The 64199-nt window shown below is 34.7% G+C and overlaps 9 protein-coding genes and 1 pseudogene across 12 annotated transcripts; 4 read left to right on the plus strand and 6 right to left on the minus strand.

The window, feature by feature from the left end:
• The first annotated feature begins 8337 nt into the window (after nucleotides 1-8337).
• Nucleotides 8338-9399, plus strand: LOC106372793 (probable pectinesterase/pectinesterase inhibitor 44). Its single transcript, XM_013813074.2, has 2 exons — nucleotides 8338-8554; nucleotides 8682-9399. Exons 1-2 carry the CDS (start codon nucleotides 8353-8355, stop codon nucleotides 9053-9055), a joined length of 576 nt encoding a protein of 191 aa, XP_013668528.2. The 5' UTR covers nucleotides 8338-8352; the 3' UTR covers nucleotides 9056-9399.
• Nucleotides 9163-12117, minus strand: LOC106375314 (1-phosphatidylinositol-3-phosphate 5-kinase FAB1A). 4 transcript variants are annotated; one of them, XM_013815192.3, is made up of 5 exons: nucleotides 11824-12116; nucleotides 11354-11721; nucleotides 10236-11268; nucleotides 9896-10162; nucleotides 9163-9805 (listed from the first exon to the last, which is right to left on the minus strand). In XM_013815192.3, exons 2-3 carry the CDS (start codon nucleotides 11695-11697, stop codon nucleotides 10695-10697), a joined length of 918 nt encoding a protein of 305 aa, XP_013670646.1. In that variant the 5' UTR covers nucleotides 11698-11721; nucleotides 11824-12116; the 3' UTR covers nucleotides 9163-9805; nucleotides 9896-10162; nucleotides 10236-10694. The 4 variants fall into 4 exon arrangements, with proteins under 4 accessions (XP_013670646.1, XP_013670645.1, XP_022550227.2 ...); XM_013815191.3 differs by having other exon boundaries at nucleotides 11354-12117; XM_022694506.2 differs by having other exon boundaries at nucleotides 10236-11721; nucleotides 11824-12081.
• Nucleotides 12118-16060: 3943 nt separating this feature from the next.
• LOC106372794 (carotenoid cleavage dioxygenase 8, chloroplastic-like) lies at nucleotides 16061-18251 on the minus strand. The gene is made up of 2 exons (XM_013813075.2): nucleotides 17514-18251; nucleotides 16061-16201 (listed from the first exon to the last, which is right to left on the minus strand). Exons 1-2 carry the CDS (start codon nucleotides 18249-18251, stop codon nucleotides 16061-16063), a joined length of 879 nt encoding a protein of 292 aa, XP_013668529.1.
• A 1111-nt stretch (nucleotides 18252-19362) lies between these two features.
• Nucleotides 19363-21027, plus strand: LOC111201841. Its single transcript, XM_022694173.2, has 2 exons — nucleotides 19363-19526; nucleotides 19613-21027. The coding sequence occupies exons 1-2, from the start codon at nucleotides 19455-19457 to the stop codon at nucleotides 20162-20164; spliced, it is 624 nt and encodes a 207-aa protein (XP_022549894.1). The 5' UTR covers nucleotides 19363-19454; the 3' UTR covers nucleotides 20165-21027.
• A 7843-nt stretch (nucleotides 21028-28870) lies between these two features.
• LOC106372795 lies at nucleotides 28871-30576 on the plus strand. The gene is made up of 4 exons (XM_013813076.2): nucleotides 28871-29648; nucleotides 29767-29939; nucleotides 30026-30394; nucleotides 30520-30576. The coding sequence occupies exons 1-4, from the start codon at nucleotides 28871-28873 to the stop codon at nucleotides 30574-30576; spliced, it is 1377 nt and encodes a 458-aa protein (XP_013668530.2).
• Nucleotides 30577-34807: 4231 nt separating this feature from the next.
• LOC106372797 lies at nucleotides 34808-35410 on the minus strand. Its single transcript, XM_013813077.1, has one exon. The coding sequence runs from the start codon at nucleotides 35408-35410 to the stop codon at nucleotides 34808-34810; it is 603 nt and encodes a 200-aa protein (XP_013668531.1).
• A 1744-nt stretch (nucleotides 35411-37154) lies between these two features.
• LOC106375317 lies at nucleotides 37155-45341 on the plus strand (annotated as a pseudogene).
• On the minus strand, nucleotides 41644-43247 carry LOC106375316 (GATA transcription factor 9-like). The gene is made up of 2 exons (XM_013815194.3): nucleotides 42687-43247; nucleotides 41644-42495 (listed from the first exon to the last, which is right to left on the minus strand). Exons 1-2 carry the CDS (start codon nucleotides 42912-42914, stop codon nucleotides 41779-41781), a joined length of 945 nt encoding a protein of 314 aa, XP_013670648.1. The 5' UTR covers nucleotides 42915-43247; the 3' UTR covers nucleotides 41644-41778.
• Nucleotides 45267-46214, minus strand: LOC106372798 (homeobox protein ATH1-like). The gene is made up of 3 exons (XM_048746120.1): nucleotides 45600-46214; nucleotides 45434-45494; nucleotides 45267-45340 (listed from the first exon to the last, which is right to left on the minus strand). The coding sequence occupies exons 1-3, from the start codon at nucleotides 46212-46214 to the stop codon at nucleotides 45267-45269; spliced, it is 750 nt and encodes a 249-aa protein (XP_048602077.1).
• A 3567-nt stretch (nucleotides 46215-49781) lies between these two features.
• LOC106374210 (GATA transcription factor 9-like) lies at nucleotides 49782-55934 on the minus strand. The gene is made up of 2 exons (XM_013814285.3): nucleotides 55134-55934; nucleotides 49782-54940 (listed from the first exon to the last, which is right to left on the minus strand). Exons 1-2 carry the CDS (start codon nucleotides 55365-55367, stop codon nucleotides 54230-54232), a joined length of 945 nt encoding a protein of 314 aa, XP_013669739.1. The 5' UTR covers nucleotides 55368-55934; the 3' UTR covers nucleotides 49782-54229.
• Nucleotides 55935-64199: the final 8265 nt, after the last annotated feature.

A 64199-nucleotide genomic window follows, 5' to 3' on the forward strand; every position in this document is an offset into this window, starting at 1 on the left:
TGATAGTTGACTTTGAATCTATGAAACAAGTATTTTTTTTTTGCTATGATTAGGAGAGTGGCTAAAAAAAACCCAAACATCACCTTTGTCGTTGAAAGTCTTTGTAAGATCATTTCGGAATCAAATTCTGAAGATATGAAAAGTTCTATTGGAGAATTTACTAGAAGGGTTATGAGAGCAAAAAAAATTAGTTTCTATATTTAGAATAGTAGAGAATAATTATGGTTTTTGTTATAAATCAATTGGTAGATGTCCATAACCGGCCCGGTCCATAAACCGGCCCAAACCCTAGAAGAGAGAGAGATGGCTGAAACCCTAGAGAGAGGAGAGAAGCAGCCAACTTAGGAGAGAGAGAGACGACTTGGAGTTTTCCATATTTCTGGTTTTTCTTTTCTTTGTTGGTTTATGTTTTAGTAGTTATCTTAAATCTAGATGGATTAGGATTTGTATACTTTCCATTTATCTCTATCTTGTAATCCTTATATAAGGAACCCCTATTGATCATTAATAAAGAGACATAAATATTCAGACCTAAAACCTTCGTTTCACAACACGTTATCAGCATGATAGCCTCTAACACCCTGAGGCTAAAACAAAACCCCTAAAACCCTAAACGAAAGGAATCTACCTTGGAACTTCAAAGGGGTCGTTCTCCCAAACCTTGAGGACCCAGAAAACGATCAAGATATCAAATCGAAGCTCTTGCCAAGAGGAATCATTCAGTGCAAACCGTTTGTCGATCTGACCACCGACGCGCCCTCACGCCCAGATACAGTGCGCACCGATTTGCTTTGGAATCCGACGAACCTTAATCCGTTCTTGCTCGCGTCCCAGCTCGTCACCATCCGATCAGCTCCAGCCCTAAGGTGTTCCTGATCCTAGAAGACCTCAGCTTCCCGTTCGCAACACAGCCAGCTCGCGTTCCCCATCAGCCAGCTCGCATTCCCGATCAGCCGCTCGCGAACCCGATAGGAAGCAGACGCGTCCCGCTCGCATCCGACGACGATCCGATAGCAACCAGCTCGCGTCCGTCCGTGTGCAGCTCGAGGTTCATCCGTTCATCTTGGTGGTCCGGTTTCAACAACCTGCAAACAAAAAGGTAACCCTAATTCTAAGAACATGAGAATTGAATTTGGATTGTTTGTAAAGATTGAAACCCTAAAATCTAATCCTTAAGATGAAAGCCATAGGATAATAGATCAAACCCTAAAGAGTAAATTGGAGCTCGAATAAGTCTGATCCCCTAAACACTAAATCGAGATTGATCCATTGATCAATTAAAATCATAACCTTAAAGGTTTTTGAATCTCAAATCTAATCCCTTTGATCAAAGATCAAAGTTTTCGAAACCCCCTAAACCCTAATTTGAAAAATTGGTTTTAATTGTTGATTTGAAACTTGAGTGTTTGATTGATCGCCTAGAACTATGATTAGGATTATTTTAAACTTGAATCTGAATTGCTTATCTTGTTTAAACTGAAACACTAAAAAAAACCTAGAAATCAAATTAGAAGTTGTGGCCGTATGGCATTGATACATTCTAGGGTAATTGTTCTAGATCATATCTTGTGGCCGTGTGGCCTTGTTGCATTCATATCTGAACCTGATCACTACTGACTGATTGCAATTGAACTTAGAATCTAATTTTAGGATTGTATTGAAACTAAAATCAAGTGGCCGCATGATTTGTTTCATTGCTTGGCCGATTGGTTTGTTTGTTTGTTTGATTGAATCATGAACTGATAGAAACAAACTGTCTTAGGATTGAAATTACATGTTAACTAAATGCATAAGAGTTAAACCTATTTCACCCATTGGTCGTGAGGCATATACTTTGGCCGTGTGGCTTTGTTAAGAATCATACCGAATGGCTGTGTGGCCTAATCGTTCCGATGCATTGCTCATACTCGCGGCCTTGTGCCCTTGATTGATAACTTGCTTGCAGCATGTGATAGAAAGCCGTGTGGCTTAATGCATCATAGCTTGGCCGTGTGGTCTAGTGAGACACCATATCTGAATGGTCATGTGACCTTGTTTGCATATCTCATGAACCGATCTCTAGGATCGTTGTATCACATCAAAATGGCCGTGTGGCCTAAGCATCACATATAGACCTTGCATTCTCGACTTATCTCGCACCATGGTCGAGAGACTTATGAAATCATATGCACTGATTATTTTGCATTGGTTGCATGAATTCTAAATCATGAATTGATTGATAATATGATTTTAGATGCCGATATTTGAGCCCTTGGATTATGCCATTCTAAAACCCTCTGGAGAAAATTATCTAGAATGAACAATGAACACTTCGGTTGTCCTGAAATCAAGAGGACTCGGTAGGAGTATCATTCAGGGTGATTATGCAACTAAAAGTGAAAAGTTAAGAGCCATAACAATTATGCGCCATCATCTCATTGAGGATCTAAGAAATCAGTATCTATATATTGAGAATCCTTGTGACCTTTGGATAGAATTAAAATCCAGATACACAATGGTGTTATTACCAAAGGTCAGGCATGAATGGATGAGTCTCAGATTCCAAGACTTTGAGTCTGTGGCCGAGTATCACTTTGCTTTGTCCAAAGTTGTTTACAGCCTGAGACTATGTGGTGAAGTGGTAACAGATGATGATTTGTTATTCAAGACATACTCCACATTCCATCCAGGAGATCTATTGTCAAAACATATCTACATAGAAAGAGGTTTCACCACCTACAATAACCTGATCTCTTGCCTAACAGTAATTGAGAATGATAAATTGCTAAGGAAAAATAGTGAGATGAGATATCCTGAGGCAATGGATCAAGATGAATCCAAGGCAGCCGTGTCCAATGTAACAAATGGTGTGGCCGGCTTATCTATTAACTAAGAAAGATCTCGACATTTGTTTAAAGTCTTTGATTTGTGTTTTGCTTTAAACCTAATTATCATTCACGATTTTATATATAATAATAGATTTGATTTGAGTTCATTACTATTATATCTTGCCTGATCTTATTTGATAATGTGAATGATTGATAAAAGAAACTGCCTAAAGGGCATTATGGTACGGTATAGTAGCCTAGTAAGAAATCTATGGCCAATGATTGCCTAAAGGGCATTATATACACCCAAAGAATCTGTGACCCATTGAGTTCAAATGGTTTCCAAATAGAAACAATGGGCAAAAGGAAACAAGTTCCTTCAGATTTAAGAAAGAAAACACCTAAGACCTTATGAGATAGTGGTCAAGACTATACCTACGTACTCTACTGATCAAAACTATGCTACAGATCAGTATGATAAGAGGCAAGAGCCGTGGTGACCATACTGATATATCCCACAGAAAATCATACACTATATGGCATGACCGGATTAGCCATCCTAGTTTAAACTTGATGCAAAGATTGATATTGAAAAGGCACAAAGAGTTATCCCATAAGATCTCACGTTGTGTAACATGTACACCAAGGGAAACTCATTAGGCTTTATTTTCCTAAGCATCACAAAATTATAGTATGTTCATGAGGGGGAGAGAGGATAAACCCGTGATCCATGATCGCACATGATCAATACTACAAATTCGTGTACTACTATGGTCTATGACCATGCTATAAATGGCTCGGCCATTACCTACAAAGGTTCGGCCGTATAACTCAGACTCTAAAGTCTATAAAGCTTAGGGACATCATGAATTACATGTATATAAAATTAAGATGCATCGGGCCATATAAGTGAGCATAGATATTCCCATCTCAGATTGAATACAGGTCATAAACCAGACATTTACCATCTTAAGAGACTTTGAATAAACCACCACAGACATATGTGCCGTCTAAGATGGAACCTCAGAAGGGGATTGGGAATATATGTTGGATAAGAGTATGACTTTCTCCCACGACTTCTAAGAGACCTTGAGCCAAATATGGGTGGTCAGAAAGTGGCCAGGTACACAGATTACATTATCAATGAATCCGACTATCCAACATTAAAAGGAGAAAGCTATAACCTGGTAAAGAGTAAAGAATGATAAGAAACAGAATGGTATCAACCATCATTGTCTTGGCAAAGATCCTCAGATTAGAATTATAGACGTCCAAAGAAAGAAAAGATTATACATAGCTAGCTAATCGAGATGCCAGACACTGACCTGAAAAGAAAAGAAAAAGAATGACTAAGTCATACCCAGCTTAGCACCAAACAAAATCTAATGTCCTAGAGACACAGTCAAGTTGCTACAGAGTCTATACAAGATATACCAAAGTGTTCCATAAGATAAGGAACCTCGGAAAGAAAAGGTGCATAGAATACAGATCCGATGTCAAAATAGAAACCATACCAGACATTGAAAAAAGGCTGCGCAGCTAAACATCTAAGGTACCAAACCATGTAGCTTGGGACGCCAAGCTACTAGGTAACAAAGGTCCTGGATAATGAAATCTCAAATCGATTAGATCATGTCTGGAACACAATGAAACCACACATATATATAAGTGTCGACACATGAGAGCTATATTTGTATAAGGATACATAAAGTAGTAGCACTTGAGTTTAAAGATATAAACGAGAATCATGAACCTACGAAAGAGTACTCATAAAGATTAAAGATTAGATTGAAAGATATACGTGGGGTTTAAAGTATCTAAAAAAGAGATAGGCGTATTGGCCATACACATATACAGAAACGCCATCTGATATAAACCAGTGAAATAGATGGGTCTTGTGAGGAAAAAGAAACCATGAGATATGGTACATGATCACGTGGTCTAAAGGTGTTCATGTTTTCCTACTAACAGCATTCGATCACAGCTTGTTACACAAGGATACTCACAGAGACCAAAGGAACATATTATAAGGAGATAAACTCCTATGTGGTGGACGCTGCTACAAATTTTAAAATTGACAAAGGTCTGGTCATAAGAAAGAAATTAAATACAAAGATGTAGTAAGCAGCATATGGATCACTGGATAACGAACATCATTTTTCCTAAGATGTTCATGGATAAAGAACAACATTGTTCCTAAGTTGTTCATGGACTGAAACAAAGCAGCTGCATATATTATATAAATGAGTTGTATAAAGACAATCCAATTCAGTCCATATACTTATAAAGAAATTCGAAATTTCCTTGTGTTTAATTTATACTAAACCTAAAAGAGGTTAGTATACTGATACATGTTATTTATTAAATCTGTAACACTAGCATGGACCGACTAGATTGTAGTACGGGCTAGTAGAAACGAAAGATCAGCCATCAGGTTGCAATCCGACATCAGATCCCTTAAGTAAGGTTCCGGCATAGCAGAACAGTTTGCTTCTGCTGTATAAGGCATCTACCTCCAAAAGACTCTGTCATGAGGATGAGAGGAGATGTTTAATCTATTCTTCTCAATCGGATACAAATATATTATAGTCCATAAGCTCGTGTAGTCGAGGTCCATGACCTAATAATATATATTTATTGCGGGATATGATACAGCAACAGAGGTCATGAGATGACATCAATATAAGGATATGACTGCAATGAAAAACGAATATGGCGTTGCCTAAGGCAATAGAGATCAATGACCACATGTGAGATTCATGAGTGTATTTGGCCACAGTGCCATAGTTAGATAAGATTGTAAAATTCATTACAACAATGATCATTGATCAAATCATGATCTTGGACACTCATGAGACAAGTTATGAACATGTATAAAAGAAGTCTATGACTTAACATGGATCGATCAGATTAGTGCATAGTCGATGGTAGTATAGAGAAAACTCATACAGTCCGTTGCCTATCAATCAGCATTTTAACATGTCATAGGCGGCTAATAGCCAAAGAGAGTACCATAGTCCTACATGTCTGACCAAAGTATAGAGTGGTCGACAGCAAAGTTTCACTTCTTGACCATATGCACACGATGTCAGAAGACATGAGAAAAGACCGGAAAGATCAAAGTGATCCAATTACGGTTCAGTAATAAACTTGGCCGATTTGATTACTCACTTCCCGCACGTCCAGGAAAGATCACGCATCAGATGCGTAGACTAAAGAACCTACACTGAGGTTCACATCAGGTGGAGTAGTACGTGTTGTACTCTTTTTTCTTCATCATGGTTTTGTCCCACTGGGTTTTCCTGATAAGGTTTTAATGAGGCAACGTGAAGCGTATTACAAATCCTGAATGGTTATGGCATCCAAGGGGGAGTGTTATAAATCAATTGGTGGATGTCCATAACCGGCCCAGTCCATAAACCGGCCCAAACCCTAGAAGAGAGAGAGAGATGGCCGAAACCCTAGAGAGAGGAGAGAAGCGGCCGACTTAGGAGAGAGAGAGCCGACTTGGAGTTTTCCATATTTCTAGTTATCATTTTCTTTGTTGGTTTATGTTTTAGTAGTTATCCTAAATCTAGATGGATTAGGATTTGTATACTTTCCATTTATCTCTATCTTGTAATCTTTATATAAGGAACTCCTATTGATCATTAATAAAGAGACATAAATATCCAGACCTAAAACCTTCGTTTCACAACAGTTTTCTAGCTCTACCTTATTTTACAATACAAAACGATATGTTAAGTGTGCATTAATAAGGATATTGCATCAATTATTTCTCACCTAAACTCTCTATCTCATCTATTTATTTTGGGAGTGTTTCAAAAAGTCTGAAAGACTCACATCAATAATTCTCAAATCAAAGAGTTTATACTGTATTCTAACCATTTGTTTTGGAAATAATTAAATTACTGTTTGAGCATTAAAGGCTCCTAAATGGTACCCATTTCGCTATCATACATACGGACATACCAATATGAAGATGTATATCTGAATATAAACGTTGCTAATCTAAACCAAAAACGTAATACTTTTCTAATAAATATTTATTAATACAATAGCATTTTTATAAATATACACGCATCATTACTTTTTTTAATTAAACTTTATTTTTTTTCTATTTTTGGTACAAATGTTAAGAAATACAAAAATGTGTTTCCGACGAAGGTCGAAGAAATCAAACATATCTTATGTTTATGGAGAAATTTGTAATGTTCCAATTCTTAATCCAATTGTTTCTATATAAAACCAAATTCTAAATTTTGTGTTACAGCATTAAAGCAACTATAGATTTGATTTTCCGCTACAAAGACACTTACGCTGAATACATTCTCTAATCAAAATGAAACTTTTTTTAAATACAAATCAAATGAAACTAATAAGTACATTCACATATAAATACGTCAATACTGCTATACAAAATAAATATAATTACAAATTATTATTAGTTGAATTTTAAACCACAAAAATGTAACTCCGCCAAAAATACAATAATATGTTTTTTCATAAATATAGATTTATCAATATGGTTAAGATACAATAAATTACGATTACATGCTTTTATAATGGTTTGAGAATATACGTTTACAACCACATACTACATTACTACACTATTATACAGAGAAAATAGTTAAAAATATATAAATAATACACAATATAGTATCACATTTAATATATGTAAATCACACGTGCACCCATACTTGAGCATCAAAATAGAAAACCAAAATTATGTTAGTCACAAACATCCATCTTAGTATATATATAAGTTAAAAGCCAACTTAAAATTAACATGTATAATATTTAATATAAAAGAATTGACATGAAATATATAATAACTATTCTAAAAGTAATATAAAATCTTAAATAACAAAAAATGTTTTATAGAATGTAACTTTTTTAAAAAAAAAAGTATTAATTCAAAGAATCATGTCTATTAAATTAATATAAAATAGTACACAAAAAACATAATTATTTATATAAAATTAAATTGATACCAGTGCAAAATTATTGGAAAGCTAACATCAAACAATTAAAAAAACAAATTATAATCGAATCTAAACAACACTCAAAATTATTTCAATAAAATAGTGAATGTATTTATGTTGTACTATGACAAACTCTAAAATAGTTTATATTATAGATTGTTTCCTTGATTTTAATTTTTCATACAACAAATTTCATTTTCAAAATTTACATACCAATAATCCGCGCATAGCGCGAACAAGAACCTAGTTGGTTATAATAGTACCTGACTAATTTTTACAAAATTCATAATGATTACATTTAAATACATCTTTATGCTTCTATTTTTCATATAAAATTTTCATAAAACTATCGATAAAATCATGATGCTTTAACCGGTCGGTTCTTTGGCCTATGCTCCAGATTATAATTATATATCTTGATTTTGATTCATATTTCAGCTGTAAATGGAAGAGGATTTTCGGCTAGGGATATAACGTTTCAGAACACAGCGGGGCCAGAGAAGCATCAAGCCGTGGCCCTTAGGTCAGACTCTGACCTATCTGTGTTCTAAAGATGTGCTATGAAAGGTTATCAAGATACACTCTACACGCACATTATGCGTCAGTTTTACCGCGAGTGCACCATCACTGGAACGGTGGATTTTATATTTGGCGATGGGACCGTTGTGTTTCAAAATTGTCAAATTTTGGTTAAGAAAGGACTCCCTGACCAAAAGAATACCATCACTGCACAAGGCAGGAAAGAAGCTGACCAACCCTCAGGTAGACAAACACTTCTTGAAACTCTTTAATTAAGGTTTCGTTAATAACATATAGTTTCTTGTCACCCAAGAAACTATGTAATATAATGATTCTCAATTACATTGGACCTTTTGTTGTTCACATTTAGGATTCTCGATTCAGTTCAGCAATATCTCAGCGGACGCAGACTTAGTCCCATACTTGAACACGACACACACGTATCTAGGAAGGCCATGGAAGCAATATTCAAGGACAGTTTTCATGAGGAACAACTTGAGCGACGTTGTGAGGCCTGAAGGATGGCTCGAGTGGAACACCACTTTTGCTTTGGACACACTCTTCTATGGAGAGTTCTTGAACTACGGACCAGGTTCAGGACTCAGCAGCCGAGTCAAATGGCCTGGTTACCACGTGTTTAACAACTCGGACCAGGCTAACAATTTCAACGTTTCTCAGTTCATTGAAGGAAATCTTTGGCTGCCTTCTACTGGAGTAACGTTTACTGCTGGCTTGGGTGTCTAAATTAGCATGGCTCAGTGTTACCATTTTGCTATTGTTTGTGCCTTTCAATTTTAACTTTTGATATGAAATATTAAAATCTATTATTATAACTCAAAAGAGTCCCCAAAAATTATATACTAGAGAGTATATTGATATGAAAAATGTCATAAACAAAAGTAACAAGAAACTAAAAGAAAGAAGCATTGTATATACAATTGCACCTTGCTTTTATTAATTCTGATGCAAAGGCGATGAAAGAGAGCTATAACATATAGGCCACTTAAGGCTAAGGGTAAAATCATAAACAGGTATTACCCAAAGACCATTCCAAAAGGAAAAAAAAACAAAAAAAACTTGAGCACAATTACTAAACCCAATATTGTGTAATGTCTTGCTATATTTGCTAAACTGCAGAAAGATGAGTCGAGAGTTTTTACCAGCAACACCTTGACGATCGTCTCTCTCTTCATCATCCTTCACATCTGCTGAAGAACTGTTGTTGCTTGGCACAGCCGTGGCAGGTGACCATTGGTCAGGAACCATCAGAAAATAAGCTGTCATGGCTTTCCTGAAACGTTTCTTGTATTGCTGCGGTGATATCACCGTGGGAGTTGAGTTCTTCTGTCCTCCAAGTAGCCCTGAGGTTTTGACCCAAGTCTCAAGATGTTTGTCCCAAGTGTATTGCCTCATGAAGTCGATGGTTCCTAGAACAAGTTCGCTTCGTTCCTCGTCTACCCCGACCAGTAAAGAGTAATCCATTACGTGTATTGACTTCAGACAAAGAAACAGAAGCAACACGTCTTCCATCAGTAAAATGTACAGACCAAGAACATATTCTGCAAGAAGTAACTGGAAACTTACAGCAAGAAACGATGTATCATTCCAGACGGCTCTTTCAAGAAGCCGTTTTGCCTTGCTCCCAACAAAAATTGAAGATGTGGGCATTGCTTCGACCAGATTCTGGTCCAGCAAAACTGTGTTGCTACCACTTGTATCCGGGTTGTAACGAGCACGAGTGGAGCCTTTTAAGTCATAAAGCCTAGCGAAGTTACGCTTGAAGAGAAGATTCTCCATCACCAACACATCCATTTTGAACTCTTTCCCTCCTTTAAGGTGTTTAGATGAGACCTTTAAAGATTTAAGGGTTTAATTATATGTTAACAACACAGGTAATAAATTAAATTGGTTTATGTTGTGTTACCTGATAGATTCCCAAGATCTTTGCAAGGCTTGTAGGACTTTTAGTACATATGGAACCAGTCAAGTATTTTGAAGTAAGCTGGCGCAAATTTAATGAAGGATTCAAGCTCTGTCTTTGTAACTTGTTTGATGATAAAACGGTCATCCAAAGTTTTCGCAAAGAAGACGTTGCTCTTTCCACCTTGAGCTCCCCATTTTCTACACCGACCAAGAGATCTGATGAAATCAGTTTCCGAAGGACAGCAAATCTTCCTCAGTGCCTCAAACTCCTTCGCGTAGTAACACGTCACAGAGTACTTCACTTTCCCAGGAGGACTCTCATCTGTAAACGAGACTCTAGCGTGCAGATCTTTCAAATACAAGGATGACTGCAGCAGCTGCGAGACTTGTTCATCAGCAGAGCTAAGGCTTCTACTCACGTCAACTGACAAATCGCTCAAAGAGTTCAACGAGAGAAGAATCACAGAATCAAAAAGTGAAAAGGAGCCTTGTACTCTGATGAGGTAAGGGCATAGGCTATGATACTAGTAGGCTCGTCGTCATAAACTGGGAGTACCAAGTCATTAATCCCCAGAGGAAGAAGCAGCCTTGCACCACTTTGCCATTCAAGCTCTCTATATGAAGAAACGTAAACAGGCCGGTCTTCAGCCATGATATGCTTGCGTGAATTAAGCGAATAATTCTTGTTGAGAGAATAGTAAAAGCTAGGAGAAGGCATCTGAACTTGCATTGTCTGTTCCTCATTGGAGGTCAGCCCACTTTCTGAATCCGACAGCTTTAAATCATAACTCTGAGTTCCGTTTGCTGAAGCAGCTCTGCTAGGCGGACGAGATATACCATTATTCTCCGAGGCAGTTTGTTCACCTATCCATGCTGCATCAAGAGTATCAGATAAGTCTGTTGTTGCTTGGGTCTGGCTTTCAGAAAGCATCGCTTTAACCACCTGCGAAGGCTCCACAACGTTTTCTTTACCACCTTCACTAGATTCAGAGGGTATGTCTGAGCCTACATCTTCAGGAATAGTACCTTTCCCGCTGATATCAGAAAATGATTTACCCTTTTTAAGACTTTTATCATGATCCACACTATGAAGTGAAAGGAGTCAGAGAGAGAGCTCACGCAAGGCCAGAGTACACTTTAGCACGTTTGTGGTACGAGTCGTGATCAGCTTCCTCCATGGTACAATCCTCATTGCTACTCTCTCCTTGAACCAGTTGATGCGAGCGAATCTCAGATGACCGTACTCGCTCCAATTCAGCACCGTTCTCTTCCCTCGCCAGCATCTCTGCGACTCCTAACTCTCTATCGTTTAGATCGAAACCGACAAAGTCTCCACCTTTGTTGTTGTTGTTGTTATCATCCATGGCTGATTGTTTCTGCAGTCTATGGGAAACTCCGCCTCTGTTTCTGTTCTCTTCTTCTTCGTGGTCGTCGGTGAAGCAGTGGAAACACCAAATCCTCATGCAACACACCCTCTCGGTCTCGATCTATTACATTTAAGGAAACTGGATCAGGAAAAATCCAGACTTTGAGGGGAAAGTTACTAAATTTGGAAAGTTCAGAACGAATTAAGAGAAGAAGAAAAAAACCAGAATTGAATCTCTGATTTTGGGATTCGGAAGGTGAAACGTTAAATCTGATTTTGAGATTAGGGTTTGAGGAAAGGAGATCAGATTTTGGGAAGAGATATATATATAGAGAGAGAGAGTATACTGTGAGTTTTCTACGAGAAGCTTTACACAAAATTGGTCGTTGATGATTTCCGGCGAAAATGGAAAAAAAAATTGAAAAGACAAAACACAATCGGGGAAGGAAAAAAAAAGGACAGCTTTGTTTGGAGTTCCTCTTGCTTCACGGTTTTCATTTGGTCAGAGGAAGGACGTTTCGAAACGGTGTCGTTTGACAAAGCAGATATACATTCTCAAATGTATTAATAACAATGTTTTTTATATTTTGTACGATGAATGAAACTGACATTTACGAACGAAGACGAAGCGATACTGCCACGTGCGCACGAACTTAAAGCATTATTAAGAACTGTAACAGTTGGATAGCTGCTCGAGCCACGCTGTAGCCTCGTGCGCACGAATTCAGCAGTAAATATTTGACGCATGTTATGCCAAAAATCAATACATGACATGATTCATGAATTAGAAAAAAGAGACTTTTCTTCACGTTCCTTTTTTTCTGTTTAAACTACATTCATATGATTTCAACTAGTAATTTCAACCCATAAACATTTTTCCTTCTTAAGAGTGATCACGAGTTTTCTCTACTTCTACATTTTCCTATTTTTGCATTGAACAAACAAAAGATGATATTGCAATGGGTACTTATTAGGCCTGGGCGTTTTTACCCTAATCCAACACATCTAACTCAACCCGAACCGAAAAAACCGAAACCGGATCTGAATTGTTACACAAAAATATTCAAACGACACTTATTAACCTAGTATTTTCGGGTTTGGTTATAACCCGAACCGAACTGAAATCCAAACTAGGATCTAAAGATATCTGAAATTAGTTAAATATATTAATCTTTTTATATATGTTAAACTAATTTTTAATTAGATTTGTAACTAATTTTTATATTTTGAATTTTTTTGTCCATTTTTGTGATTTAAAAATATATTTTTGGACGATTTCAAGCATTAATTACAATCTGATCCGAACCAAAGCCGGAAGGAGCCGAAACGAACCCAACCCGATAATTAGTAAAACTCGAACGAGACTTATGAGCATAACACCAAAAATCTGAATCGGTGGAACTACACGTCGTAAGGTAAATTTTATAATTAATATGTCAAAATTTTAACTTATATGAAGTTATAGTATTTTAATAATTTTAACATAACTATAGAAACAAAAAAAATTATATGGGAAGATGAGCATGTTGGGATATTCTTGGAGCTTCTAGATATTGAGTTGGCTAAAATTAGATACAGACAAAAGTTACCGAAAGAAGTAGGGAGAGAACGTATTTGTAAAGAGTTTTTGGAGAAAACTGGTATAAACCTGAAATATGTATGGATCGTATAAAAGGCTCAAGAATTTTACTGGAGTTTCAGCAGATGATAATACCGGGTTGATTGAGAAAAGGTACGTTAGTGTGTATAATTGATATTTTAAAAATCAAGTAACAAACCTGGTTACTGATATTTACGTTATATTCATTGTCTTTGTGTTGTGCAGGAAATTCAATATGCAAAAAAGATCCGTGAAAATGGGATTCCACACATGGAACTTATGAGGCGCATATTTGGACGTCAAGGCAGTAAACCAGAAGCTATGTACTCAACTCATGTGCAAGATGCTGAACAAAATGAGCAACTGAATAAATCTATATTTCCTAAACCTCCTATAGGTAAATACTATTTTGTTGATCCTGGATATACCAATAAACGAGGATTTCTAGCCCCATACAGAGGAAGCAGTATAGAAAATATCAGATATCATCTCTCGGAATTTGATGATGGTCCTCCTAGAAACAAGAAGGAATTGTTTAGAAACAAGAAGGAATTGTTCAATAAATGGCATGCATCAGTTTGCTTAGTCATCGAAAGAACATTCGGAGATGGAGAATTTTTGATAACTTGCCTTGCTATGACGCCAAGCCCCAAAATAGAATTGTGCATGCAACAATGGTTCTTCACAATTTTATCAGGCTTCACAAAATTCCAGATGCTGATTTTGAAGATAGAGATAGCAACGTTCAAGCACAACAAAGACGACGGATTGAAGAAGAAGAGCTTAGTACTTGAATAAGAAGAAATAACAGTTGATGGTCAATACATGAACAACATACGAAATGAGATTGCAAACATGATTTGGAATGAACATTTATAAGAAAATATTTTATTGGATTTTTTTTAATTTAAATGTCATGTTATTATTATTATTACTATTTTTATTTCATTTATTTTTAATATTATTTATATTAGAATATATATTTTTATTAGATTATAATATTTAGAAAATAATATATATTGAAATTTATTTTCAAATTAAATACTTATTTAAAACATTTTTAAATATTTTAATGGTTTTTTTAATAAGTATATCACTATTAATATGTTTATATATTCACTTATTTTATTAAAAAATTCATACTGCAACTTATACATCAAAAAAGTTGCCAGTCAATAGTTTTAAAAAAATGATAACTCTTATTTTTACTGCACACTTACCACATAAACTTACAATTTATACCACATAATTTTTACTGCAAATTACATCGAATTACAAATCATACTGCAACTCAGCTTTAATACTACACTAGGATAAGACATGCGCCTTGGGCATGGTAAATTTATATGAAAATGATTTAAGAAATATCGTATGAAAAAAAATTATATTATTGATCGAATTAATATATTTGGCCCTTAAACAATTTTTTTTTAAAAAAAAATTGTTAATTACATAATTTGTTTACTAATGAATTGATCCCATTTTTTAAAAATATTTTAGGTCAAAAAATTATTTATCGCATAAAAACCTAACGTTTAGGCCGAAGAATCTCATGCCTACTATTTGGTTACAATGAAACTATGTCAGATCGGTTTTATATCATGATTTAGCAATCTAAAATTTAATTATGGTTATGAGAAGTTTACGTTCACGTTCCGATCCTATCTATCTTTGATATTTTTCTCCCTTTTGTGTCATTTTGGTTATTGCTCGATATAAATATTGATTTTTGATTTTATTCTCATTTCTTTCTTTTATTTTGGTCTGAGATTTAGAAAATGTTTAAGATTCAAACTATTAAAGAGATACATAATTAGGTTAAGATCTGCGTCTTCTGCAGAATAAATATTTATTTTATATTTTTCTGCATATTATAAAATAATAAAATAATAATTATATATTAAATAACTAAGAAATCAGTTACTATTATGTAATAAATTGGCTTACACATATAAATCAAATGACTGCTCTTGTTTATTTGCAATCATTTTAGAATAAATAAATCAAAACAATCAATTTTATCTATCGTATATGATATAATTAAATTTAAACGATATGAAGTGTATATATATTAACATAAACACCTATTAAAATAAAATTATTTATTTATATGATTTTATTATTATTGTATCTTATTATAGAAAAAAAAATTGAACATTGATCACAAAAATTTATGTGAGACTTTTAACAGTTTTAGTAGTTTATACTCGTTTTGAAAAATTCAAAGTACAACATATATAAAAAAATCTAAAATTTTAATATATGATTAATGTAATTGGGTAATTTATTTTAATAGTAAAGAATTAAACAAAAATAATAGAAAGCATACAGATTGTTAGCAAATCTTCATTTTTAAAAATAATTAATTACTATATATATCATAATCATATTAGGTAATTCCGTAGGTTTTATTTAAAGAAATAATACATAATAAATGGTTACCTTGCTTTAGTTAATATCATATGATATCATATAGTTGATATTAAATGTTTCTAGTGAGATATAAAAATCGAATTGGACCAACATGTTTTTCAATTTCAATGTGAAGCTGACACGTATGACTAATTAACTACCTAATTGATTGACGCATAAGCAAGAAATTTTTTTTAATTATTACAAAATTGAGGTTACATCTTTTCAAATGTTTCTCAATTAATATATAGGGGATGTCACCCGTTAGAGCCAATAACAAGACTTTAACTCAATATGCCCTTATTGAAGAAAATCAGGATCGTTATCCTCTTTATTTTCACTACCATTTTGTCATTGCATTTCCTAAACTAACCTTCTATTTGTTTTATATAAATATTACACTTCATCTTCCACCTCATTAATAAATTAAATTATTTGATTTAATAAATCAACCATAAATCTCAGCCATTGGACCCCACGACCCGGACCGACACTTAACCCGAGCCACAACCTCCCTTTTATTCGACCCTGCCTCCATCCTCACGACCCGGTAGCCAGGCTTAACAAGATCAGGTATCAACGTCCACATCTCCGTCCATTAACTTATACATTTTATTAACCACGATGATGACTAAAATAAACACATTTTTACTGTCACTACTTTCATTTAACTACATATTCTTCATAAATCTAACTCCCATGCCATTGAAGATCATGTGGGAGCATACAATGAAATGTCAACAACAACAACCTCCTATTGTTTTTCAAGATATTACTTCCTTTTGAATATAAACAAATACTTGAATATATAAGAAAGTTTAGTTCATTGTTTACAATGAGTACAATTTAATATATAGGCATCTTAACAAACTCATTATTCGAAAAAAGTCATCCATATTTTAAAAAACATTTCGGCTGGGCTATATTAGCCATAACATATTCAGATAAATCAAACAAAATGTTCGTACGTTGGGAGTATCAAAAATTGCAGCTACTAAATACCACAACAACACACCCACCATGTCAAATGCTCTCCCCATACAAGACGTCCACAAGAGCAACAAAAAAGCACAAACTCATGCTTTAAATATTCAAGTTTCGGTAAATCAACTTCATCAATACAAACACAAAGAGAACAAACATCACTTTCTTCTTCAGCGATCCACAAAATGCAACCACTACGTAGACAACCCCGCGCTTGATGATGTGACAAGCACTTCAGATAATTTGTTAAATTTATCAATTATTTTACATCAAAATAGTTGAAATCAAATAGATTTCTGAACATTACTAAAGTTAATAACCGTGAGTACATTTTTCTGACCATACAATATACAATTTCCATTGTAAAAAAAACATAACTAATCGTGAGTTTTAACCATTTTGAATTCATTGCAAAAACAATGAATATAAAAAATAAATTTAGATTTTTTATTATTTGGTAACTTATGATAAATTCTAATGTACATTTACAAATACAAATGTTAAGTTATAAATACTAAAACTACAGACGAAAACCCGGGCAGTCCCTAGTATCAATAACTTTTAAACGTTCTAATATATGGAGGTTTCTCTCCAATAATAGCCCTTTGATCTCACTCTAAAGTCTAAACTCTGGCTAAAGATAATGAGATCCTTAGCTAAATCTTGAAACAACATTGCATTAACTATAATCTATGCATCAGATGTGTCCTATTATTATCGTGACTGATTAAGAAAGCATGAACACTATCTTACCACCTTCGTCATCTTAGTACCAATAATATATATAGGATTAAGAAAGCATGAACACTATCTTTTTGATTAAAACTCAACTAAAAATGTTTTATAGCCAACAAAATCCAACACGGAATGAAAAATGTAAGAAAACAATCCATAGACTTAGTAAGACATTCACTTACGATTTCTCCGGTGTGTTTGGACATGACATGAGCAAAAGCTCCGTAGTTATTAGGACACCACTCAAACTTGTAAAACGGCGTAGGCTCAGCTCTAAGCAGATCCCTCACCGAATACCTCAAGGGCATTTCCGGTATCAAAACATAATTTTCCATCACCCCAAACGAATGAACCCACCCGGGTCCCCACGACCCGGAACGACACTTAACCCGAGCCACAACCTCCCTTTTATTCGACCCTGCCTCCATCCTCACGACCCGGTAGCCAGGCTTAACAAGATCAGGTATCAACGTCCACATCTCCGTCTCCGTCACGATCGGATGCGCCGAGTGGATCATGCGATCACACAAACGGTCGTCGTATTTGAACTTCCCTATCGTCTCTAACGTATAATGGTCGACAAGAATCGATCCTTTTTGAGTCAGGATCACTCCCGTGTTGGCGTTGTCCGTTAAAGAATCGCCAGAGAAAAGTTTGACGATCTCTCCGACGCCTGAGAAAGGGTTCTTGAAGTTGCTTCTGGACGGTTTTGGAGTCTCGGAGAATTCAAGGTAAGAGAGGTTCTTGTGTTTCTTGGCGGATTTGTAGGCGTCGGATTCAAGGAGACGGTGGCCGGAGAATATACGACCGTCGTCGAACTCTAGCTTGACTAGTGTGGAGTAGCCGTCAAAGAGATGTCGGAAGTCGTGGTCTCCGATCCATAGGCCCGGTCCGTTTCTTAGATACGTACCATTCTGCATGTTAATTACCTTAAAAATCATTAATTGGCTCATTTTACCCATATTCTTTTGGGGAAAAATGTTTAATCGTTTGTAACATATGTAGTTTTGTTTTGGTAAACTGTTACCCGAGAGATATAAAAACTATAAAATGAGAAAGTATGTGAACGCTTTATGTTACTCCTCAAATGAAACATATACAAAGCTCGACATTAATTATGTATAAACATAAATATATAAGCATGTACTATAAGATTTTTGCTAACACAATGTACTTGTTGTTGTCTAACTTGGAACATGATTGAATGTACGCTGATTTTGGATTGCAGTGGTCAAGAGTATACATCACTCGTAGACGTGTGGCTAACATGCCTTAGCACCGTAATATATGTATGCAAACATATATTGATTAAGCTAATCTTTTAGACTTTTTAGTAATAAAATCATGTATAAGGATATAAATAAATTGACATGCAATGATATATATAGAAGTAAAAAACGGTTTTGTCTTGTAATATATACATACGCATGTGCCAGTGTGAGTGAGTATTGTGTGCACGATACATATTTGTATGAAATTCCACGAATATAGGTAAAATATATTTGGAGGATATAATATGAAGATAAAAGACAAACCAGCCAAGTGGGGGATCTTTCCTTGGACAGTAAAATATCAATTTCCTTGGGAGTTTTGTTTTTCTTAATTTGTTGGTTGTGGATGGCTTTGTCGGAACAAAGAGTATTTTGATTCTAGCTGAGGACAAAGCATGATGATGACTCATAATTGATTTGGTTGTGACCAACGATATTTGTATTTAGATAATATATACCAATGACAATCATCTCCATCATCTCAGGTCAAGCTCCATGTTTTTTTTTTTTTTAAAAAATCATCTAGTTACATTTGGTTATATGTCTAGTAACTGTAGCTGAATCAGGAATTGCATTATCTGCTTGTGCTTGTTTGAAATGCTAATTAAAACTTGACAATCTTCGAGCTCTTGTACCGGAGACTATCTAAAAGGGAATAATGTGGTATATATAATTAAATAAAACTTGCATGTGTAGTTATTAGGCACTAAAAACATAAAAGAATATACAAGACAGGCCCACGTGGAATAAAGCCCAGCCAAGTATAAAAAAGAATAGGAACAAATGTATTCCCAATTGGGGAATAAACCCTAAAAAATAGGACGGTGACCAGTCACTACTCTCCCAACGAAGATGAATCAGATGAGAGCAACGTTGATGAAGAAGATGCGGAGGACGGCGATGAATCAGGTGCCTCTCGCCAATGTATGTTTCGTTATTATATTTTTCCGCTAATCTAATCGGATACTGCTGCTCCCGATTTTGACTTGTTGTTGTTGTCGTACTTGAAGTTCCGTGGGAGAGGTTTCTCATCAGGCTCGACTGGTTCTTCAAAATCGGATACTGCTGATCCTGTGACCTGGTTCAAGGTTTTCAGGGGGGTTGCATCCCGGTTCCTCTTCAATCGCCTCGTGAGCCGTTGCGAGAACAATCCGGTGACTGCAAGGAGGCTGTGCTCGTTTGTCAATAAGACGGAGGGTTGGAAGGCAAGTCTCAACAACTACTCTTCTGGGAGTGGTGGGAGCAAGATGGTTGAGTTTCTTTCGCAGGACAAATCCATGGTGAGGAGCGCGTGCCAGGTGTTCTGTAACACGTACACGGGAACCTTTGTTGCTACTGCTTTAGCCCTCGGATGGCTTGGTTTTAACCAATCCGTCCGTGTCTTTGATAAAAAGGAGGCTGAAGAGAGTGTAGAACGTGTGGATGCGAGGTTGAGTGGCCTGAGCCGAAAGGTTGATGTGCTCGATCATGAGTGGCATATGGCCAAGCTTTACGCTGTGCAGCAGATGGTCAGTACAGAATGCAATGCTTTTGTTTCTTCCCTTGGTATTATATTTTCCTAAACTTATTAATGTCCTTTTATTTTCGGAATGCACTACATCGTGAATGTTAACCAAACATTCCTAATATTAAGTTCGTAGAAAGATAATATAGTTTACCATGACAATATATCTCGTATAATTTGGATCAAGAAAACGATTTTTCTAATGATTTGGTTAGTCTTTTAATTAAAATAGAATAAAAGTTAACAGTAAATGGAAAATATATCATCTCTTCCATTTGAATATTTATTCCATCAAAATACTGTTAGAATTTGTAGATATATAGAACAAGAAACTAAACAAAGTTAGTATCGAACTCGTATTTCTTAATTTTCGAAATATAGAAACAAGATTTAGATTAGTTTTTTTTTATTTATTTTATTCTTTTTGAAGATTTTAAGTTACTATTTATTTGCGTTTTATAAAGGTTCTTCAAATTTAGGTATAACGTAATACAATTATGACTCGACTCCAGATAAAACATAAATGATTATGCAGCAGCTAGGTCACTATAGTATAGAACTTCTGTTCCCACGTCTTTCTTGGTACTACTAACCTATTGGATTTCTTTTTTTTTTTTTTTTTTTTTTTTAAATTATTGCTTTTTTCCCTATACCACGTCCTACACGTGGGCACTTTACCCGATATCCGAAGCCGCATCCAAACCAGATCCGAAAAATCCGAACATAAATCCAAACCGAAGTAGCAAAATTTTCGAATGGGTATTAAATTAGGAAATGTTGGATATCCGAACCCGAACGGGTAATATCTGAACCCGAATAGATATCTGAAGATAACCCAACATATGTATAATTAACCTTATATTTCTAGTTTACATCTATCATTTTATATAAAATATTTATATTGATACTACACATACTTTAAGTTCATATGATATACATACAATTACGGAGAAAATAATTTGATACTCACTTAAAATGCATGTCAAACTTTTTATTTCAAAAATTAACAAAAAAGTTACATCCAAAATTTAAAAACAATAACCAAATTAAGGTCTTTTTAGTTTCAAAATATTATTTCCAAATCTATTAATCATTCAATCTATTAAAAATTAAAAAAATTAGTTAAGTGAAAGTTATATTTTGAAATACAAGAAATTTGAGAAATTAAAATTTTACTTTTTTTTTACAAAATCTAAATATCCGAATCCGATCCGAAATAACCGAATCCGAACTAAAAATACCCGAACCCAATCCGAAGTACGGAAATACCCGAACGGGTTCTACACCTCTATACTGAACTTATCTAAATATGTTCTATGACTAACAAAATCCAAACCTGAATGAAAAATGTAATAAAACGATCCATAGACTTAGTAAAAGCGTTCACTTGCGATTTCTCGAGTGAGTTTGGACATGATGTGAACAAAAGCTCAGTTCTTAGGACACCACTCTAACTTGTAAAGCGGCGTCCACTCAGCTCTAAGCAGGTTTCTCACTAAGTACCTCAGAGGTATTATTATAACCTCAGAAATTTGTATTATAAATAAGTAATTAGCCAGATTTTGATCTGCATTTTTAAAGCGGGGGATTTTTTCCGATAAAATCTAATTAGGAAGAAATGTAATTTTTTGAAATTATTTTTACTGTGAAAAATGAATCTAATTATATGTATAAATTGTGTTGGGTGCATTTGTTTCATAATGCGGGATAGCTTAATTTTACTTTGATTCGCCAACCAAATTTAAAAGGTTTTACTTCAATGAGATCAGTCATTTTTGTTGTTGCAGTTATATTGCACGATTTAACTAACCTATTGAATCACGTGTGTGTTTATAGTAGTGTTTTTAGTACGCTTTTTCGTTGCAGTAGAATATCTATGTATAAGGTTTTAGGATGTATATATAAGTTTTTGATTAGTGAAAATCGGAAATTAAATATTTTGAGAAAATTATACTAACATATTTCAACTGTATCTTCTATATAAATAAGATATAATTAGTTTTAAGAGCCGGTTCTTAATTTTTTTAGTTAAAAGTTAAGAGACGGGTTCTTATATTCCGCTAAGAACCTCACTCTAAGAACCCCCAATAATCATGTTCTAACCTATTGGATTTTTTTAAAAAATTATTGTTTTTTTCCCTATACCACGTTCTATAGGTGGGCACTTTACCCGATATCCGATATCCGAAGCCGCACCCGAACCAGATCCGAAAAACCCGAACAAAAATCCAAACCGAAGTAGCAAAATATCCGAATGGGTATTAACTTAGGAAAGATTGGATATCCGAACCTGAACGGGTAATATCTGAACCCGAATAGATATCCGAAGATAACCCAATATATGTATAATTAAACTCATATTTCTAGATTACATTTATCATTTTATATAAAATATTTATATTGATAGTACACATACTTTAAGTTCATATGATATACATACAATTACGGAGAAAATAATTTGATACTCACTTAAAATGCATGTTAAACTTTTTATTTCAAGAATTAACTAAAAGTTACATCCAAAATTTAAAAACAATAACCAAATTAATGTCTTTTTAGTTTCTAACATGTTATTTCCAAATCTATTAATCATTCAATCTATTAAAAATAAAAAATTAGTTAAGTGAAAGTTATATTTTTAAATACAAGAGATTTGAGAAATGAAATTTTTTTTTCAAAATCTAAATATCCGAACCCGATCCGAAATAACCGAATCCGAACTAAAAATACCCGAACCCAATCCGAAGTACGGAAATACCCGAACGGGTTCTACATCTCTATACCGAAATACCCGAAAATTCGAAATACCCGACCCGAACCCAAACGGGTACCCGAACATCCACCCCTACCACGTCCACCTCAAAAGTATTTTTCCTTTCTTTATATTTCAAAGAGAAAGGAACAATATGTACCGGCTGAGTTGGTTAAGGTTGGTTAATATGTCAGGTGGAAACCCGAGTTCGAACCCAAACTGCTGGTTTCGCCACTTTTATTATTTTTTCCTTTTAATAAAGGCTAAAACCTTAATTTTGAAACCGTCTCCTTCCTTTAGACCTATTATTCTTCTGAACGTAATGTCGACGGCATCCATATTTTTTTTGTGAACTGAAAAAGGGTTAAACTCGGGTCTATTAAAGACACAGATCTAACCTCCGGGTGGAGGTACAAACCAAGGATATACCCTCTTATGGACATTCAAATGAGCCGAAAGCAATAGTTCATATTCATGTGTCCAGCGGGGTTCGAATCAGAGTTCGCCGTATTGGATTTATTCCCTCAAGCGCCACTGGACTACCACCGCTGGTTGGCATCCATATTTTTCTGACTTAACTCCTTTTCTTCATTTTCTTCTTCTTCTGTCTTTTAGTTTGTAGCAAATAATAATAAATCCATCGAACAACACTGAAATCAATACTATTATGGATCCGAGTTTTGTCCCGAACAGACCAAAATCGGGATGGGAAGAGGCCGCCAAGCGTTTCACCGCCGCGGAATCGGTCGCCTTGAACGTGTTTTCGAAGGTTACGTAATACAATTATGACTCGACTCGAGATAAAACATAAATGATTATGACTCGACTCGAGATAAAACATAAATGATTATGTAATACAATTATGACTCGACTCGAGATAAAACATAAATGATTATGCAGCAGCAAGGTTTTTGTTCCCACGTCTTTCCTGGTACTACTAACCTATTGGATTTAAAAAAAAAAAATTATTGCTTTTTTCCCTATACCACGTCCACCTCGAAAGTATGTTTACTTTATTTATTTTTATTCTTTCAAATATATTTTTTTCCATTATTGCGTCAAAATTTTCTGTAAGACATTTTCATTGGATTTTTCCCTAGAATGCAATCCACCTAAAGATTAAACCAACCGGTTAAAAAACCGGAAATGGTGTAAAATCTGGATTTTCCCCAAGGATGTAATCCACCTAAAGATTAAACCGAAAGTATTTTTCCTTTCTACTAACCCAATGGCTACTAACAGTATTGATTTAGTGGAACAGTTCATGGTCATTTTTTTTTCTAGGGATCCATTATTCTTATTTATGCTAAATAAAATTCACTTATACATTATATATGATCAAATAAAAAAATGACCATGAACTGTAGTATATTACAACAACATCTAAAATTAATCATATTATTCATGACAAATCACTATTAGCAGCGTCGTTTTTTCTTCATGCCCGATATCACTATACTGTAAAAAACAACACCTACAGAATAATACAAGTCTGTATATAACATACCAATATAAAAAATTTAGAATTCAAATCTAAGACATTCTAAAATTCAACTATACCGTTAGGGTCTATCTGTTCATGTATTTTAATTAAATAAATTGAAGCTATAAAATATATTTTTGAATAATTAATATTGATAATATATCACACTATTATTTTTCAAAAAATTATATATTTAAATGCACATTTTAAATTGCAGATTTTTACTATTTGGATTTATCGTTTTGGATCTTGACTGTTTCAATTATTTTCAAGTTAAAGCAGAAACCAATCGGTGCGTACATCATAGTTAAGATGATTACTTAACTCGTTTCTACCCAGCCTAGAATTATTTTTCTAAATTTTTATTTTCACTTATAAAGTTTTCTATTTTGAATAAAAAAAGGGATTTATAAAATACATTAGTAGTCTGCAAATGTAAACAAAACAAGGCGCTAAAAACGTAAAAAATCTATACTCTTAAAAGAGAATGAGTTTTAAAAAATCTACCTATGAAAAATTGTTGGACTCTTTCATTAGACTTAACTATTTTTTTTGTATCATCTTATATTTCTCTAACTATAAAATAATCAATTACCTTATATTTCTCTAACTATAAAATAATCAATGCTCTTATTTATTACTCAACTTCCTATGATACACCAAGAATTTATACATAACTCCATTATACGAAAATATCATCTTCCCAAAACGTGTCTCATGAATCCATAACCAAAGCGTGACTGATAAGTTTAAATACCAAAACTATATTGTTCCATGGTGCCACCAACTTTGCAACATTTCACATTATCATTTATTTTTTTGACCAAAGGCTTCACTCTATCATTTTTTCGTTGATCAAAATGTGTTTTTTCAAATAAATATGTTGACCTTTCTGAAATATTTATCTACAAACTTTATACATCATAGCTTCTCTTTGACTAACACTTCTAATAATTTTGACTAGATTTTAAAGGAAGTTATTTTGCATACAGTTTAACAATATATTCTAAATATATTGTTAGATTTTATTTTGTGTACTTCTAAATATATTGTTAGGATATTTTTGATAAGAATATATTATAGATGCAATTTTGAAAATTTATATTATTAAAAGAAAACCTTTTTAAAAATATATTATTAAAAAATTTGTTGCATCTATATATAACTCTTTATTTTTTTATCCAACCATTAACTACAATAACTATAAATAATTTAAATATTTTACATAAATCCTATTATTATTTCTCATTTTGTATGATACACTTCTCTAATTATTTTTCTCCTTATCATCCAATGTTATTGTTGTTATTCAACAAAGTTATATACATCATATATTATGCTCAAAGATGGATATATAATATTTAGATAACAATTATTAAAATTAAAGCATATATCATACAACATATTATACCATGTCATCTAACATTATATAATTCTAAATATTTACAAAATCAAATTTGATAAAAAACACTTTAGCAAATCATTTGTTAAAACAAAATTATATATAGTTACGTTAAATTAATTTTTATAAAAAAATATGTATAATAAAAATTGTTATTCAATATAATTTTAAAAACTATTAAAAAACCCTGCAAATATCTATAATATTAAAGGAGAATCATTCTGAAAAAATCTACTTAAACAAATTTGTTGCACATATTCATTACCTATTTATTATTTTTGGTCATACCCTTCTCATTGTTTAACTATACAATATTTTCAATGAAATCATTTCTTACTTCTCATTGTTTAGGAAACTGAATATAAAATAATATTTATAAATATAAAAGTTGACTCCATGAATTCGGTAATGGATCTTTTTTATTTTATCAAATTAACTTTCGTAGAATTTTTTTATCGTATTTTTTGAATATGAAAATTTCACAAACCAATATTGCATTCTAATATAATACTACATAATAATATAAATGTCATTATTGAATTCTATATTGTTGTATGAAACATAGGTTTCTAAGACAACCTTTATCATAACATATATATTTATATAAGTTTGTAGACAAGTGTTTGAGCACGATTTATAACATCTGAAATATATTTTTTATACAAACTTACATCAATATGTAGTCATTCTTTTTTACATATAGATTCAGTAATATTCTAAAAGAATGCATTATTGATAAGTGCTAACCTATTTTACCAGCTACAAACTTATATCATGTAAACCCAATTATTGTTAATGAAAATTGATGATGAACTTTAAATAATGTATATACAATGTATATATAATCTTAACTGATTTTTAAATAATTTATATATAATCTTACTAGAACTGCAAAATATCCTATATTTATATCAAACTAAATATTTCATATAAAACAACTAATTCAATATAAATTTTAAACACTTTAGTAAATAAAAAATCATAAATTCAAAAATATATTAGAAGTTTCATTCATCTCTTAAAATATTATTGAAGATTATTTTTTTTTCTCTACCAGGCCAACCAAATGTCGGGTCACACTTGATTGCAGGGTTTTTCGAAGTTTGCATGCTTTAAATCAACGAGTTTTCATTAAATCTAAACAGCTTATGTAAAAATCATCGCGTTTACCGGTTCGACCACGGGTCCAAACTTGATATAAAAGTAATGTTCTCATCTAATTTAAAATAATTTATTTTAAAATAATAGACGCGCTGAGTGTGATCAAACCAGATAATGTTTTTAAAAAAAATAATCAAACGATTAAAAATATAATTACATTAACTAACTAAATAAAAATAATAATTTTATTTTTTGATATAATACAATTTTGTAACATAATAATGTAGACTAAAATACTAATTCATATCATATATTTTAATTAACTGAAAAATAAACGCGCTTAAAAGCGCGGATCAAAATCTAGTAACCATTAAAAAACTTAATTCTTCTGAATTAATCCACGCGGAAATACGAAGGTTAGATTAAGTGCCAAAAATCTGGAACCACATGATTATTATTATCAAATACCACATATTTGAGTTTCCTTCATGTTACACACACAACGGAACGAAATGTAGGGCTGAACACAAATACTCGTTACTTGCTTTATATTCGTTACTTGATCTGTATTCGCCTCGTTTTTTCAAGTACTCGTCGTTACCAAGTCAAGTATCAAATCATTGAGTTTTGCTACTTGCAAGTACAAGACAAGTAACAAGTATTACAAAAAAAGTTACGACTCGCCTTGATATTACTCGTTACTTGTTTTACGACTGAAAGAATTATAACAAAACCATAAAAACCAAAGTTGTAAAGATATACTTCTTTGTTGTAAGAAGTAAACAGTAATTTCATATCGAAATATATGTATTAAGTTCCTTATTTTTTTTATATTAGGTGAAAATATTTTATTTATAATAGTTATCGTGTTTTTAACAAGTCGAGTAAATAAAATAAATTTTCATAACCTTCTCTCGTTGATTATTATCTATCAAGTAATTCTTAAAAACTGGGAAATATATCCGAATAATTAATAAGTACTTGTAAGTAATAAGTAATCGAACAAGTCAAGTAACTTGTAAATAACATATTTTTGGACAAGTACTCGAAATAACAAGTACTCTCGAAATAACAAGTACTCGTTTCCGAACAAGTCAAGTACAAGTTGAAAAATTCATTACTCGTTCAAATCAAGTCAAGTATCAAGTATACGTAAAAAAAATAAGTACTCGCCGTGCCCACCCCTAATGGAATGGAGTGATGGACCCGGTTTTGGAAATATTATGTATTTTCTTCATTTAAAACTATTAGCTAATCTCAAATTTTACTCTAATTATGATTTGAAACTGAAATGAATAGTTCTTACAAAAGAAATATACACGAATATGTGTTGAATGAAATATATTATCAAAAAAAATTAGGAAAGCGAGAAGGAGTAACAACTATTTGGATTTATCCATTTTGTATCCTTATTTTTTTTTGGTAAAAGAAAAGGTGTTTTCAGCTCTTTACCGGGAACCCAAGCATTGTAAATAGTCCATTCCAGCGCGAATTGAACCCGAGTGGCGGAAATTACAGCCGTAATCCCTTTACAACTGGGCCAACTCGACGTTGGTATTTTTTTTTTTTGTATCCTTATTGTTTCTTAACTATATTGTAAGCAGATTAGTTTCTCCTTAACTTGGGGTTTTGGCTTATTAAATCCTCAACTCTCTAATTTCGGCATATTTAATCTCTAACTTTTATTTAAGCATAATAAATATTAAACTCTTTTAAGGAATCCAATTAAATCCTGAAGTTTCTATTTTTTGGCTGAAAAGAGCTTATGTTAACCTAGATTACTACTTCGTCACGTCTCCGTTACGTCGTTCTTCACAGAAAACTCAAATCGTATATCTTTTGGAACCTCACTCATTGAATTAAGCAAACTCACTATGAATAACAAGAGACAAGAACTGGAGATTAGAAGGTCGACAAAAAGGTAAGCTTCGTTCTCAGCGTATTAATGACGATTCAATTCAATGAGTTGTGTTCTAAAACATTATTTGAATTTTTTTAAATGATATGTATCGGTAGTCTTGCCATGATGGGAGACATCGAAGGTTTAGGTTCTGAAACTCATGGTAGAAACAATGATGGTGAGAATGAAGAAGAGAATTGTGACATGGTTGAAGAAGGTGCATCACAACTAGAAGAATTGTTTGGAGATATTGCACAAGATGATGTAAGTGATGATGATAACAATGGTGATTTATTGGAGGATGATACAATTCCTCTTGTTTCTGATTCATCGGAGGATGAGTACGAAGACAATGAGGACATGGTACAATTTCATCCAAATTATATAAATCCAGATGAGCTTCTACATCTAGGAAAAACCTTCAATACTGCAGCAGATTTTAAGTATGCATTGGTTAAGTATTCTTTGAAGACAGAGTATGATGTGAAGCTGTATAAGTCAACGACTAAGAAGCTTGGAGCAATTTGTTCAGCAAAAGAGTGTCCAGGGAGGGTTTATTGTTCGTTTGAGAAGTCAAGAAACAAGCTGATGATTAAGGTTTATACAGCTGAACATGTTTGCAATAAATCAGGTTACTCAAAGATGCTAAAAGTTCATGTAATTGCCGAGCTGTTTGAGGAACCTCTTAGACTGAATCCAAAACTTTCACCAAAGGAGATGATGGAGTCTATAAAGGCAGACTACAATTTGAATGTTACACTGTTTCAGTGTGAACATGGAAAGAAAAAAGTGGTCGAACAAAGAAGGAAGATGCATGGAACACAATTTGGTAGACTCTGGGATTATGAGAAAAAAATCCTTGTATCAAATCCAGGGTCCACAATGGACATTGAGACACTTCCAGGTCCAACACAAGTTTTACAGAGTTTATATATGCTTTGAAGCGCTCAGAGAAGCATGGAAACAGACATGCCGCCGAATAATTGGACTAGATGGTGCTTTTCTAAAGTGGGATATAAAAGGTGAGTTGTTGGCTGCGGTTGGAAGAGATGCAGATAATAGGATTTTCCCTATCGCATGGGCTATAGTTGACATTGAAAACAATGATAACTGGGAATGGTTCATCAAACATATCCAAACTGATTTGGATCTTGGACAAGGAGACAACATGACAATAATATCTGATAAACAAAAGGTTTGTTGTGAAGATTATGAGTATATCTATCTAGTTTTAAAATTTATGTTTGTATTTTGATATTTTTCATGTTGAACTGATCTTAGAGTTTGGTAAATGCTGTGCATAATGAGCTTCCACAAGCTGAGCATCGAATGTGTGCTCGACATATCCTTGCAAACTGGAGAAAAACTAACAAAGATAAAGAGTTGGAGCCTATGTTTTGGAAAATAGCACGAAGCTATACTATAGGAGATTTTGACGACAACCTTGAAGCATTAAAAACCTATAATTCAGGTGCGTATGATTCCCTACAACACACTGCACCTACTACATGGTCTCGGGCTTTCTTTAGGGAAGATTCTTGTACTATTGACAACTCGAACAACTTGTCTGAATTTTTCAACAAAACCATTAGAGAAGCTCGACGAAAACCATTGCTTGAGATGTTAGAGGACATTAGAAGACAAACTATGGTACGTAACGCTAAACGGTCTACTGCTGGAAATAGATGGAAGGGGAAATTTACAAAAAAAAGCACAAGCTGAGATTGAAAAGAGTCGAGCTGATTCAAAAGATTTAATTATGTATCAAACCACAGGTGATGAATATGAAGTTGATGATCACGGGACTGGATATCGTGTCGACGTACATTTGAAAACGTGTGGTTGTCGAAAGTGGCAGCCTTGTAATCATGCTATGTGTGTTATCATAGGGAAAAAACTAAATCTTGATGACTATGTATCAGAGTATTTTACTACTCATAAATGGCAGTAGACATATGCTCAGGGAATGATATTGTTCTAAGAGAAAATGACTAGGATATCACTAAAAAAGTTTTTGTTATAAATATAGCCTCTAAGAATAAAAATGATCAAAATAGCACTTAATGTTTTATCAAAAGAGATAAATATACACTTATACCCCAATGGTAAATTAATTTAGACATTAGGGTTTAAAGTTAAGGGGTGGAGTTTAGAATTTAGGGTTTAGGGTTTAGTGTTTAGAGTTTAGGGTTTAGAGTTTAGGGGTGGGGTTTAGGGTTTAGAGTTAAGGGGTGGAGTTTAGGATTTAGGGTTTAGGGTTTAGGGCTTAGGGTTTACGGTTTAGAGTTTACGGTTTAGAGTTTAGGTTTTAGGGTTTAGAGTTAGGGAGTGGGGTTTTGGGATAAGATTTCAAATTTTGAAAAATAAAAAAAAATTAAATTTTTCAAAAGATAAAATGCTATTTTGGTCATTTTAGTTTTTGAAGACTATTTTTGTGACATAAACTTAGAAATGTACTATTTTGGAGATTTGCCATTGTTCTAATGTAGAGAATGAAATCAAAGATTATAAGAAACCACTTTTATTAGCTTAAGAAAATCTCTCAAAACTTAAGCTCTCACAAAAATTTCTAACTTCAAACTCATAAGTTTATGGCACATCTCACCATCTTCTTATATAGATTCTAAAACTTCCTAATCTCTCATAACAATAGAAGTTTTCCTTTTTCTCCTAATCTTAACTTTTTAGTATTGCTTAGTCTTCAAGTTATTTCCATGTTTATCTTCAAGTTTAACTCCAATAATCTCCCTCTTAAACTTGAAGTCTTCATGATTCAAATCTTGAACTCCAACTAACTTTCTCATTTCTTTGAAATTTAATTCTTCCCAATGATTTGGTTAGAATATCAGCCTTTTGAAGATTTCCAGCAACATGTTCTACCATCACTTGATCATTATCGATGCATTCCCTTATAAAATGATAGCGTTTATGGATATGCTTGCTACGCCCATGGAACACCGGATTCTTTGTTAGAGCGATGGCAGATTTGTTATCTATCTGAATGACTACCTTCTCATTAAGCTTCTCCAATACTTCCGCCAACAATTCTTGTAACCAGATAGCTTGCTTTGCGGCTTCAGTGGCTGCCATGAACTCGGCTTCACACGAGGATAAAGCAATTGTTTCTTGCTTTTGAGAGCACCGGGTTATCGGACAATCATTGAGATAGAACATATGACCTGTGGTACTTCTCCCGTCGTCTTCACCTACATTGTGGCTACTGTCGCTGTATCCCACCAGTGTTGCTTTGGTTGATCTTCTGAAGTCAAGACCGTATCCGCACGTGCCCTTAATGTACCGAAGAATCTGTTTTAATGCAGCCGCATGTGACTCTTTCGGCTGGTGCATATACCTGCTCAAGACACCAACTGAGTAAGAGAGGTCTGGTCGTGTGTGTACAAGATACCGAAGACACCCTATTGTCTGTCGGTATTCCTTCTCATCAACGTTTGGCTCCTCTTGTGCCTTTGAAAGTTTTAAGCCTGCATCCATTGGAAACTGAGTTAAATTGCACCCGGTCATGCCTGTTTGCTCCAATATCTTCTTAGCGTAAGCCTCCTGTTTTATAGTGATGCCGCCATTGTATTGTAGGACCTCCATACCAAGATAGTATGTTAGTAAACCCAAATAGCTCATCTCGAATCTCTTGGACATATTGTCTTTGAACTCGTTTATCAGTTCCATATTCGATCATGTTATTAACAAGTCGTCGACGTATACTGCAACGAGAAGTAGCTTTCCGTCCTTCTTCTTTCTATGTAGTGAGGGTTCCTTGGAGCATTTGGCAAAATTCAACTCTTCTAGTGCTTTGTTTAGCTTCTCATTTCATGTTCTAGGAGCTTGTTTTAATCCGTATAAAGCCTTTCTTAGTTTATACACTTTCTCCTCGCTCCCTTTGATCTCATATCCTTCAGGTTGACTAACATACACATCTTCTTTTAAGTCCCCATTCAAGAAAGCTGTCTTGACGTCGAGATGGTGCACTTCCCAACCATTGAATGCCGCCAACCCTATAATGAACCGTACGGTTTCAATTCTTGCTACTGGAGCAAAGACTTCTTCATAATCTATACTGTGTCTTTGAATGTATCCTTTAGCAACCAACCTAGACTTGTGCTTGTTTATGCTTCCATCAGAGTTTCTTTTGATCTTAAAAATCCACTTGAGTCATATTGCTTTTGCGCCTGGAGGGAGATCAACCAAGTCCCATGTCTTGTTTCTGATTATAGAGGTGATCTCCTCGTCGCAAGCATCTCTCCATACCTTTTCTTCCTTAGCCTCCACAAAATCATAAGGTTCATCATTCAATAACAACAACAATCGTTCTCCTTCGACTTCTGATAGATACACATAGTCTTCTAGGTAACCAGGCATTTTGCATACCCTCGTTGATCTTCTCAAATTTCATTGAGTTTGCTCTGCATCGATATTAGGTGGCAAAACAGAGTATTGTTGTTCGTTGAGTGTTTCATCGTTCTCCTTGTGTTGATCACTGTCGTGATCAGCCTCCTCTTCATTCTCTTGTAATCCATTGTTTCCATGAGTTCCAAAGCTTATTTCGAACATACCAGGGTCGGTCTCGACGTCATTGGAAGAGTTACTCCAAACCCAACTCTTGCTTTCGTCGAACACAATGTCTCTACTCGCTACCAACCTCCGGTTTATGGGATCAAAGAGTCTATATGCTTTAGAGCCTGGTTCCGTTCCCAAGTGAACAAGCATTCTTGTTCTATCATCCAATTTTCTTAAGAACGGTCTATCAACTTTGGCATACCCGATGCATCCAAACATTCTAATATGCTCGATGTTTGGCCTCCGTCCTTTAAGTGTTTCGTATGGTGTCTGTGTTTTTAGTACTCTTGTTGACACTCGGTTGATAAGATAAGTAGAATGTCTAACTCCTTCCCCCCATAGAAAATTTGGAACATTCATATGTTTCATTATGCTCCTAGTCATCTCGAGAAGGGTTCTGTTTCGACGCTCTACTACTCCATTCTGCTGCGGTGAGTATGGAGCAGTAAGATGTCGAGTTATCCCTGAGCTCTCACAGAATGCCTTTAATTCGTTTGAAGTGAATTCACCACTTCTGTCAGTTCGTAGAACTTTGATCGCCTTCTTAGTCTCTCCTTCAACCACAGCTTTGAATACTTTGAATTTCTCGAAAGCCTCACTTTTCTCTTTTAACAATATCGACCACATGTATCTTGAGTAGTCGTCGATGAGACCAAAGATGTACCTATTATTTCCAGCAGTAGGTGGTGATATCGGACCACATAAGTCGCCATGGATAAGCTCGAGTGCTTCAGAGGCTTGATATGTCGTTGCACTAGGAAACGGGTTCCTGGTTTGTTTCCCAATTAAGCATGATGCACATGTTTCACTTTCAATGCTCAGAGTCGGTAGTCCTATCACCAGTTGCTCTTTGATCATGGCTTTCATTGAGCTTTCTCCTATATGTCCCAACCGTGCATGCCATCGAGTTGAGTCTGATAGAGTCGTTAGTTGTAGGCACTTGGTGTCGATAATATCCATCAGAACTTTGTACAATCGATTTATTGCTCTCTTGGCTTGAACGATAAGTCTACCTTCTTTATCATGAAGCGGTAAGGTCTCTTCTTTCATGCGGACTTCACAGCCCGACTCTGTGGCCTGTCCGAGACTGATGATATTGCTTTTGAGCTCGGGTATAAAATAGACATCTGCTAGTATCTTCTTCTCACCGCTCGGACTGATGAACAATATTGCACCTTTTCCTTTTATGTCGATCCTTGAGTCATCTCCGAAACGCACCTTCCCTGTTACTGTCTCATCAATTGTTTTAAAGTAATATCATCTTCCCGTCATGTGGTTGCTAGCGCCATTATCTAGGTAACAAACTCTGTTATTATCAAAATTGCTCTCGAACTCCTTTGGATTTACATTCTTCTTGTTGAGATAGACGACTTCGTGCATTAACAGCTTGTCTGCCTCTTGAGTATCATAAACTTTGTGCTCGTTCTCGTATGCTTCTTGTAGTTTTAATATTATGTCGGGACAACTAGAGGCAAAGTGCCCATTCTTATCTCAACGGAAGCACGTGATCTTTGATATATCGAACTCTTGGTACATTCTTCCACGACCTCGGCCTCTGCCGTAGTAGCCTCTTCCTCGTCCTCTGTTTTTGTAATCCCCATTGTAGTTTCGACCAGACTGCGATTGATGCTCCGAGTTTACATACATTAATTTGTTCTGCTCGATGGGACTTTCTTCTTCTTCTTCTTTGATCCGCTCCTCATAAGCCTTTAACCGCCCAATAATATCCTCAAAACTAGTGGTCTTGATATCAAGCAATTGTTCAAGGGACGCCACCAAGTGTATATACTTCTTTCTCGGAAGGCTTTTGAGAAACTTCTTGACTACTTTCGACTCCTCTATAGTTTCACCCAGTGCTGCAGGATTTGAGGTTATTTCGGATAACTTGCAAACGAAGTCATCGATTGATTCCGTCTCCTTCATCTTTAACCGATCAAATTCTGCCATTAGAGTCTGCAACCTAGCTTCTCGAACTCTTTCTGCTCCTAGATGTCGTCCTTTGATTGCCTCCCATACTTTCTTCGCGGTGTCCAGCTCTCCAACTTGTAGTACGAGTGCCTCTGGAATAGAAGTGAAAAGTAGTCCCATGGCCATATCGTTTTTGTCTCTCAACTTCTACGATCTCCCAAACTTTATGAACCTTCAAAAGATTCTTCATTCGAATTGCCCAGAATGTGTAGTTAGTTGTGTTTAACATTGGACAAGATATCGAAGAGGTTCCTTCTTTAGGTTTTGCGGTAACCGTAGTAATATCACCCATCTCTCACGATTTACGAGCTCTGATACCAATTATTGTTCTAATGTAGAAAATGAAATCAAATATTATAAGAAGCCACTTTTATTAGCTTAAGAAAATATCTCAAAACTTAAACTCTCACAAGAATCTCTAACTTCAAACTCATAAGTTCATGGCACATCTCACCATCTTTTTATATAGATTCTAAAACTTCCTAATCTCTCATAACAATAGAAGTTTTCATTTTTCTCCTAATCTTAACTTTTTAGTATTGCTTAGTCTCCAAGTTATTTCCATGTTTATCTTCAAGTTTAACTCCAACAAATGAGAGTTGTACAAGGAATGAAGTTGTGGCCACGTTTAAACAGACTCCCTATTATACCACCAGACCCAAGACCAAAACGAGGAAGAAAAAAGAATCATAACCGACGTAAAGAACCTTACGAAGATACATCAAAAAAGGGAAGAATGGCAGGTGATGGTAGGACAATGACATGTTCACATTGTAAGCAAGAGGGACACAACAAAACGACGTGTTCTAATCCTCCTATGGTGGTAGAAAAACGTCCTCGAGGTCGACCAAAAAAGAATCTACAACAGGTTCGTATATATGATTTAGCTATAAGTTATTTTATTTCTAGATTTGTTTATCTTGGTTTATGTTCTCTTGATTATCTTTCTTATGGTTTATACATATAATATTTGTTCTTGTAGGCCGAAGAGATGTTGCAGAGATATGGATAGACTAATCAGAGAAATCTGATTAAAGTCTTTGTTTCTTGTAGGCCTAAGCATTTTAACTTGGACCCGAAGATCCGAACCGGAACCGACCCAAAAATACCCGATCCGAAACCGGACCGAAAATTTACAAGTATTTTTTGGGTCTAAATTTTTTTTACCCGAAAGAACCGGAACCGAATAGGAACCGACCCGAATAGAACCGGAACCGAAAAGAACCGACCCGAATAGACCCGACCCGATAAGAACCGATTTGTACCCGACTTAAAAACATGTATATCTAAAACTATGATGTTTTTGTGTTCTATTTTATATATATTATTTTATGATTTAGTTGAAATATCTTTTGTTAACAACATTTGTTATTATTTTTTACATTTTTAAAGTAATATAAAGCTTTAAAATGTAAAATTTAGAGTTTTAAAATGTTTTATTTTAATTATTAATAGTTTCATTTAAGTTGTTTTGTAAAATTTTAGATATATATGACAAATATTCAACTAAAGTTGATGGAATTGGGTATATCATGTCCTTTTCAGATCCTAAATACCCGAACCCGACCCGGATCCGATATGGACCCGAAAAATTATGGATATTTTATGGGTATTTTAATTATAGACCCGAACCGACCCGGACCCGAGAAGAACCGACCCGAACCCGAACCGAAAATTTCTAAGTACCTATTGGGTCTAAATATTTAGGATCCGAAAAGATCCGGACCCGAAAGGAACCGGCCCGAACCCGACCCGAAGACCCGAACGCCCAGGCCTATAATTTATTCTTTGAATGGTTGTGATGTTGTTTGGATTTTTTCACGATCTTGTTTGACCATGCTTAGAATTTTGTTCTTTTTGAATAATTTTATTCTTCTTGATGTTGAACTTATGATATACTAGCTTTTAAGAACAGAGCCATCATCATCGTGACTCCATAAGAACCTTAGTTGTGTTGTCTCATCTTCTACAAGTTTTCACTTTATTCTCTGTTCTAAATTAATCTGCAACTCAACTGTGTTATCTCTTGTGTTACGTATTTAGTATTAAGCAGAAAACAAAATAGATCTTCAATCTCCTTGGCTACTATTTCTTCCAGCAAACTAAACTAGTATTTTTCTTAGTTGACCAACAAAAGTTTAAGCTAAACTTATATGCATATTCTATAGCGTAATCTAAAATTAAATTTGTTATCCCATCATTGTTCCACAAATTTGATCAGTTGATTGTGGATTATGGATCGGTGTGAAAAGATTTAGGGTGGAACTTAAGGTTGGTGAAAAGCCGACAAGAAAACAGCGTTAGATCATGATCATAGGGGTTTCTTACGGGGGGTTTTAGTGTTAAAGAGGGATTTAGTTAAATCAAAACAAAAATAAAAGTTTACCGATTCTTAAGGAAGATATTAAGAGGGTTTTTACCCCACGTGTCAGCTTCCCATTGCAAATACATTTATTTTTCATTTTTTCATTTTTCTTTTTTTTTTTTTCTTTTTCTTTCGTTTCTCTCGTCTTCTCCGACGACGATGAGAAGCAACCGCTGCGATTTGTACTTTCTGAACGCATGTTCGCTCCGACTAAGGTCTCTGATTACATCCGTTACGATCTCAAAGAAATCATTAAACCCTTCAAACGCAGCTCCAATCGAAGTAATTACTCCTTTCAATTCAACCCTTCTTCGATGTTTCCTAAAATTGACGCACTTCTTCTTCTTTTTCGTTAAGGTCTAGAAGACGATATCGATAAAATCTCTGCTCAGGAACAGAAAGTCTTCACCTTTCAATCCCTAGTCTCCGCTACCAAAGATTCCAGTAACCTGCTCAGGAATTAGTAGTAATCCATCGATGTCATAAGCTGTATATGTGCTTTTGAAGTTGTTTTGTTTGTTTGTGATATCGATGCTAGGGTTACTTCTACTTGGGTTCCTCTGTTTCTTGGTTATGTTCTGTCATGTGTTCTGTTTTGTTCTGTTCTGTTGTGTTTTTTCTCTTCTTATTATTGTTTATGATGTAACGATTACTAAGTAGTTGAAAATTGTGAAGATGTTTGGGCAGAGATTGGGCTAGGTTTGACTGGATTTGGTGTCTTCTTTACATTCCTGGGAGTCATCGCCATGGGAAATGTATGTATACTTACATACTGTTGTTGTGGTCTTAGTAAAGCCTTGAAATGTTATATGTAATGTTATGTGATCATCTATCTGATTGAAACAGATACTCTTCTTAGCTAGTGTCACTTTGACCATTGGAATTCAACCAGCCATCCAATTCTTTACAAAACGGCTCAACTTTAAGGTTCTTTCTCTCTAACCCCTTTTTGTTTTCAATCTGATCCCACAATAACTCACTGTTTTGTGGCTTTGTGTTTTTTTTTTTTTTTGGTTTCTTTTTATTTGACGTCTTTTCATCATTCTTTTGTCATGTTTAAGTGGTTTCTGGCCTACCTTTGCTGTCTTCCTTCAAAGGATACTTGTACTAGGCTGGCTTTTGCAGCATCCATACATCAGATCGGTACATTTCATTGCTTTCATCTGAACTCTCAGCCTTCTAAACATAAACATATGTGCATGATTTACTTTCCATTGAAATTGTATCAGCTGCTTGATCGCTACAGTGGAAGGCGTGTTCCTGTCTAATCGTCTCTTTGCACACAAGTACATATCCTGTAAACGACTGTCGATACCGTACGTAGGTACATATTTATATACCACTCTAGAAACTCATCATTAGTACGTTGTAAATGGTTCTTGTAATTGGGTTTGTGAATAATACTTTCATGTAGTCAGATTGTCTCATTCTCCAACCACGAATTCCTGTTGAACATTCTAACCTCATTGTTCATAGTGACTCAGATTGTCTCACTCTCCAACCAGGCATTTGGTTAGTCTTCTTCTCCTTGCTATGACCATTACGTTCTTGGTTGGATGTCTTATCCTTCTCTCATCGTCTCATTCTCTCCTTCTCCTTTAAACAAAGTAGTCACAAAGCATTTTACTCTTCTTTTCTTCTTTTCTCATTCTCTCATTTTAATCACAAAGCATATTAATCACAAGTTGAAATTTTTTTTTTTCATGAAACCCAAATTAAGAAACTACCATTGTAACACAATAATTAGGTAATTCTTAACTAGGATCCTTAGCTAAAATTTAATAATTAAATAAACATTAAAGTGTACTTAAGAAACTTTATGAGATTCTAGGGATAATCATGCTCTTAGTGATGGAGTCGTAGCTTATATTAACATAAACTCTTTTCAGCCAAAAAATAGAAACTTCACGATTTTGTTGGATTCTTTTAAAGAGTTTGATATTATTTGGGATAATTTGCAAAATACCCTATTTAGGATTTGAAATTTGATAATTGCATTTTCTATTTTACTTTTTGAAAAATACACTTCTTTAATTATGAATTGACTTTTTTACCCAAGATATTTCAATAATTAAGATATTAATTCGAAATTAATATATAAATTCGGAATTAATAAAAATAATAACATTAAAATTATTTTGTTTAAGATAAATATATGTGTTGAGATAAATATATTATTTTATCATTTAAATTTTATAATAACAAAGATGAATATGTGAATTATGATTTGTTTTTACTTTATCATGAAGTTTATACAGATTTCCCTTTATTTTATTTTCTTCAACTATATAAACAAGTCAAGTCATGTATATTGGAAGCTGAGCATAACTACTTTTTGGAGAACCTAATACCTCTGTCCGAGCATCTTCCCTAGCTTTCCATATCTTCCAATATTTTGAATCAAGACCATATCTCTTTTTCATAGTACTGGAAATCAACTCTGGTTTCATATTTAGATCTGAATTTCTAAAGTTTTGCAAAAGAAGCTTACTTGTAACTTTGGAAGAAGCTTGGGTCCACCAGTGTTTCTAGAAAAACATGTATGCTTGTCGATGTACTTTGTTACCCAGAAAACTCGCTTGTCGGATTAGTCTTGGCAGCTCTAACCATACAGTTGCAGCTTGTATCTGCACACTTGACAACTAACAACTTCTTGTCTGACTTGCTGACAACAATTCTGAATTTGTGTTCAATCGAAAGCATTTGTATACTCCAAGACAGCTCTGATTTATTTTTGAATCATTGACCCTTTTCAATGACCTTGACCCTTTTCAATGACTTTTGCATAATGAAAGTTAGAAACTTCCACTTCTGGTTCTTGATTACTCTCCTGTCTATCAACATTCTTATTCTTATTTTCATGCCATGTTCCATCAACGGCAGTATCTTCACGACTGAAACCTTGATCATGGTTTCCTAGGTTTCCATTCTTCACCGAGATGCAAAGACGCAGAGGCGTAAATTTACACATTTCACACATAGAAATCAATTGCCTATCACTGTTCACAAAAACATGGGTGTATCCTTAGGCATATCTCGAAGCATTGATTCTGGTAGTGCGTAGCTAAGTTCTAACTCATTACCCAACCTTTTTTTTTTCAAACAACACTCATTACCCAACCTATTTATACCAAAATCTTCATGAACCATCTCAACCATCTCATCAAACTTCAATCCTTCTTTAATGGTAAATAATTTACCTCCTGCTCTTGTATTCACCTTGAATCTCCATGATTCTTTATTCATCTTCCAGTCTCCTAAAACTCCAGACAAATGCAACATGATTTTCCTAAAAGAAAAATAAAACAGATTTATTGTCACAATAAAAATAGAATCAGAATTAGAAACTGAAATATGATTCATGAATCTACAAACCTCTAAGAGGAAGAATCTGTGATACTAAGAGAAAAATGAGAAAAGTTTCAGAAATGGCGAGGAGAAGAAGACGAGAAGACGATACGCGTCTTGATTTCTGTTTTTTCAAAATAATAAAAATATATATTATGTAGATATATTAAAAAGATATTAGATAGATTCTGTATGATTTTTTTAAACAATTTTTAAACAATATATTAAAAATTACGATTTAAAAAAAAAATGATTTTAAGCAATATATTAGAAATATTAAGAATGGGGAATTAGGTAAATTTATATATATAAGTGTATTTTTCCAAAAATTTAAATAAGGGTGTAGTTTTCAAATTATAATCTTATTTGAGTGCATTTCTCCAAATTTTCCCTATTTATTATGGCTAAACAAAAGTTAGAGCTTAAATATGCCGAAATTAGAGAGTTAGCGCTTAAATATTTTCAAAAACCCGTTTAACTTGAAAATAATTGAAACAATTTTGTATCCTTATTGTTTCAATTATTTTCAAGTTAAGCAGAAACTAATCTGCTTACATTATAGTTAAGATGATTACTAACTCGTTCTACCCAGTCTAGAATTATTTTCTAAGTTTTTATTTCCACTTATAAATTTTTACATTTTGAGTAAATAAAGGAAATTATTAAATACCATTAGTAGTCAACAAACGTAAACAAAATAAGACGCTAAAAAACGTAAAAAAATAAACCACTAAGAAACTTATTATTCTGAATTAAATCCACGTGGAAATAAGAAGGAAGGTTAGATTAAGCGCCTAAAATCAGAAGCCACGTGGTTATTATAATTACTATTACTGATTAAGAAATCGTCGCCATTGGATCTGATATCCATCACGAGATTCTCACACCGAAGCTGACTCAGCAAATGCTCGTCTCTCATCTCCTTCTGTCGCCGCAGCTCCATCACTTTCCGGTGAGAGTTCGAGTGCCTCGTCATCACGAACGTCGGGCTCGAAGCCGGTCTGTACTCCGGCACGAGCCTCCCCGATTTGTACCGCACTCCGCACGCGTTGCACAGCGTCTTGGGACCCATCGGCCCCGTCCGCCACTGCGGCGTCTTATCCGTCGCGCAGTGGAGACACCGTCTCTCTCCTCCGGCTTCGCCTTCGAGTTCTCCGGCGCTGCCGTCGTGTTCTTTAGCTCTGAGCTGTTTCTTCTTCGGACCGGACTCGTCGGAGCCGGCGATTGCAAGAAGACGGGAAGCCCACGTGGAGGCTGCAGAGCGTGGTCTCTTGCTTCTTGCTTTGGCGGGAACGGAAACATTCGAGTCGTCAGTGTCGGTGGGGATGAAGATTTGATCCAACTCAGGTTCGGGTTCCGGTTCTTGTTTGGTTTGGGTTAACCGGGTGGTTTGAGGTTTTTGTAAGCCGGACAGTAACTGAAGCTTGTCTTGGTCTTCTTTTGAGAATGATTCTTCCACCAAGTTCGATAACCATTCAAGTTCAGCTAAATCCTCACTCTGATAAGTGAAGTGATAATCAAAGGAAAAAAAAAACATTATTTCAAATATATAAATATATTGCCTAATTAAGAAAGTATAATCATGAAAAAATCATATTTATAAATTATGATTTCTTTTTCTTTTTCAAGAATTAATAAATCAACATGGTAAAGGTTAATTAGCCTTCTTGAAATGTAATGGAAACTTACCGGAACACAAAGGTCGTCGGAGAACACGCTGCCGTCGGTGTAAAGCGACGAGGAGGAGTTGGAGCTATCGGCGAGAGTACCGGGGGAGACGGTGGAAGAGTCAGGATAGGTTTCAAATCCGTCGTCAGGTTGGCCGTTGTCGTTGGAAAAGTCAAGAAGGTCGTCGACGACGAAAGAGGAGTTACCGGCGACGAGGAAGAGCTCCGGAGTTAGTTTTTGTTGTTCCATCGGTGCAAAACAGAGAAGGTTATTAGTGTAAATAAATGAAAGAAAAAAAAGAAAAGGTGACAGAGCCTTCTTTTGGGAGGATGTGAGCGAAGAATGTAACGGAGAGAAAGAGAAGGAGAGAGGTCTTATTTTTGGGGGAGGGGAGAGTGATGTTAGAAAAAGGTATGAACCACTATTTTTGGGGGAGGGGAGAGTGATGTGAGAGAAAGGTATGGTTCATGGGACATGAGAGCGAGACCGAAGACAGCTAAAACAGAGGAACTTTGACTATTGAGTTATACTCTTCCTTTCTTCTTTGTATTATTAAAGGGGTTTGTCGGCGTGTAGTTTTGCTAATATCGATATAGTTTAGCTATGGTTTATAAGCTAGAACATTTTCCAACAGTGTTTTAGAAAACAAAATATGCATCGATCATATGAAGATATATTATTTTGATTGTAGTTTCTGCTTAGTTATCTATCTATCTATAATAATAAAAGAAATTTTTCTCCTTTCTTAGAAAGCCACTTCAGCAAGAGTGCATAGGGCAATGTGTAACACCTGACACCTCTATATCACATTTCGTCTACGATTTAATCTACCAAATAAATGATCTGGGCCCCTGATATTGTATTGGGCTTAAGAAAAATTTGTTATCATTTTTGCTTAGACTGAACAGTGGCCCATTATCAAACCACCATCCTCTGACCTTGGGCTCTCCGTCGAAGCTGCTTCTTTGTTGTCCTACCCCTTTCTCTTCACCATCTTCGACAACGTAACGGTCCGTATTAATTTCAATCAACAAGGAATCCTACTACTTCCTCCTCAATGTATCTTAAATTACTGGTTTTGCAACCTCATTCCATGTATATATAGAGACCCTCTGAGAGGTTGATGCAAATCTTTTACTTCGCTTAGGTTATTTCTCTAACAAACTGTCTGATCATGTCTCTTCCACATTTTTTCCCAGAGTTGAGGCTGTTGTAGAGAGATTGATTGTCTTGAAAACAATGCTGTCTCTGGGAGGCCAATAATGTTAAGAAAGCCGGTGAGCTGATAGGCGTTGATATGGTGCTCATCGATTGGAATGTACGTTGGTTTATTAATTTATCAACCTTTTCAATTCGTTGTTATCTTATTTCACTTCCCCTCATCAATCAATGTTCACCGGCCTTTATGAACTAAATGTGTTTGGTATACAAGAAGCAACCCAATTTTTTTTGATCTGCTGACGCCCCTGTTGCTATTAGGTTCACGGATTAGTGTTCGTTGACTTAGCCGAATGTATCCACCGCATCCCGAGGGAGAGCTTTCGGTTTCGCAATTAAGACCAACTCATGCTCTTGGCTACCACGATCACAGTTTCGCAATTTAAATTTTTTTTATTATTATTTATAAATAAGTTAATTTTTAAACTTTTATTTCTGTGCTAGATGAACAAGGAGGATTGGAAGATAATATTCTAAAATGTGCATTAAATGGCGTGGAAAATGAGGATGTGGTGGATTCAAAAAGAACGAGTGGCGATAAGCCCATCATTATAAATAGGCCCAAATATGGTCCAGCAACTCAATAAATAAACTGCATAAAATAACAAATTAATATTAATTTTGGAACCAAGATCCCCAAATCTCGAAAACCCTAGAGTCTCCAATTCGACGAGGACGATGTTGCGTTTGTTGTTGGCTAAGGTAATCGAGAGAGAGATCCTTGTCTCTGGTGTGTTTATTTTGATATTGCGTTTGTTTCAGATCACTTATTTTTGAATGAATAACTATGCAGCAGTCTTGTCGTATCAAGGGGAGGTTGCAGTATCGTGAATTTTCATCCGTGAGTGAGAAAGGTATCTCATTAGTTATTGGCATATCGAAATCTATTCTTGAGTCTAATTTTTTTTTTTTTTTATTTGTTAGCTGTGTCGAAATTTTTTGGATACTGCGTTGTAGCGGCCTTTGGTGGTGGTGGATTCCTGCTCGGTAAGCTTTTTAATTATTTATTTTAGTGAAACCGTCTTCTTCATGAAACCTGTTTGTTTGGTTTCTTCTCCAGGTGGTGTGACAACAAGCCCCGTCTCAAAGGGGCTTCGGGAAAATGAAGAGGTAAATAACCTCGAGGGATTGGGATAAAGTCTTTTTTCTTCTTCTTTCTTTCTTTTCCTATATAATTCTTCTTTTCGTTTTTTTTTTCAGCTTTTCATTAAAGATCTCCAAAGTCTGGAAAAAATGGAGGCCAGTATGGGCAAGTGGACAGAGGAAATGAAGTGATGGTAATTGGTTGTGTCCAATTATTGTAATAACTGCTTTGTGTCTTTAAATCTTTTTAATGTTTTGTTATATGTGGGCTTAGACTGTGGTTGTGTCTTTAAATCTTTGTTAATTTCTGCGTACATGTCTTCTATCATCGGCTTCCATAGCCTTACCCTCGCATTTATAAACCAGTTTGATACCTTTCATCACACACAACAAACAAGCCACACTTATAACACTTGCTATTTGGGTTTGAGTAACAAAACATACGTGCGTCTAAAGTCAAAACATACCTGACTTCTTGTTAATCCACTCCGTATAGCAAGAAGATGTTTCTCTGAATCGTTCGGGTAACTATACTCAAAAAAGAATACTTTCTTAGCTTATGTAAATATGTATATGAATGTATATACCCATTTGAAGAAGATCCAGGAGATGGGTTTTCTTTGCTTCTAATGCTTGTCTTTGTGAACCGCCACCAAGAAACTCGTTTAGATTCTCATAACATGAAGTAAAGACCGAGTTTGTACCCTCTGACTCGGTTCCTCGAGATGAAAAGTAGCATTGAGGATTAGTCTCTAAGCCGTTGAGGGAGTATGTGGCAAAATGAGATAGTATTTCTTGAACAGAGTGAAGGTACTTTGAGCCAAATATGACTTGAGAGACGTTATTAGAAACGTCTTTGCTGCTAGAAGAAGCATGCTCTGAGGTTATTCTAGTAGATTTAGTAGCAGCACAAAGACTTATCTCCGAGCACTCATCAGAAACATCTGCGGCGAGACTTAACGAGGGCTCGTTTCTTGGGAAATTTTCTTCATCGAATGTAGATAGTATTGGTATGCTCGGACCAACAACACCTTCTACGCATGGATATGCATGAAAATCACTATTATCTCCAAGACTCCACATGTTGTTTGAGGGAACATCATATGGTCTTAGATGATCCATAGGCTGAAGTGGAGGAGGAGGAGGAGCCATGGCCTCAAAGCTGGTTTCTTGAACATTGATAGATCTTGAAGTAGATGATGAGTACTTGTTAGTGAGGAAAGAGTTGAAGATTTCAAATCCACCCATTTGTAGAGGATCTTGTCTGATGGAATTCCATGGAAGCATTGTTGAAAATGAAGTGGAATCTTCTCTCGAAGGTATCATATCCATGAGAAGATGGTTTTGATTAGTCATAACATTGTCCAGAGAACTAAAAGTGTTGTTGTTGACTTGTTGTCCATTGGGTCTAAAGCCTAAGATTAATGGTAAGCTTGGAGAAGAAAGCTTAACAAGAAGTCGTAATTAAAGCACCATGAAAATGAAAAATGTACATGGTTACGGAGCTAATTGACTTCAGTGCCATTGCTTAAACTCATTTTTTAACTCGGGAATCATAATGTCTTTTTAGTAAACCGTTCTAATCTGTCACTGTTCTTTTTGTTGACGCTGCGGGAGCTTTCAGCGACTCAAAATTACACATTAAGGTGGATGAATTCTTGCTTTCACAATTAAATAATGAATCTTTTCTTATCTGTTTTTTTTTTTTTTTTGTCGACCAATCAAACTAAATAATATATACATCTATTGATCGGAGAACAAATACGTCTATACTTATATGTATAAGCATGCAAACGAAAAAATTATTTAATTAGCTTCTACAATATGTAGATTTTGCATATTTAGACACATTTTGAAAACATTCTTCGCACGGTGACATTTTTTAACTTTAATATTGATTTTGCAAAAAAAATATCTATTTATGCTACAACTTATCATGATCAGCCCGTTTTCAAATTTTATTTGATTTTTGTTGTATATATTCAAGTTGTTGGGGTTTGCTTTCTTTAGCCTTTAGGTTAACAACGATGATTTCGTCTCAAAGAAGCCTAAATTGATATCAACTCTTTCTTGGTGAAGAGATGTTGATACATGTGTTTTCTTGGTCAGTCTTTTGAAGCTAATGTGTATTTTATGTTCTTTATAATCTGAGGTTTAGCGCAGCACGTGATTTTAGTATCATTTATTTGGTTGGGTTTGGTGTTTTGTTTTCTTTGCTATGTTGATGGAGGGTTCATTTGAAATTGATTGTATCAGGAGAAACATTAACGGTCTCCAGTATGGCTATGAACTCTTCGAGAGTTGTTGTTTTTTTTTTTTTCATAAGAGATACTAGGATCTTCTGTGTAGGATTTCTAATCTCATCCTTTTTTAAGATTTTTTAAAAATGATTCCGTATTGGTTTTGTTTTCTTTTATGGTTCTTGGTACATCTTATCTATTGTTTTTTATTGGCATCTTGTTTATGTATTTCGTGACCATGTATCTATCAAGATTTCTTTTAATAATATTTAAGATGACAGGAGATGGAATTGAAATTACAGACAGTATGTTTAATATTCTTTTAGTTATAAATGTGGTTTTGCTTTTTTGTTTTTTAAAAAAAAAATCCCTCCCGTTAGTTTAGATTCTTAGATATAAAAACTCGGAAAATACAAAGTTATAACGTACGTATAAGAAACAACAAAAAATTATAACGGACCCATCATTTTACATAGGCCCGACGGTCCAACAACTTAATGTAGATAAATAGCACTTTCGCTCAAAAAGACGTAAATAAGCTTACCTCTCACTCTCCAATTGGTAATAAATTCGGATCCCTAAAAATTCTGGAAACTACGATTCTCCGATTCTGAAGATGATGCGTCTCCGGGTTGCTGCGGATGCTGCTAAGGTACTCTGTTAGATTATATTTAGCTCTGGGTTTATTATTATTGTCTCTGTCTGATATTGAGAGAAAAAATAAAAAAAAAATGCAGCAGAGTCGGCGAGTGTTTTCTCCCCGTGCTTCTGAGTCTGCTTCATCTCCGGAACCTTCTCCCGTTCAGTGGTTTAAGTCCATCAAGGCTGCTGCTTCCCACTGCATCCTTCAAGGTCTCGTGAAGAGTTGCAACGCTAGCCCTTTGTGCGCCAAGAGCATCTGCTGCTTCGCGACCAGATCCGAGAAGTGGAAGAGGCGCGTCAACCTATTGCACTATACCGCAACTCCGTTGACCTCCAAAGTGTTCGTGTGGAATAACAAGGCTTCTTTGATCCGAGCTTGTGAGAATGTACTTTGTTTACGGCTGTTGTTGGGCTCTCGGGATTTGCTATCACCCACTGGGTACGTCACTACGACCTGAAAGGTGCAGACAAGAGGTTCGCTGCTATCGAGCGTCGCCAACGTGCTCTTAAGGCTTATCAGGCATACATGGTTACTCGGTTTAATAGGGAGTTAAACATTGTGAATCAGCAGATGGGGAAGATTCAGTATGAGTTCTGCGAGATGGAGAAGATTCTTCAACAACTCGAGAAGAATAACAAGAAGTAGGAATCTTGACCATCCTCTGACTTTTGTTTGTGTAATAATGATTTGACATGTGTTGTTTATGCTTACTATGAGATCTACTACTCGAGGAAGGTCGTTTTTAAGTGATATTTTTGGCAAAAATGATTATAATAACCCATTCCATTACATAAAATATATAAATAACACACATCAATCATGGTTTTTGTTTACATCACAAAACTAGAAGAACTAGGTGTTTAAATTTTTTATAACTATTTACTAATAGGCCATCAATCATTCATTACTAGTTAAAAGTAGCTTGTTTTGAAAAAAAACTCCCAGAGAAGTATTTTATGCTTTGTGTATTATAATACTTTGATTTGGGCCATTTGTGTATAATGAATCGGGTTTGGATTTAGAATCTTAGTTGGACACAATCAGATTTAAAGGTGAAATTAGCAACAAGACATAAAAAAATCATTTAGACATTAGGTAATGATTTCATTAACAAATTTAAAAAAATAAAAAAATTAACGTAAATTAACATGATCACTTCGTAATCGTGGGAGGGTTTAAAATACATAGAAGATACAGTATGATCTATCACAAAAAAATGGGCCACATTTGTCCAATGGGCCGGATTTGGACTGAAAATACGGCCCAGGGTAAAAATAAATAATTCTAACCAAGGAAAGCCGAAGCCCTAATCTTACGACACCCGAAGCAAAGGAAGGAAGGATTCAGCGGAACAAAAGAAGATGATGATGATGATGAAGCAGCAGGCGCAGACGATTTTGGCCAAGGTTAAGCTAAGAATCATTATTTTATTCCGGATCCTCCCTCTCGATTTGTCAATTGGTGATCGTAGTATTGTCTGTGTTCTGCAGTATGGTCGGAGAGGGATTTCATCCGTCGCCGCTTCCCCCATGTCCTCGAGGGTCAAGCATGTTTGGGAGAATCAGAACAAATTAGTTCTTGGTTTAGCGTTCTTTGGTGGATGGTTCGCCAAAGCCTCCATAAGTATGGTTCTTTGAATTCATGTTATAGATGTTTCCAACATTAATTCTCTAGAATGTAACTATTTCTCGTTCCTGTTTCCAATGAATGGATGTTTCAGATGTTTTCAAGAGAAGAGAGGATTGGTACAGAGTACACAGATTTTTTGATGAGGAGGAGAAGCGTCTTGAAGAGAAATGTGCCCGTTTTCAAAAGGTAAGTCAAGTTTGATACCTTTTATTAAATAAATCACATGTTCAAACCATTTGTTTTATTTCATGAATGGCAGGAACTGGATGATGATGTCTAGGCTACAATTGATTGTTTTTTTTGTTGTGTTGTTTGGTGTTTTATCCGCACTCTCGTACTAATTTAGTGGTGGCTTGCTTCTTGTCTTGTGTTCGTTTGGTGTTTTGAAACTGTTTTTTCTCTTCTTCATCTCCTATATATGTTTCCACTTGCAAACCTACTCTACGTTGTATTTATGGAAGAAGTATGTGTTTCCTTGTTATCAATCTTACGGTTTTTTTTCCTACAACAATGGTATAAAATTTACGCTTACATACATTACGTTTACCCATGTACAAGTACAACCATAATCAATATTACGTTTTCTCTGGCTTATTAATATAAATCTAGCTATCAAATTTTCTCTGTGTTTTCCTCAATTGTATTTTAAAGATTCTATAAATTGAGAGAACAAATGTGAAAGAAGATGACAAGGACCTTGCAGCTCTGCTCAACCGTCATAAGAGCAACATTATTGGTAGGATTAATTTTTGAGTCCTTAGGTTAATTTATTATTATTTGTATGGTAAGAAACAAAGCTAAGACACAATCCCAAAAGTGTAGATTATTGGTAGGATTTTTTTGTTGTTGTTTAGTAAATTAATTGTTTATTTTTAATAAGTAATGACGTATAAAAGATAAGTTTAAAATAAAACATATAACATTAAAATTGAAAACATAAGGAAATAACAAAGTTGCCAAAAAAAAATAAAAATTAACAAACATCATAAATTAAAGCAAACAAATATTTTATTCAATTCATAGAAACATATAAATTATATGTTATTTGGAAGATGTCCAAATTTAGCCTATATATTTTCAATCAAATCATTTTTTAGTTGCTGATGGGCTTGTCTATTCCGAACTTTTGTTCGACGATCAATTGTATTCCCGAGATTTGTAGCCATATTGACGGAATATTTAAGATCCACATCTTCTCCTTGTTGAAATTCGAAAACATCATGCTGAGTGAATGAATCTCGTTGATTAAAGAATTAAAGAGTTAAAGAGTTAAACTACAACAGACGAAATATGTGAGACGGCAATCATAACATCAGCGAATCTAACAAACTACAAGTTACCATGCTATCTAACAATAACAACTACTCGACCTCAATTCGATTTACTCAAACACAAACCATACAATCAGAAACAACATTCATATCATCACAACAAATAAGAGAGAAAAAAAAAATCAGAAACGACATTCATATCATTCATACAATCAGAAACGACATTCATATCATCACAACAAATAAGAGAGAAAAAAAAATCAGAAACGACATTCATATCATCGACAATAACAAGGACATCCTCTATAACTCATAACGGAAAAAAAAAGCCACTAGCCTCAGAACAAACGAACTACAACAGACGCCAATCATATCATCAGCGAATCAAACAAACATCAAGTTAACATGCAATCTGACAATAACAACTACTTGACCTCAAGTTAACATGCAATCTATGCGGAGTTCGTAGATCGACAATAACAAGGACATCCTTTATATCTCATAACGGAAAAAAATAATAATTAAACTCATAACAGAGGAGGAACACATACCGTTTAGATTGGAAACGACAGAGAAGCTTGGTTGAGAGAATAGATCGGTTTCGAGTGAGCGAACGGAGAGGTTTCGCCGTCGAGAGAGAAATCACCGGACAAGCTGTCGAGAAGTTTCGTCGTCGCCGTCGCCGTCGAGACAGAATCGGATGAAGGAGAAAACTGATTTGGAGACCGCTACGCGACTTTGCCCTACACGACTTCCGCACCCAATCGCATGTTGCCAGGTGGAAGTAAGGACCATGTCAAAAACACCTTAATTAAGGTTCGTGTTGCTCTAATTTCCGTCTTTTTGATTTAAATTTCGGCCCAATTTACTTAAGGACTCAGTTAAGGCCCGGCGATAATGTTGCTCTAAACTTTTTATATTATTGTTATTGTAATACTCTATATAATAATAAAATTTTGAACTAAAGTTTTGTATAGCACAGAGGACAAGTTTCCATTTGCTTTCTATTCATTGCAATCTTGTTGATAACTATGTCACATGGGAGTTCTGGTGAGCTATGTTCGTTGACAGGATTGTGAGTAATTGTTGGGTCTCAACTCGCAAATAAATATCAATGATCAGACTGTCCTTCAAGAACATCTATCTACAAAAAAGAATTATACGCCTACCTAAACATCCAAAAGATGAATTTTTATTAGAAGCTACATGACGTACGAGACTAAACATCGATGGCGTTAACAAGGAGTGTATGGGAAACATGGCAACAGCCACTTAAACTTGCATGGCAATTGGTAACTGGTAACCGTGTTGCTCGCCTTAGTTGTAAGTTGTAACAACTGATAGATCAATACACTCTAATACATAATTTACCATTGTTATTTTCTTAAATTACATTTTTTATTAATAACGTCTTGATTTCATACTGACATGAGACGGCATAATAACTATTGGGTGTGTGTTGAGGAATTGAGTTCCGTCAATTCCGCCACGGATCGATACCGACGGAATCAAGAACACACACAATTGACCCGGTTGACGTGTTATCGAACCGCTACATCCGGTTAGGACCTTTCGGTCCCAACTTACATAAGATACAAAAATCGATTCAAATCATTTAAGAGAAACGCGAGTAGTGCTTTGATTATATTCAAAAAAAAATAAAGAGTAGTGATTTGATTTGGGTCACATGTGTTAAATGAGCCAGATTTGAACTGAAAATACGGTCGAGGGGTTCTGTAAAAGTAAATATATTTAACAACGGAAAACAGAAACCCTATAATTTTACACCCACGTATTCTGTAGAACAAAGATGGTGATGAAGTTTTCGCAAGGGATTTTCGCACAAAGGACTTTCGCCAAGTAAGCAAGATTTAATCTTTTGTTCCGGATCCTCCCTCCAATTTCTCTATTCGTTATTTTAGTATATTGTATGTGTCGTCCAGATTTGGGGATTTCATCCATTGCCTCTCTCCGTCCATATTCTCGAGGGTAAAGCATGCTTTAGCTGTCTCAAAAATTTATGGATACTGCTTTACAGCGGTTTTTGGTGGTGCTGGATTCCTTCTCGGTATGTGGTTTGTAAAGTTTTCTTATTATTTATTTTGGTTTCACTAGAAACCTCTTATGAAACCTGTTTGCTTGGTTTCTTCTTCAGGTGGTGTGACGACAAGCCCTGTCTCAAAAGGGGATTCGGGAAAATGAAGTGGTAAGGGATTGGGTTAAAGTCTTTTTTTCTTCTTCTTTCTTGCCTATATAATTCTTCTTCTCATTCTTTTTTTGATTGTGTCTAAGCTAAGGACTGTTCTTATACATGATTCGCTAGCTTAGCTTACATAAGATTTAAATGTTAATCTTTTTAAGTAATCTCCGACCAAAACATGACTCAGTGTCTTATTCTGTTTTAGGTTTTGACTTTTTTTTTTTGTATTATCAACACTACTTGAAAAATAATATTAATAAGAAAACATAGATTGTTTCTTCTTTTTTTTAAAAAAAGAAGAAATTATAAAAAAAATATAAAAGTACAAACATGATCAATTTGTAGACTTAAATACAAAAATCGAGTCAAATCATTTAAAAAAACGCGAGCAGTGCTTTGATTTGGGTCACATGTGTTAAATTGGCCTGATTTTAAATGAAAATACCGTCGAGGAGTTGTCGGTAAAAGTAAATAAATTTAACAGAGGAAAGCAGAAACCCTATAACTTTACACTCACGCTATTCCGCAGATCAAAGATGGTGATGAAGTTTTCGCAAGGGATTTTTGCGTAAAGGATTTTCGCCAAGGTAACCAAGATTTAATCTCTTATTCCGGATCATCCCTTCGATTTTTCTATTAGTTATTTTAGTATATTGTCAGTGTCGTCCAGGTTTGGAGATTTCTCCATTACCTCTCCCTCCAATGTTCTCAAGAGTCAAGCATGTTTTAGCTGTCTCGAGAATTTATGGATACTGCTTTACAACGGCCTTTGGTGGTGAGGTGTTTAGCTACACCGAGACCTACCTTTTGTATTCAAATTCATGAGCTTTCTTAACATAAACTGTGCATAGGCAGTTTATATTGTTCACTTTTGGATTTGGATACACAGGGAAAAAGGTTGGTAGGAGTATTGAAGCTAGAACAACTTAATGCTAGATCTGTAGCCGCTTCACCATTCTCCTATGATGTTAAAAGGGAAGACGTTGAAGATTTGAAGCATTCTTCAGTCAGCAAATTTGGAGAAAGAAGTAGTAGCTAGATGAAGTGGGTTATACACGCGTGTGAGGCTGACTCGTCATGTGGCGGAAACGAGAGTGTTTCCTAAATTATTATTTTCACTTATAAATTTTTATTTTCACTTATAAAGTTTTCTATTTTGAGTAAAAAAGGAATTAATTAAATACCATTAGTAATCTGCAAATGTAAACAAAACAAGACGCTAAAACGTTAAAATAACCATTAAGGAATCTTCTGAATTAATCCACGTGGAAATAAGAAGGTTAGATTAAGCGCCTAATAAAATCAGAAGCCACGTGGTTACTATTATTATCACCGATCAAGAAATCGTCGCCGTTGGATCTGATATCCATCACGAGATTCTCACACCGAAGCTGACTCAGCAAATGCTCGTCTCTCATCTCCTTCTGTCGCCGCAGCTCCATCACTTTCCGGTGAGAGTTCGAGTGCCTCGTCATCACGAACGTCGGGCTCGAAGCCGGTCTGTACTCCGGCACGAGCCTCCCCGATTTGTACCGCACTCCGCACGCGTTGCACAGCGTCTTGGGACCCATCGGCCCCGTCCGCCACTGCGGTGTCTTATCCGTCGCGCAGTGGAGACACCGTCTCTCTCCGACTTCGCCTTCGAGTTCTCCGGCGCCGTCGTGTTCTTTAGTTCTGAGCTGTTTCTTCTTGGGATAGGACTCGTCGGAGCCGGCGATTGCTAGAAGACGAGAAGCCCACGTGGAGGCTGCAGAGCGTGGTCTTTTGCTTCTCGCTTTGGCGGGAACGGAGACATTGGAGTCGTCAGTGTCGGTGGGGATGAAGATTTGATCCAACTCAGGTTCGGGTTCCGGTTCTTGTTTGGTTTGGGTTAACCGGGTGGTTTGAGGTTTTTGTAAGCCGGACAGTAACTGAAGCTTGTCTTGGTCTTCTTTTGAGAATGATTCTTCCACCAAGTTCGATAACCATTCAAGTTCAGCTAAATCCTCACTCTGATAAGTGAAGTGATAATCAAAGGAAAAAAAAAACATTATTTCAAATATATAAATATATTGCCTAATTAAGAAAGTATAATCATGAAAAAAATCATATTTATAAATTATGATTTTTTTTTTCTTTTTCAAGAATTAATAAATCAACATGGTAAAGGTTAATTAGCCTTCTTGAAATGTAATGGAAACTTACCGGAACACAAAGGTCGTCGGAGAACACGCTGCCGTCGGTGTAAAGCGACGAGGAGGAGTTGGAGCTATCGGCAAGAATACCGGTGGAGACGGTGGAAGAGTCAGGAAAGGGTTCAAGTCCGTCGTCAGGTTGGCCGTTGTCGTTAGAAAAGTCAAGAAGGTCGTCGACGACGAAAGAGTCAGAGTTACCGGCGACGAGGAAGAGCTCCGGGGTAAGTTGTTGTTGTTGTTCCATTGGTGCAAGAAAATAGAAGGTTATTAGTGTAAATAAATGAAAGAGAAAGTAAAGGTGAGAGAGCCTTTTTTGGGAGGATGTGAGCGAAGAATGTAACGGAGAGAAAGAGAAGGAGAGAGGTCTATTTTTGGGGAGGGGGGAGTGATGTTAGAGAAAGGTATGGTTCATGTGACATGAGAACGAGACAGAAGACAGCTAAATCAGAGGAACTTTGACTATTGAGTTATACTCTTCCTTTCTCTTTATCTTTTTTTCTTGTATTATTAAACCAACTAAAATATCTCTAGGGACATTTGCTTAAACACAAGGGAAGGTGAATCCCAACAAAAAATATTAATTTCTAACCATTTTCACAGGGTACACAAACCAACAAAGATGTCGACGGGAACCACCGTTGGTTGATTCAATTCATTGGAAGTTTTCGTATAAATATAATTTTTTGTGTTGTCATATCCCCCTTTGCAGCCTTTTAAGCCGTATAAATTTTCTAACTGTGTCGAGAACGACAATATACTATGCTTTAGCAATGGAGAAAGCTACCACATGAAACAAATTTCACTTCCGACTTTTACTGTTTTATTACCCCGTTGTAAAAACAAAACATAAATTGTATATTCTTTTCTCCAAATGATATGCATTGTAGCTAATGATGGTGCTTAAGTGTTAACCAGTCACATGGAGATGTAAAACATCATATCCGAGTTGAGATATTTCTATTCTATGCGTTTTAATGGCTAACTGTTTACGGAAACTAAAGGCCGACTAATATAGAGTTCATAATTATCAAAAAAATTTATAATGTAAGGATAGTTTAAAAGCCTCAAATCATAGTAGCGTTGAAGGCTTGAATCTTTTGGAAACAACTATATTATTTTGATCATTGTTTCATTGTGTTGGACCAAAATGTAATCTATGGGAAAGCTATACTAAAGCCCAATTGAACAAAGGAATTAGGTTAAACAGAAGCCCAGTATTTAAAACAGAAACCCATTGTTATATGTCCACGAATGATTTGTTTTTAGATATCCACGATTGGTGTTAAAAAAAAAAATATATATCCACGATTAATTGTTTATTTTTTTGATTAATTGTGTCGTTATTAGATGTTTTTAGGAGAACATCAAATAGAAACAACCATCGCAAATGTTTATTAGGTATCCACGATCAAATGTGTTGTGCTCTTTTAGAAAGATTAAGAAATTATATTTTCTATCAACGAAATGGAAGGTTTTTAATGATTAGTTATGTATAATCCGTGTTGTACGTTTATTCCGTAAAAAACTTTAAAAACGAGCAAATACAGATATTGCCTTTATATCTAAATGAAATATTATGTGAGATCCCACCTTTGTTAAAGAAAGAGATTTGGTTTGGCATAAAAGTGCGGCCGCCGAATATTCTCCATAAACAGTCTTAAATCAAAAATAAAATAAAAATAAAGAATCGTCAGCGAATCAACGACTAATTAGAGCATATAATTTCTAAAAAGCAATAATATAATATTCACTACTGGGCCGTAGTGGCCCGTTTAGCCTCGATCCTAGCTTAAAGTACGACCACCACCTCGTTGTCGGCCCACGCTGGGCACGGCTTTATTTTCTTTGTGCGCCTTGGCGTGGCTTTTTATTTTAATTTTATTTCTCACAACTTTCTGTTATGCTAATATTTTTGGTATATAAATTTATTTTCATATTTTTGGGTTCACGGCTTCTATTTTCTTTTTACGGAATTAATTATGTTTTTTTTTTGTTCTATTTGCGTATTTCTGGACTGTGGACAATTTAGTACTTTAAGGTGTTTTTTTTTTGAATTTAAATTTGGGTGGTATTGCAGTGACGTCACTATGTAAGCTACTAGTGTTATGTTAGATATTTGGTAAAAAAAGATACTCCAATAACCACTAGAAAAATTAAATTATGCTCGTGATCCAAGGAGATGAAAAGACGGTGAAATTTTGTCATCAACTTACCCCATATGGAAGTGAAGCTGAGCTAAAAATACGTCACTATTGGAATACCCGTTACGCTGACGGAGCAAACGGGCACGATCACCGAAAGGTTATGTCTGGAGGAGCCAGTTCTTTAACAGCTTCATCACGCCGAAGTATGAGACATTTGTACTGTTCTCACGCGCTTTTGTTCTTCCTTAAGTAACATGCATTCCTCGTTTTTTACATTTTGATTTAATAAAAAGCTTTTTTTGTTTTACATTTGAATAAATTAAAGTCAGTTATACCACTCCTAGGGCTCACAATATCAACAAGTTCGTATCATTTATTTGTCGGATTAAAGTTTTTCCATTATGTATGTTAAACTTAATAAAATCACTATACGGATATTGAAGTGATCTTTATACATTTATACGGCTAATCACAATAGTTGCTATATAATCACGTCTCTAAGACTCTACCTATATATTTTCGTGTGGAAACGCTAATATATATAACACGTGAAGTATTAAATAATTGCAAATGAGAATCATTCGATTTAACTATTCTTTCATATATGTTCTGTAACTGATGTTGTATACCCAAAACAGACTATTCTTGATATTGGGCAATAAATTTACTTTTATCTTATCTTGGATTCGTTAAAGAATCAAACCCACCAAACCTGGTCTGCCATTATTACCGTCCTTATCAATTTCATTTTCCTTCTGCTTTCGCCAACCATCAAAACATGTTTTCAAATATTTCATACGTAAAATAAAATTAAGAAAATAAAATTGGAAAGTGAAAGAATTATGATCGATAGTTGAGGTGACTTAGCATTGACCTGTGAAAAAGAAATCAGGTGGAAGGCATTGACTCTTTGCCTTATTGTTGAAAACAAAATGATACCATAAAACAAAAGTTGATTTCCTTTATTTTCTGTGTGGGGGGTAAGCCTTTCAATTTACTCATCCTTCCGATAAATTTCGTTTTAATCTTCCTCCGCACAAAAAGTTACATTCGATTACAATTCTCATTTTCACCTTTTTCATTTTACTCCTTTGGATATTTTTTTAGATTCCATTTTCCAGAATTAAGACAAGTTTATATGCTGTTTTGAAGGAATTTATTCCATTTATATCATGTTATATATAAATTTACTCATGTAGACAAGTTCCAAAGTTATATTTATATATTGGATTGGCTACCATTAGGTATCTCCGAGACCCGATTAACCTCGGTTATTATCTGTATATTTTCAGCCTAAGTTTATTAATTGTGAAGTGGTCATATTTGCAAATTAATAGTCCTACATAACTATACGAAATCGATCTCTCACAGATTTTACATTTCAAGCCATTAGAGCATGATTAACCCGAAGTTCTTAGGATAGGGTTCTTAGCGGAAGTTAAGAAACTGTTTCTTAATTTTTAACTTTTAACTAAAAAAGTTAAGAACCGATTCTTAAATAAGGACTTTAAGAACCGATTCTTAACTTTTTTAGTTAAAAGTTAAGAAACAGTTTCTTAACTTCCGGTAAGAACTCCACTCTAAGAACTCCGGATTAATCATGGTATTAGCTAGTACTCTTCTACAGGGAAAGAGAAATTCAACTGAACATTGGGTTATTCAAAATTTTAACAGATTAGTTACTTGTCAAACATATATTATATAAATCAGTTTATATATATTTTATACACTATTGGGTTTGAAAATAATTAAGATCATACGATCTATAGACGACAAAATATTATGCCATGACGGGATGTGGTAGCCCGCTTGGCGAAGGACCTTGGGGGCCAATTGTCATGCTCACGGGTTCGACGCCAGGCGGTGGCGAACTGTCCATTCTGTCATCCACACGGATATGGGCCCATGCTTTCGGGTCCATTTGAATACCCGGAGAGAGAGTCTATCTGTGGGCTGCACCTCCCACTACAAGAAAACAGTAAGGATACTGAGGAAAAAAATCGTCAGAATTTCGTCGGAATAACGTTATTCCGACGACATACCGACTAAACAAGTCCTCGAAAATAATTCCTTGAAATTTCTTCTTTCCTCGGAAATCCCTCGGAATTTTCCGACGGAATTCCGAGGAAACAAATTTCCGAGGAAATTCCGAGGATCACTAGTTTCTCGGAAATCTCCTCAGAATATACCGAGGGAGAACTTCGTCGGGATATTTCCTCGGAAGTTCATCGATCGATGCGTTTTTGGACATATATCCATCGATCGATCCGTTTATAAAAAAACGTTCGGAATATACCGAGGAAAGGTGTCCCTCGGTATATTCCGAACGTTTTTTATAAACAGATCGATCGATGGATATATGTCCAAAAATGCATCGATCGATCGATTAAAAAATATAATTAATTTCCTCGGAATGTAAAAAATATTAATTTTTTTTAAAAAATAAAATTTTTGAAATTTAAATTCGAAAATATAAAATTAAAATTAAAATTGAAATCATATTAATTAATATTCAAAGTTTCACAAATAAAAATAAAACATTCCGAATTTTTGAAAAAAAAAAAAAACTACGGGTCTGGCACGTCCGGGAACACCTCGTTCGGGTACATCCTCTGCATCATCTCCATCATTTGCTGGTTCAGCCTCCTCTGTGCCTCATAGCCCGCCTGTTGAGCCGCCATCTGGGTCTCCAACAAAGATATGCCATCATTCTTGTCCTTCAAGGATGCTGTCGAGGCCGGGTCTGATCATCATGAGACCTGTAAATTAAAAAAATATATTTAATAAATATAGAAATATATAAATTAATTAAAAAAAAAATCCCAAATAATTTAATCACAAAAAAGATTTATAGATATTAAAAATATTTAATAAATATATAAAAATAGTTCTAATAAACAAAAAATAGTTTTAATAAATAAAAAATAGTTTAATAATTACAAAAAATAGTTTTAATAATATATATATATATATATATTAAAAATATTTTTAAATCCCAAATAATAGTTTTTAATCACAAAAAAAGTTTTATAGATATTAAAAATGTTTTGTAAAATCCAAAAAATCGAATTTATATACAAAAATGATTTTGTAAAATCCAAAAAATCGAATTTATATAGAAAAATTGTTTTGTAAAATACAAAAATCGATTTTATATACAAAAATCAATTTTATAAATACAAAAAAAAATAAAAAAATAATAATAAAATTCTAGATCAATTCAACAAAACAAATTATTCAACCAAATCACAATTCTAAACCTATTATACAACCAAATCACAATCCTAACCAATCACCCTAACAAAAATCTATCAAAACTAAACAAAAACCTAACAAATAGAACCTAAGAGGGTGGGATAGAGTCCTTACATGATTTGTGTAAGAGAAGGGAGATATCGCCGGAGATATCGTCGGATTTCAGGGGGAAATCGCCGGAGAGAAGAGAGGAGTCGCGCAGAGGAAGAAGAGAGAAATGGGGAAGAAGAAGGGGCTCGTGGTTATAAAACCTAGGGTCCGACGGACATTATCCGTCGGAATTCCGTCGGAATTCTAATTTCAATTTTCGCGAAATATTTGCCCGGTAAAATGAAAATATTCCGAGGAAATTCCGACGGATAGTAAAATATCCGTCGGAATTTCTTCGGAATATTCTGAGGAATTAGTGTTTGGGGTTTCAAAACATCAATTTTTTTTTGCCGTATTTCATTTCTTATACAATTGTAATGCATACCATTGAGGATTCTTTGTATAGATGAGCATAAACCATGAAATAACAAATTTCAAAATTAATTGAAAGTATTCTCTTTACCGTTCATTAAAAGGTATAAGTGTTTCTCTTATGTTGTGGGATTTCGTTCATACAATCGAAAAATTGTTAATTATACGGTAAGGAACAAATTTTTGACTTCATAATGAACGTAAGACACTTAATAAGGGTTATATAGGTGTTATTCAAACCGCAAAACGTTGTTTTCGGTTTAAAAACCCTATTTCCTCGGAATTTTCTCGGATTATTCCGAGGGAATTCCGAGGAAACCCTTTTCTTCCTCGGAATTCCGTCGTAATATTCCGAGGAAATTCCAAGGAACTAGTGTTTGGGGTTTCAATACGTCAATTTTATTTTTAAACGGATCGATCGATGGATATATGTACCAAAACGCATCGATCGATAGAGTATATCAGGTGTTCCTCGGAATTTCCTCGGAATATTCTGAGGCTTTTCTGAGGAAACAGGGTTTGTGGTAACAATGTGATCGATCGAGAACAAAATCTCGTACGTTTTTTTTTATAAACGGATCGATCGATGTATATATATCCAAAAACGCACCGATCGATCACTAAGATGGACCAAAGCGTAACAATGTGATCGATCGATTAGATTATCCCATCGATCGATCGAGAATCTCAAGCGTTCCTCGGAATGTCCTCGGAAAATCTTGTAAGTTTTTTTATAAACGGATCGATCGATGGATATATGTCCGAAAACGCATCGATCGATCACTAAGATAGACCAAAGCGTAACAATGTGATCGATCGATTAGATTATCCCATCGATGGATCGAACAAAATCTCGGGAGCCTTTTTTTAAACGCATCGATCGATCCATATTTTTACAAAAACGCATCGATCGATGCGTGTGCGGGAAACAAAATCATAATCAGTTTCCCCATGATGATACCAAATTTTGTAACTTCGTGTAAACCCACTCAAATATAGATGAGTCCAAACATCCCACTCTTTAATAACCTTTCTATTTTTACAATTAGAGCAAGGACATCTTAACATACCTGTTTTTGCTTCCGATTGTCGGTGAACTAACCCCATGAATTCGGTTATACCTCGTTGGTATTCTTCCGTAAGCAATCTCGTGTTCGGATCCAAATGAGGTCGATCGATCCAAGAACGAAAATAATTTGAAGAAGACATATTTTTTATGAATCAAATTCGTGTACATAGAGTAAGAGGGATGATGAAGATATGGAGTGAATGAAGAGGAAGAGGACTGCTTCTATTTATAGTTTAAATCCTGCCGACAGACCGAGAAAATTCTGACGGAACTCCGACGCCAACGGCTAGTTCGTCGGAATTTTCTCGGAATTTTGTAAAATCCCCCAACGGCTCTCCAACGGCTATAATATTTCCTCAGAATTCATCGGTTTTTTCCGAGGAACACATTTTTCCTCGGAATTTCCTCGGAATATTCCGACGGATTGATATTTCCTCGGAATTCCGTCGGTATATTCCGAGGAAATTCCGAGGAAACCAAATTTTGTGTTTCCTCGGAATTTCCTCGGAAATTCCTCGGGATATTCCGAGGATTTCATTTTCCGTCGGAATGTCCGTCAGAATATCGCTGTTTTCTTGTAGTGTTCTGTTCCCTTGGAGATTAGTCTGGGCCCTAAGGGCCTGGGATACCCCAAGTTAAACAAAAAAAAAAAAAAAAAATTATGCCATGCACGATAGGACAATGTCAAAAGTCAAAATATGATCAATTGGTATAAACTTAGTAGTCATAAAATTAATTATGAATATTAGAGAAAGTGTGTTTCAAAAAAAAAAAAAGAATATTAGAGAAAGTCTGTAACTGAATTTTGGTCTGATTACTACATTGTTTTGGTAAAAAGGCTATTATAAGAGACACGTTAAGTTAAAACAGATAATTAATTTGCTTTCCAGATCTATATTGACGTAGATCTTTGGTTGGCAAATAAAGTTTGTATATACGCCTGCCATATCTTATATTAATTTTCTTATGTAGTTATTGTTATCATGTAGAGTCGCTTGATCAAATTAAGAAACGAATGAACATACTCCAAAACAAAATTTGCGGAGGTTCGATAATCGATCATATTATTCTCTAACAGATTGATTAACCCTTAAAACTTTAATTTATTTACGTTTTAATGCCACTGAAATAATAACTAATCTTATCTTTAACATTAACTATCTTTTTTTAATTTATATACAATTACCTAAAATAAATTCACAACGAATTCATGATAAACCTTAAATTTAATTAATACACCATGATTCGAAATACATATACAGTATAACCTCTATAAATTAATACTCGATAAATTAATAATCTTTATAAATTAATAAATTTCGCCAGTCCCAACTTGAGCGGTTCAAAATTTGACACAAGTCGATAAAATAATAAGATAATATTTTTATAGAAAATTCTATATAAATACATATACAGTATAACCTCTATAAATTAATACTCGATAAATTAATAATCTCTATAAATTAATAAATTTCGCCAGTCCCAACTTGGGCCGTTCAAAATTTGACACAAGTCGATAAAATAATAAGATAATATTTTTATAGAAAATTCTATATAAATATATGGTCCCATTAAAATTATAAATTAATAACTTCTATATATACATATTTTATATAAGTAAGAACCTATTATTATATTGTTTATTTTATATTCACAATATGATTATCTTTATATTTTCTTAAAATTTAATAAAATTTTGATGAAATTTAGTAATAGTATATCTATAATCACATTTAAGTTCTATGCGATATATATTATTTACATCAAATAATATAATAAAATTAATATATATGTGAAATTTCAAAAATAACAATTAATGTCTATACACTAAAATCAAATATTTTTCTTATCTTAGAATAAATATATGTTAAAATAAAAAATCTAAATAAGAAAACTTTTGTAAATTAATATCTCTATAAATTAATAAAATTTCAAAGTCTCAACATTATTAATTTATAGATGTTCTACTGTATTTGGGATCTTCATAATTGGCAAGTCTTAAATTATAAAAATACATGACTTAATAAATTTTAACATATTTATAATCAATATTTTCCCAATTTACTTTGTTTTAACTTTTCTCAAAAATAAATTTTACTGAGTAATAAATATATAGATACGAATTATTATAAACTATTATAAAATA

Source organism: Brassica napus, chromosome C1 (assembly GCF_020379485.1).
Source record: "Brassica napus cultivar Da-Ae chromosome C1, Da-Ae, whole genome shotgun sequence".
Lineage (NCBI taxonomy): Eukaryota > Viridiplantae > Streptophyta > Magnoliopsida > Brassicales > Brassicaceae > Brassica > Brassica napus.

Coding starts and splice junctions, on each gene's coding strand:
- LOC106375316 (XM_013815194.3), bottom strand. CDS start 42,914: ATGGAACAACAAAAACTAACTCCGGAGCTCTTCCTCGTCGCCGGTAAC. Junction 42,496..42,686: donor CCGACGACCTTTGTGTTCCG/GTAAGTTTCCAT, acceptor TTCACTTATCAG/AGTGAGGATTTAGCTGAACT.
- LOC106374210 (XM_013814285.3), bottom strand. CDS start 55,367: ATGGAACAACAACAACAACTTACCCCGGAGCTCTTCCTCGTCGCCGGT. Junction 54,941..55,133: donor CCGACGACCTTTGTGTTCCG/GTAAGTTTCCAT, acceptor TTCACTTATCAG/AGTGAGGATTTAGCTGAACT.
- LOC106372794 (XM_013813075.2), bottom strand. CDS start 18,251: ATGCAGAATGGTACGTATCTAAGAAACGGACCGGGCCTATGGATCGGA. Junction 16,202..17,513: donor CCAAACACACCGGAGAAATC/GTAAGTGAATGT, acceptor TAATGGACGGAG/ATGTGGACGTTGATACCTGA.
- LOC106375314 (XM_022694506.2), bottom strand. CDS start 10,379: ATGACCGTTTTATCATCAAACAAGTTACAAAGACAGAGCTTGAATCCT. Junction 10,163..10,235: donor AGATCTTGGGAATCTATCAG/GTAACACAACAT, acceptor AAATCTTTAAAG/GTCTCATCTAAACACCTTAA. Junction 9,806..9,895: donor ATGATACATCGTTTCTTGCT/GTAAGTTTCCAG, acceptor CTTTGTCTGAAG/TCAATACACGTAATGGATTA.
- LOC106372793 (XM_013813074.2), top strand. CDS start 8,353: ATGAAAGGTTATCAAGATACACTCTACACGCACATTATGCGTCAGTTT. Junction 8,555..8,681: donor AGAAGCTGACCAACCCTCAG/GTAGACAAACAC, acceptor GTTCACATTTAG/GATTCTCGATTCAGTTCAGC.
- LOC111201841 (XM_022694173.2), top strand. CDS start 19,455: ATGAATCAGATGAGAGCAACGTTGATGAAGAAGATGCGGAGGACGGCG. Junction 19,527..19,612: donor ATCAGGTGCCTCTCGCCAAT/GTATGTTTCGTT, acceptor TCGTACTTGAAG/TTCCGTGGGAGAGGTTTCTC.
- LOC106372797 (XM_013813077.1), bottom strand. CDS start 35,410: ATGGCCATGGGACTACTTTTCACTTCTATTCCAGAGGCACTCGTACTA.
- LOC106372798 (XM_048746120.1), bottom strand. CDS start 46,214: ATGGGTGGATTTGAAATCTTCAACTCTTTCCTCACTAACAAGTACTCA. Junction 45,495..45,599: donor GTGGCGGTTCACAAAGACAA/GCATTAGAAGCA, acceptor TTTTGAGTATAG/TTACCCGAACGATTCAGAGA. Junction 45,341..45,433: donor GTGGATTAACAAGAAGTCAG/GTATGTTTTGAC, acceptor GTGTGATGAAAG/GTATCAAACTGGTTTATAAA.
- LOC106372795 (XM_013813076.2), top strand. CDS start 28,871: ATGGGAGACATCGAAGGTTTAGGTTCTGAAACTCATGGTAGAAACAAT. Junction 29,649..29,766: donor GGACATTGAGACACTTCCAG/GTCCAACACAAG, acceptor GGGATATAAAAG/GTGAGTTGTTGGCTGCGGTT. Junction 30,395..30,519: donor ACATTAGAAGACAAACTATG/GTACGTAACGCT, acceptor ATCAAACCACAG/GTGATGAATATGAAGTTGAT.